Source organism: Diadema setosum, chromosome 14 (genome assembly GCF_964275005.1).
Source record: "Diadema setosum chromosome 14, eeDiaSeto1, whole genome shotgun sequence".
Classification (NCBI taxonomy): domain Eukaryota; kingdom Metazoa; phylum Echinodermata; class Echinoidea; order Diadematoida; family Diadematidae; genus Diadema; species Diadema setosum.
In genome coordinates, this window is record NC_092698.1 from 28,026,659 (window position 1) to 28,087,606 (window position 60,948).

Genomic DNA, 60,948 nt, shown 5'->3' on the forward strand with positions numbered 1-60,948 from the left:
GATAGGTGATGTCATCCCCGCTAAAATTTAAGATCAAATATTGATATGTGTATTATAGATCTTCTCTAAATTTCCCTCTTTTTGGTATTAAATCAACACAGAGAGAGAAAGATAAGTAATTTTCCTTCACATCAAAGTATTGCGATATTGAGATATTCTAATTAACAATCACGTATGGGGGAAAGGGTTGGAGTTGTTCAATTATCTGACAAAGCATGCATTTTATTAGTGACATATTGTGTTAAAATCAATGGAAGAGTTTTGAAGTGATATTCATGATATCATCGCTTCTCTTAATCTTGGTGTTGCTGTGACCAATATTACTTTCCGGCCCAGTTTTTTTTTTTTTTTCCGGTGAAATCATAAGGAACATTAGAATTTCATAACCTCCTTATTCTATGTCTAATTTGGATAAAATTCTGCCTTTCTGTTCTACTAGGTTGATATGACTAAGTATAATAAATTCGAATATGATATGAAATTACACTTTAATGTTAAAAGTATTGATACATCGCCACAGGGTCAGGTGATTCAGCATCGGCGGGAAACGGCGAGGACGAGCTTCCAGTGAAAACATCACCCAAGCCTGGCGGGTCTAAATCGGACATGAAAAGGACAGAAGGAAATATTCTGTTCAAGTCTGCCACTTTCCAAATAGATGCTAGGAAGACGGGCCTTTGCCTTAGGGAAGCCCTGCGTCTGTACCGCGTGGCACTCTCTGCATCTAAAATACCCGACGAGGAGGTCTCCGCTGCGAAGAACGTAGCCGCTGCTTCCCTCAAACTGGCGGTCTTGTATCGAGAACATCCGAAGCTGTCGGGAGGCAGGACGGTAAATTGTGTTACACTATACCTGAACGTGCAAAACCAATACTTGTTATAATCGGTAACACGACATTTGCTCCTGCGACAATTGCTCCGGTCTTGTTTTCTCCAAGGACTTAGGTTTAGGGTTAGGGCTGTGATAGGGTTTTAGGCTTAGTTTGATATGAGGATTAAAATTAGGGTTAGGGTTATGCTTGGCTTAGCCTGCAGATATTTCATGGGAGCAATTATTGTCGCATGAGCAAATGTCATGGAACCGTCTCTATTATTATGGTTATTCTGTCAAGATTATATTATAGCCAGTAAGCGCAGTCAAGCATAGTTAGCTCAGGGTATCATGACGTTGTTTAAACAGCTGTTACACGAGGGATTTTTTTTTTTTTGTGCGTTTCAGAGCATTCATCGTCTTTTCAAGGAAGCCGCTATCCATCTCTCCAGAGCTCGCTCCAGACGACAATGCAAGTCTGAGGAATGGCAGGCCCAGCTCGAGATATCCATTCAGAATTGCGTAGATGACTTCCACTCTTGGTTGTCGGGATGTACTCCGAGCTTCACCTCAAAAGGTGATTAAAACATCAACATCTTCACCGTTCCCATCGTCCCTAAAAGAAAAGGAAGAGACCGCGCGAATTAATTAACGAAGAGCTATTTCATAATGTCTCCAGTAAGAGGAAGTTACTCTAGATATACGTCGCGATAGAGAGAATACTTAAAGCATTTAGACAATAATAAATGAAGATATGTTTACGACACCAGTTATTCCACTTGTCGGAACTTTAGTTTTACTTTAATTCTCATTTGTTTCATTCATGTGTGTACGTGTCAGCAGAATCTTTAGATGTCAATGCATTGCTTGAACGGGTGCATATTTCACAAAATGCGCATTGCTTATGTAAATATACTACTTAATAACTAAATTACTCTTCCAGTCTGTGATGGTCATCCATCTGTTCACTTGTATCTATGTGACTGTCTTTAATTTGGTATATATACCTCATCATATTGCTGATCCATGACTCCTGTCCCTCTTGGGATCCGTATTGGCGTCTTATCTGTTTTATATACCTCCATGTTCGTCGGTGCCATATTTCTGTGCCACGTTTCTATCCCAATCTCTTCACTCCTTGTCTGGAGGCGCCACATTAATGTCCCATGTCCCTCCCAACCCACGACCTTCTCCCTCCCCCCCCCCTCTCTCTCTCTCTCTGTTAACACTATAGTTGTTTAGTCAGTGTAATGGCTCTGTATCATGTCGTCTCTATCTCATGATGTGTTTCAGAGAAAGATTCCCTGTGGGGTGATTTCCTTGCCTGTCTGCCGAAGTGCCCACCGAAAGCTGAAGGGAAGATGGAGCAAGCCAGGATAGTATACAAGATAGGACTAAAGAAGTTCCAACAAACAGACTACCAGATATGCTTAGGGTAATGAGTTTGTATATTTTTTTTTAAACCCCTACAGGGTATTCATCGTCTCCATAATTCAACATTTTATCACTTTACAAAAAGTGGGGGGGAAAAAAGAATATCAAAATAATATACAATGAATTTCGAAAGACATTCTAGAGCGAAAGAAAAAAAATCACAAAATATTTGCACAATATACACCATTTGCTTGTTTGAATATTAATGTGGCGTTCAATGACGTCTGATTTGTAAGAAACCGATGAATTAAGTGATAACAAGATGAAACACAAATCAAAGCACTTACTATATAGTTTTCTTCCCTCGAACAAAGTTCATGATACCATAAAAATTATGTAATCAACATATCTCTGGCAGTTTCATAAGTGTGTAATGTAACTTATCTCTATATAAGGAATGATCATAATCATGAAAAACGGTCAATATCTTTTCAAGAAATTTTGAACTGTCCAAAGCCTCTCCCCCTCCTCTTTATGAAACAACATGAGCGTTTCGTAAACGATTTACTGTCACTTATGAGGTGCCCAATATATGCACATATTTTGATTTGATGACGGAAGTTGAAATTGCAATACCAGATTAACTTTCTCAGTTTTACTCAGTCAATTCACTCAAATTCACTCACACCTGTTGCTTACGTGTCAGTGTCGTCACAATGTCATGTATCATTTATTTCCCAGAGTTCCATGCTAAACATACATATTATTCACTTTTTGTTCAAACGCAATTTTACCCTAGTCGCAAATCCGAATACCGGACTGATTAGAATTGTATCGAAGTTATTCAATATAAATAACACCATTCTTATCATTTTTTTTTTTTTTTTACGGCAGAAAGATTAAATTTCGCCAATTTCTTGCAAACGATTAAGTTAAAATTGTAAGATAATGAAATCATTACTTTACTAATTTCCACATTCATATGAAATGGAAATGTTTGAGAACTGTTTGATAGAATTATACCGATTCTTCTTCTTCTTCAAGACTCCCGTATTTTAGTCCGAGTTTGATTTTCAAAAAAAAAATCGTTTTTTGAGCATGAAAAGGTTTTTCTCTTATTTCTTAGATCGGGTTATTTCTGGTCCAGAATTTTCCTGGAAATATGAAGATTATTTTGGTTTTCTATTTCCAAGACACATGACAAGATGCATGGATCTTCTAAAGGAGGCAGAGACGCTTTGTGAGCGAAAGGCTTACACATTTCTGACTGATATCGAAGCCCTCCGCCTGGACGTCCGTCATCGCCGAGAACTTGCCGAGAGCTGCATAGCCAAAGCAGCAGGTAGGTCTTCATCTACGCATGCCAGTTAGGCCTGGTAAAGTTTTACTGGGCCCAGAGCGTTAAACTATGGTATTGTTTTTTGAACCAAGATCAACACAGACAAACAATGGCACGACAATAACCAGTCTGAGCTGTTTAAGTCTTTACTTTGATTTTGTTTGATGAAAATCTTAATGATGGACACAATATTTTGCTCATCGATACAGCTTGGCCCAATCCGTCCTTATACATGTTATATAATATAATAATACAGAAAAAGCAAAAACGGTACTGTTGAAAGTCAGTTAAAAAACAACGGAATGCATTTCAGTAATGAGTTCAAATGAAAGAAACCAAATACTGCTCAACTGCAGTACATCACCTCTCCCAAGTGGTGCACACAAATGCATGCAGACTTATAAACGCACACACACACAAACAAGAAAAAATACAAAAAATAATTAACAAAACACACTTACTGTGTCTACAACACAACATCAGTACAATCAGATTGCCGTAAGGAGAATCTTTGTAGGTTTTCTAGCGCTCTTTTTATTTTTTTTTTCCATGGTTACATCTTCCTCGTCTGTCACTTAAACTGTCAAAACAGTTTCCTGAGTGCGGTGATTGTGATGATGATCATACTCATTAGAGTGACAATGAACAAAATATTGGATATCAACAATAAATTCCATGATCAATGTGATCGGTGATAACAGCAACAGTGAAAAACAATAGAGTATATCATAACTCATATGAGCACCTTTTTGTCATATATAATTCTTATTGATTATGAATCATGTACAACAGCTGTTTTAACACATTTATATAGAGGTACCAATGTTGTGCATTTATCCCATTCATACTATTAATAATTGATCCCAGGGAATATTGATGCGTTTTTGCATTTTGCCTTTCCTAAATCAACTAGAAAAATAGGAATCTCGTGCATGTAGTTATATCATATTATTGATATAATAAAGATATAATATATAATATTATGTATGAATGTGATATTATAGATACATGTATACAAAATGGACCAGGGCTATTTTAGGGAAATCTTGAAGGCAAGTTACCTCTAATGATAACAGGTGGAGCTATTCCGCCGACAATCCTGATGTATGCTGGTATGGCACAAGACAACGATGTCTCCTCAGTTGCAACTTTTTTTTTTGGGGGGGGGGGGGGGGGGCCGGGGGAGGGGATTGAATTTGAAAGCTGATTCGAGTTTGACGTTTGTATCTTTACACCGCAGAGTTCAGAAAGCGCCGTGAAGCTGAGCAACGCCAAGCCAGGGAAAAGGAGAAATGCAAGGTGAAGCTCAGACACGATCTGCAAGTGCTGGAAGAGCTCGAGGCAATCAGCTTTCTATTTGGCCCACGTTTCTTTCTGGCGTCGCTCTTCGAGAAATGGCCCCCCAAATGCAGCATCGGGGAACCAAGGCGCGACTTGCCCTTGTCTGGATCACTCAGAAAAGATATCATCCGTGCCATCTCGTACTATCATCCCGACAAGGTGGACAAGGAGGCGCACGGAAGCACGTGGTACTTCTTCTGTTGTGAAGTGACGAAGTCGCTCAGCAGAATGCTCGACATCGTGAAAACTCTACAGTCGAGTCCCCGGATGTATCCCTCCGCAGAAAATTTCTAAAACAACTTGCTATCGTTCTACAACAACAATACAAGATGTGTGCTATGATCGATACAGTTATTTTGCATTTTGTGATCATTTTGTTTAAGAAATTTTACTTATTTATTCTAAACAATTAGATGCAGCCGAACTAAAAAATGATCCCAGCAATTCATGATATGTGAGAATAGAAAACTATTTCAGTTTTATCCATACAAAAACTATGTTAAGAATATTGTGAACACAGTTCCATAATCTGGGAAATCTCATCTCTATGTATGTGTGTGTGTGTGCGTGTGTGCGAGTGTGTAATTGCAAATTGGTAAAATGGCAGAATATTTTCATAATAGTGTATCACTTGGTGTGTGTGAGATGGTGTCTATACATATTATAGGAATTGATAGATGCAATATCAAGTGTAGTAATAGGTCTACAAATTGATTTGGACTGAACTGCTGATCGTGTCTTTCAGTCTGGAATAATACATTTATAACTTGCATGTTTCTGTGATATTAATGTGACTAACAAAAGACATGGCGAGGGAACATGCAAGTTATGCTGAGTCGAGGGGAAGGTGCATTCCAATGTCTTTTGTTAAACATTTCAGTACTTTAGCAATGATTGACAGATGAGGTCATCTCAAGAATATTAATATTGATTGGTTTGGAAGGATTTTTTATGGGCGTTCCCAAGTAATCTGAAGAAAACCAGAAGAAAAAATCGTTAAAAATATATGGAATGTTTCTAGATATTTGTTTTACCGCGAAAGTGATGTTGAGGGTATCATAAATCAACACAAATCAACGTGCATTTCGATTTCAGGGCCCCTTTAAAAACCTACCCAGAATTGTGTAATTTTCAGTCAATGATAATTATACCCCAAAAGATTTAATGGCATGATAGTCTATATCTGTCGAAGACAGACAACAGCGTTGTCATGATATTGTCACGTTGTCATTAATGCAATTATAGTTAGACCTGAAGAGTTAAGATATTATTCTACAGATAGGTTATCGTTTCCCCAAAGTAATGGTGAATTTGTTGTTGTTGTTGTTGTTGTTGTTGTTTTTAGTATGACATTTTGGCCATTATTATGTCAGCGTCTCTTGGATATATTTTTTTTTAGATGGGATAAACGTGTTTTGAACATATTATGGAAGAGTGCATTTATATCAAAACAATACGAATTACACATACACCTGTTCTGCACTCTTCCATATCTTCAATAACGAATTCTTTTGACACGATATTATGCTAAATGTTTTGAAGACATAAGTATGGATGATTTAGTCGGGAATAATAATTCGCAACAGTACACCATATCTCTGTCATTAATATTATCTATATACTGTCATGAATGAATGTTTTGTTGAAATATGAGTAAAGGATGTCGTAAATAATTTTGATGAGGCTTTCTAGTATATTCCATTACATTTTGCCAAATTCTATCTCTCATGTCTCACGTTTTGCTGAAAAGTGTATTCCGAAAAATTCGTTTCCACTTATATCCCATCAACGGCCCCTTACAAAATTAACACAAAAAAATGCCGGCCGATTTCTTCGTGACATAAAGTGTATATTATAAAAGTAAAGAATCAGAAAATCGTTCTAATCCGCCATGCATGCTCATTCCAAGATCTGGGATCTTTTTTTTTTTTCATTCAAGAATGATAAACTGCCCTTCGAGTCCAGTGTTCAAGAACTTGCTGAAAAGGAAATCGTTTTATTTAACATTCTTCCGCATCTATTCCGTCAGCTCATAGACTTCTTGGAGAGTACCAATGTACTTTGAAATCATTGGGGAGCCACTGAATTATGTCTTTTATAATATTATTTATGTGCCCCTCCCCCTTTCCTAACTTTACCCCAATATTGTATCATTGCATTCCTTGGTCCAGCTTCTTCTTTTTTTTTAAAGTAAAGTTGCTTAACTATTCAAATACACTACATTCAATATTGTATTTTATTAATGACACTGTTTTGTAAATTTATTTCTGGTAATAAATAACTGTGATTTTAAACCATATTGCCAAGGAAATCTCCATTTGATAGCCCCAGGCTTTTTCATGATTTCCTTCTTTGACTCACATATCTCTATAAATATTTTGAATTTGATTTTGTGAAATAAATAAATTGAATTGAATTGAATATTGCAGTCAACTTATGCGTGGTGTTTACCATCAATGCAATATTGCATTTTATTAATGACACTGTTTTGTAAACTTTTTTTGTTATTTAATTGCAATTAACTAATACATGATGTTTACCATTAATGCCATGTAAAACATTCACAATCAAAATTCAAACAACAAAACATAATAACATTCAAATATATTCCAATTAAATGTCCTTTGCAAATATACGAATGAAGAAATGTATTTTTTTTTAGATGCATGTACATGAAAATATATATCTCGACACAAATTGCTGAAATTGTATATTATTTAAGACGGTAAATATATGTATATATATATATATAATATATATATATATATATATATCTTCCTTTGAAATTGATGAATTGAAAATGTTCAAGGGAATTAACGTGCATTTTTTTAAGTTATTCTTTCTTGTCACAATAAAAATCAACAAAGTAATATACGTTTTTCTTGGTTTTTTTTTGGGGGGGGGGGTTTGTTTTGTGTTTTTTTTTGGGGGGGGGGCAGCTACGTGTAAGTCTGTGTGTTTAATGTATTTATTTCGGGTTGCGCACCGATTGATTTTTTTTTTTTATCAAACGTTGCTGATTGTTGACATGAATATCGTGTTTATGTATTTAAGATGAATGTTTGTCATGTGAAATTATACAAATCAAATAAAGATTTCTGAAAAACAAAAAAAAAAAGTATGTTTGCCATTCAATTCGCTATTCATTAATCCAAAATTATATACAAATTAAGGTTCGTTAGTACGCACCCATCTTTCATTTTCGGATTAACGAACCGTCAAAATAACAATCCTAATTGTTTCGTTTATTTGTTTGTTTCTTTGTTTGTTGCTTTGGATTAAAGAACCCTTGAACCTTCTTAATAACGCCACATTAATTGTAATTGGGATTAACGATTTAACCTTATTCATACATTATCAACGAACAAAGGATAGGGAATAAAATGTGTTTCTCATATAGGGCCTAGCAATCTATAGGCCAAATAAGAAATCGCAAGAATTGCGATTCCTTGGCCTATTTCATTTTCTGATCAACGAACCTTCGGAAGAACGAACATGACCCTTATTATTGTGTGGCGGATCATCGTAATATCCGTCGGATGTTTCACATAACCATTATGGTACAGGTCTACGGAGTATACAAGTTGTAAATGCATGCCTTTCATGGTAAAGCAGTACTTTGTTATACATTGTAAGCTTATAATATATCCTATATACCTCCCACGAGCAAATCCTCATGTAGCCCTATAATTCTTCATCATCTTCTTCTTCTTCTTCGTCTTCTCCTCCTTCTCCTCCTCCTCGCTCCTTCTTCTTGAAAAGTTCATTCTATACCCTGCGCTTTCTACAATAATAGATCCGGTTCGGATAATTGATATGGCGACTATTATAGGGCTATATTTGACAAATATTATGACAAGTTCACAGACAATGGGGCTGTGTAGGCCCTAGAACATGAATTACGAGGGTTCATTTAAAGATTCCAGACTTTCACAGGAAGCCATTTCTAACTTGAACACCAGATTATTATTCGCGACTGGCATCGCTTCTTTTCTAATCAGAAACTGAATTGGCCCATTGGTGTCCGTATTCCTAAATGTTTCTATAGTTCAGTTTCATAATCCCGATACTCACTTGAAGAATACTCAATTGTAGGACACCATTATAATCATCATTATTCCTTGTGTGTGTGTGGGGGGGGGAGTATCAGATTCTTGCGATGAGAATAATTGTGATAGATATTTATGATAATGAACAAGGTTATAGGCCTACATCGTTATCGTTCTCACACTTGTAATCTTAATTGAGTTAACTGAAGGCATTTTAGAATAGAAATAAAAAAAAAAGAATGTTATGACACATCAAAGCAGATAAATTTGATTCCTCTTCGAAAGTCCATTATTGACTCCAGACCAATAAAGTTTACAGTACGCGCAATAGAAAACGCCCGACGAAAGTGCGTCCAAATTTCGTCCCAACGCTTTTAGCGTTATTGATTTCGCCTGGGACGTTTTCAACGCTTTTTGCGTCCAGACTTCATGGACGGATTTTGGACGAATTCAACGAATTCAACGAAATCCCCGAACGCTTTTCCGAAGCTGTGGACGCTTTCAACGCTTTCAATGCTTTCAACGCTTTCAACGCTTTCAACCCTTTGTACGCGCGATCACACACACAGCTAGCTACAGTGTATACAAAGTTAGCTCTAATCGCGAATCGCTAGCTCTTCTTTCGTCGAAGTTCTCTAGGTTTCCCGTCCATTTCTCTCATTTTCTCTCTTTTGCTTCCGTATCATTGTATCCCTTTCTCTTCAGAGTACAATCATACTTCTGAGAGTGTTTTTTTCTCATATTTATTAAGTGATTACCCTGTTTGCCACAATTTGGGGTGAGTTTTTGTTCGAGTGTTTGAGTTTTTCGATTGAACGATGTGTCGATTATCTTCGTGTGTGCGAGAATATCGTACCCACTCGTTTGTTTCCGTGTAAGTATTTTTACCGTAAAAGTGTCTTCATCGTTCGTCTTCACGCATCGGGTTTTCACCCTAGTTTTCCTCATCGTAGTTTTCCACATCCATTTTTTTTTCCGGTGCAAGATACTCTGTGTATTTTCTGCTACGGTAAAATGCCATCGTCGATATTTTTTGTGTATTCATCGTAATTTTCCACCTCCATTTCATTTTTGTGTGCAAGATGTGTAGCTTAGGTCTGCGATGTCTGAATCGTTTACAGATGTGTTTTGTGAACTGCAGTTTTTGTGAGAGTATTAACCACGATGATTTTGAGGATTTTGAGGGTTTCGCTTTGGATGACATTGACTGGAATGATAGTGATAATGATAATGATTCTACTATCTAGTGGTGTTGATATAAGAGCTCTTATGATGATGCAATTTATTTCGTGTGACCGACCATCATGACGTTGGCGATGACGAGTACGAAACGATGTATGTACAATGTAGGCCTGTATGATCTAAGACGAGAGTGACACTGACGACATGGCCTGGCCCTGGGGGCTGTTTTAGTGTTGTTCGCTCGATCGTGCACTGGAGTCGTCTAGAGACCTGCATTTTATTTTTTCACTTAATTGTATCCTTTTGCTTGTTCACTCTGGTTTACTGCTACCAAAATTTATGTCTCTGAAGAAACTCAACCAGAAGCTAGACAATATGTTTGCATCAGGTCCAAGTCTGTAAATTGCGATGTTCCTACTCGGATCCTATTGAACTCGAAATCCCATTTTCTTTGCTCTTTTTTCCACTGATAAATTATTTAGAACTGTACTGCATTTCTGATGAATTGCTTTTGCGTTATATCAAGAGCCTGCTGAGTAGGTGTTTCATTCTATCCTTTCAATTATCTTTCTATCACTTTCTTCTTTTGACCCTGGATGGAAAAAAAAAAAAAAAACTTATCTTGCCATGTAAAGACAGAACACATGCCATCGTGAAATATCATGACATTACGAAAGTAATAAAAGAAATGGGTAAGCGATGAAAATTCTTGTTTGTAAAATCATAAATCAAAGGTGATTTCATATGAACCAGCTCTTTGAAATGTATTTATTTTGCCTATTGATACTTGCTTTGCAAGTATACATTTTCTCTCCCATGGACTTTGTGTCCCCCTTTTTTTATGTGCTTTAATGATTATTATTCTAATTTGTTTTGTCAATATCATCGTTATTACTGTATTAATATTACCATACTTTGATATGGTTAATTGCATTTGTTGATTGACTCTCACTTTCATTTTGTTGCATCCTTTTGGTACTTGTACAGATCCTTTCTAGGGCTTGCTGTTTGCTCACCCCCCCCCCCCCCTTTGCTGTTGCTATTTCACGCTTTACCTTTCTTTATCTCTCTGTTGTTCCTTATCTTGTTTGATGTTGCCTCCATATTCATCCTTTTCCTTCAATGGTTGCCCCCTGGCCCTCACGGCGACCATTACTAACCTTCCCCTGCCTTTTGTCTGTCCATCCTCCTGCTCTAATCCCCCTCCCTTTACCTGTTGGGCTCCTTGCCCATGACTTCCTACCCTCTCCTTTTGTTTTCTTTGTTCCGTGTCCCTTTGCCCTGACTGTTCTTGTTGTGTGAAGTCGCTTTACATGTGTGTGGTTGCTTTTTCTGCCTATTTGCCATTTTGCTTCTGACGAAGGTTCTGCTATAATCGAAAGCTTAGGTCCCTTTTGACTCTATCCTAAAAACATTCATGTACACTCCCAAAACTTGCTGGGCTAGTAATGAAAACTTCCATTATCTAGCAGGGGAGGGGGAATGCTTTCATTTTCTCAAGAGAGCTTTTGTGTGAGAGAATGAAAAACTTGATTGAGTGTTGCCAAGTTGTTTTCAAACTTCTTCATTTTATTTGATCTTAAGCATAATCACTTTCGTAAGTACATGTACAGTATTACGATTTCTTCTCCCTTGACTGTAATCGGAAAGTTTGCCATAACGACGATCGCTAATGTGTTTGGATGTGCCGATATGCGAAACACGTGGTTCAAAGGAATGCACCATGTGCTACTAACTTACTGCCTTAGAGGTTACTGCTAGTTGAATGGATCGAATGCGCCATAGGCTTAGTTACGGTAAACAGTTTACGTTCGATGCGAATAATTATTACGTCTTTCAGGATCGAGGAATAATACACACAAAACATGCAAACAAACAAATCCACGAACGAGTGTTGATAACCAAAATTCATATGAAAAGTAATAGGCAGTTTTGGTGAGCGTGAAATTTTAGTCATGATTTTGCTATTTAATCGGGTGGTGGCTGCACCTCACATAGGACATCTCAGTGAATTTGTCTAGGCATATGAGACCTTCCATAATCTGTGATTGCATTTTTGAGTGATTAATCAATTCCTTTTTACAGCTCGGGAACATATAAATACATTGTACTTAGATCAAGTACGCAATAATCGACTGTTCGATGTATGCGCCTAAAGAAAGGCGAAAGAATCAGAACATCTTTGCAATGATTGCTTTAACTCAACTCACCAGCGAGTTCTTCGATCGATATACGACACCAGTGCGCGCATTCTTTCGTCTGGCACCTGGGGTCTGGCACGCACCTGGTTTTGTGGAAATTTCCACAAAGGGATCCGAGGGTGGGGTTTTTCCAATCCCAAGAGACCGCATTATACACAAGAAGACAATCTCGTCGCTTCTATCATTTTCCGTCACTCGTGTTTTCCCCTTATTCTTTGCTAATAATGAACGTTTTGATTGAACTTAACGATGGTTGTTCACACGTGGTTCCTTTTGTTGTGAGGTGTAGGTACAGTATTTTCTTTTTTTATCATTCTTGGGAGGGGAAAGAAGAGTAAAAGAGGGAAAACTTATTTAAATAAACGAAGGGCACGTATAAACGCTCAGCATCCACAGCAAGCCGTCTTTTACATCAGCATCGTTGATTATCATCACCTGCACTATCATCAGGCATCACTCAGATAATGTCCTTTTTTTTTTATAAACATTTAGAATAGAAACACGATCACCATCACTCGAGATAAACACGTAGCAGTGGCAGATCCAGAGGGGGCGCATGAGGCGCACGCCCCCTTTATTTATCGTTAAAAAAAAAATAGAAGTGAAACCCGGAAGTGGCACCAGAAATATTAGTTGCGCCCCTCCCCCCTCCTGTACAGAATTCCTGGATCCGCCCCTGCCTGTACGAAAACAAATGTCAACAGACAAAGTATCAACAACCTCCCCGACAACTACATAAACATTACCACAGAGCACACCGAAGCGGCTGGCATCAAACACCCTTCGAAATACTGCAGCAAAGCGGGAAATCGCCGTTACGAAAATGCATGTACACAGTGCGAGGCAATTGAAAGAATTACCTTTAGATTAAGAATATGAAGGGAACAAATAAAGTGATATGAAACGAAAGAAATCGTACACCAAACGAGAGGTATAACGACCTCCAATAGGCCCTTAGCCGCAGCATATCAATAAACATGACGTATAAATAAGCACACGGAATATGCGTGTTTCGGATTCCTCCCTTCTATTTCTTTCCTGAACTATTCCCAATGCCCGAATAAAATAATGACTAGTTTGTTACTCTGATTTCTTCGTCTGAGGAAAGGAAGTTCGTTCATCCGAAAACAAAAGGATTGACACTCCGAAGGTTTGCTAATCGGGCAATGCCCCCCCCCCCCCAAAAAAAAAACAAAAAAAAAAAAAACAGCCAACAAAATGCTCGTTAATCAAAATATTGGTTAATAATGTTAAAGACGATAATAATAATAATAATAATAATAAGAATAAGAATAAGAATAAGAATAAGAATAAGAATAAGAATTATAATAATAATAATATAACAATAGACAGAAATAAAACAATATATGGCCCTATAGCAATTACCCGCAGCATGATTTCATTTTCGAATCAACAAACATGGATAGGCACAAGGAATATGCGTGTTTCGGATTCGAAATAACGCCGTAACCATCGGAATAGCGCACCCGTTTTCTTTTTCGGAATAATGAACACCACGGAAATCAATAAAATGATTTCAAAATAAGAATCCATCGTAATTCTTGCCTTAAAGATTTTCCTGAACTACGTGTATTCTCAATGCCCGAATAAAATAATGACTAGTTTGTTACTCTGAAAGTGGTGTTGTGAGTTAAGGAAGTTCGTTTATCCGAAAACGAAAGGATTGACATTCCGAAGGTTTGCTCATCGAACAATGGGGAAAAAAAATAATAATAGTAATACATTTTATTTTCACACTAGGTACGAACATCTATGGTGTAGGGAATTTGCGTGTTACGGAACATTTTATCACTTTCGCATCAGCGAACTTTACGTGCAGTGGGTACTTCAAAAATGCCTCCCCCTAAAAAAAAAAAAAAATAAATAAAAAAAAAATGTATATATAATTACACCAACACTTGAGCATAACAACAAACAAGCAAGCAAACAAACAAATAAACAACTTAAGATTTAATCTCATCGCTGCTTTGAATATTTCATGTTCCGTCTGTATACTTCTTTTCAGAATTATCTCTCGCTTCCCGCTTCACAACTAGGAAATAAACGATGTCAAACTATAATAAGAATTAAACTTATTGTCTTGCTCTGAATATAAAATTCATTATTCCAAAAGTTCGTTTATCCGTGAATACAACAGGCTCGATACTACAGTACTCCGAAGGTTTGCTAATCCGACAATAAACGCACCTATCCAATCACAAACATTCGTGCATTTTCGGATTATGAATCATAATTTGACTATCACATTTACGAACATCTATTTTTCGTGTAGGGAAGTCGCGTGTATATCTGAATGTTTCATTTTCGTACTAACGAACCTTATGGGTGCATGGGTACAACGATCATGACCCTCAACCCCCCACCCCCCCCCCCCAAAAAAAAAAGAAAGAAAGAAAGAGCCAAGTCAAACTAAGAATCAGTCTGAATTAGTCGCTTTGAAAATTCCACGTACCGTCTGAATTATCTCTCTGTCCAATACAGAAATAAACGATATCAAACTAAGAATTAAACGTATTGTCTTGTTTTGAATATATATATATATATTTTTTTTTTTGCTTTCAATGGTAACTACCGTCAAAATTAGGCATCACAGCCAATCAGCATCAAGGATTATAAAATTTACCGCTGATTTGAAGACTTACCGCTAGAAAGGAGCGGTAAGTCCAGCGGTAAGGGTTTTATGCAACAGGGCCCTGATTCAATAAAAAAAAAAAAAAACGGGCAATATAACGCGCAATTGCTGAAGAAAGACAAAATATTTAATGACCAAATAACGGCGAACAAATCCTTCTAATTTCTTTTTTCCTCTTTTTGGGAGTTAATTTTCTTTCTATACTCAAATGGATTTTACGTACACGCAATTTTAGTGAAACCATTTTCTTTTTGGTCGGCATTCTACGATAAGGTTCCTGTGGGTTCCTGTGGGTTCACCCTCGCCAAAATTGCGTGATTTCTCTTAAATACTATGAACCCGAATGATCTCTGATTGGTAATTTAGTCTATTTCATGATCAACAGTTGTTTATTTTCTGCTTGTAAAAAACAAAACAAAACACGTGAACTACTACATCGTATAACATCTCTGTTTCGTTCAGCCGAGCGAGCCATGCCATAGCAATGGCGACGCACATACGGCGCACTCGCCTTTCCCATACGTGCACATTCCCTGGTTACATGCAGCCCGCATACCACCATGTGATGTATCAGGTGACTTTCACTAAATGCTGGCAGTGAATAATCTGCTAACGGTGCCGTACTTACAGCTAGGGTAAGGGAAACTAAAACTTTTACAAATTGCTTCAATGAAAACGGCATCGATATATGTATACATGTTACCATTTTTAATATTATTATGTGTATCAGGTGAATTCCACGCCTGTCTACTGTTCTCATTCCCGACCGCTGTGCTACTTGTTGAGTCTAATCTTGCAGTGATTCACGTGTGTACTGTATTCCATGTGCGCCTTGGATCACGGACGCTTCTAACGAAATTTGGACGAAACTGCCGAGCTCCGAACACGCATTTTCCGAACGAGCAACGCATTTGCCGAACGGAATTGAGCGGGCGGTCGTGCGTGAAATGCGTCCACAAAGCGTCCACAAAGCGTCAGAATCGTTGCTAATGGATCGATAACGAAATTTCGTCCAAATTTCGTCCAGATTTCGTTGCTACTCGATCGATAACGAACTTTCGTTGGAAAACGAAATTGACGGAGGCGTTTCTTATTGCGCGTACTGTATATGTCCCATCTTTGCTTTCTATCCTTTAAAGAAATTAACCTTTTTTCCTTTGTCACTTTTGTTTGTAGGCCCTAGGCGGAATACGTAATTGCCTCATAATCAAATAGTCATGTTTGTTCGTTTGTTGTAAAACTATCGAGTAATATAGTCTTGTAAGCTGAAGGAATGTTATACAAATATACAAATGTATATGTTATCCTGTATTGTAGAATATTGTAGAATGCAGAATTGATATCGGGATTGTGTGCTTTACTTGACCGGCCAATCATTATGCATAAATGTCCACGCCATTGAAAAATAAACATGGACGGAGCATCCTTTGACGATTTTGTGGAAATTGAGAAGCCATAATGGTTGACGGTTATGGAATTCTTGAAGACTTGAGAACATTTTATACTCGGAGTGCCAACGATCAAACGAACGAGGCGCCACCCATGGCGTCCTCGGATGGGCTCAACACTGCACACAATAAACGTCTTGTTGCATCACAGTGGCAAATTGGTCCACTGAACTTTGCATAGAAAATACAGTGGTCACTGAGAGAGTGCGTACAATCAATCGCGGCGTTCGCGAATCGCAGGTGCATGATATGCCTGCAGTACCTGCGATCGGCGAAGAGATGTATTGTACATGCGTACTGTTACCGTACGTTCGCGTTCAGTCTACCTTGGATACAGCTTGCCTGGTGATCACTCTAGCTCAGTAAATCTAGTGCTCTTTTACCAGCAACTATCGCAAATTCTACATTTAATAGTCTAACCGTTACTCGTAACCCAGGGCCGGAATGTCATCAAAGATGATGTGAGGTTAGTACTTACTTTGTTGCCTGAATATGACAACCAGGATTTTTCAGGAACAGCCTGACAGCTCCAGCAGTATCCCATCAGATTCATTAATTAACCGTTTTGTACGGGTCAATTGTAAAACATGTAGTCTTCTATTAAATGGCAATGCATTCCTTATTCAGCGTAGTATTTTGCAGACTGTGTGTCCCACTGGCACTGATCCCAGGTTTTACGTTGCATTTGATATCGTGTAAATGCATCCTGTGCTTGAAATGTTAAGCTTTTTGTGTGTGACTGTGTCTTAAACACCTTGCAGTGGAAAATTTATGTGAGGACAATGTGAGACCAAGGTAAGGAGGAGGTTCAAGAGATGGAGTAGCCCGACCAGACGCTAATAATAACGCTGTGTCGCTACTACATACAGCGACTGGGCTGTGTATAGTCAGAGATGGAGTAACAACAGTCTTATTCCCTTTGATCCCATGTTCGAAGCCGCCGCTCAAAAACATTTGAAGCATGTGGGGTGATGTGCCAAACAGGATCTGCCGCGCAGATACGAAGACAATTGACTCGTGTCTCATTGCATAATCACCAGCCACTTTCAAAGGAAGATAATATAGAAAATAGGAATTACTTTTCGCTATCCCTTCATAAGGTGCATAGAGGATGCGCGAATAGAAATTGAGCAAAAAATGCTGAAGTGAAGATGAAAATTACTCAACTGGGCATACCCGGGCACTAATCTGATATAGAGGGTCTATCTATCAATAAAGAATTTACTTGAAGATTATTCCATATTAGTTTAATTTGTGGAAATTAAGTGCAAAAGTGATAAAACCAGCTTTCTAATGTTAGGAAGGTACAGTTTTAAACATTTTCACATGATACAGCTCTGATTTACACTTTTGCGCAAATTCTGGACGGAATTGACTTTTGTTTTACATGCTTTCTCATTAAGTGAAATTTCATTTCATTCAATAAATGAATTAAAATATGGCCAACATTATGATAACGTTCAAAATGAATCTTCAGATAGCTCAGCAAGACGGCGGCGTCGAACATCGATCATCAAAGGCACAAGTGCATCTGTGGAATTCTTTTGTACATCAATAGAAATCTGACAACTGTTTGAATATTCAAATTACAGCCAGTTGGAACTCCATGTACTGTATAAAACCTCCTTGCCAGTTTGGTGAGACAAAGTTTACTGCAGGTAACAGTCGATCTCAAGCACAATGTCATGATTCTTTTCTACGCTGTGACAGGCCTTTCTTCCAAAATCTTGTGGGTACCATCATAGTAATAACCTAACCGTTAGACCCTTTATAGACTTGTAGTGAATCTACTGTCATAGACGTATGCATTATACAATACTACAGTATTTTTTTTTTTTTCACTTTTATGTAGCTGTGATACATTTGCCTCTTTACAGCTGTAAATACTTGTATATCTCGGTTCATTTTGTTATACCATGCCAGTTTTGATGTTTTGTTTTGTTTTGATTTTTGTTTTTTGTTTGTTTTTTAAATTATTATGATTGCTCCCCCAGCCCTGTTCAGGTGTATTGACTAGGAAGATCCTGCAAAAGCATTGAAGTGAGGTAAAGGTTTACATAGCAAGATGAGCTCAGATGATTCATTTTTCTCGGACGACAAGGGGTCAGACAGGGGCTCAGAGTCTGACCATGAAGAGAAGCCTGATGTAGGAGGGCTTGGCCTGAAAGTGGTGGACATTCCAACAGGCAGCCAAGGGTCAAGGCGAGATCGCAGTTTATCAGAGTAAGTGTGCAACCATGAGGGGTAGATATATTCTTTGTCAGCACAGGTTCAATTGACATTTGGAATAATTAAAGTATGAAATCAGTTCATTTCTGTTCAGGCCAAAGATTATTGTCAGTAGAGGGTAAATTATCTTTGGATTCCTAATATTGTTGATTTTGATGCTAGTACTTGTGTGCTTGTACAAGTATCAGAATCATTTTAGATGCTGTGACAAAGATCCAGAGGTCATGGACTTTTTTCTTACAATGGTTCGTCAAAACAAATACATTTGTATAAAATATCAATTATTTTTGGAGAAAATATCCATGTACAGTATTCCAGTTTGTATTCATCTTTGTCAGAGTAGTAATCAAGAATGTTGCACAGACGTGCCTACAAATTTGTATCTTTAATGATTTTTGTATATCCTCAGCAAAAAGCTTGTATATATCGTTAAAATTGTGCAAGCTTTATGTTTATTTGCAATTTGTTGTGACGTTCTTTCCAGCTCAAATTCAGACTATTCTGATGGAGAATCTCAGCTGTCCACACAACGCACCCGTGAAACACCTTCCCCCCGAAGGCGTAGGAGAAAGAAACGCAGCACTGTGACCCTCAAGGACGGCTCTGTTCTCGACCTCACACCACCTGACGAACTTCTACCCCTGTGCCAGAAGAAGGCGCGGTACTACACCAGCAAAAAGCAGGTACTTTGTCCACTTTTAAAGAATATAAGTATTTGAATGACAATAAGTTATTTTCCAACTGAGTTAAATGCACTTTGTATGTTTTTGTGGAAACTCTAACTTTCTGCTACAGTTTTGTATATCAAGTATTCTAACATTATCTACTTAAGATATTATTGCTCTAACTGCTGTTACAAAAAAAAAAAATGAATAAATAGTGTATATAATACTACAATAAACAACACTTTATCTCTTTAGTACAAACACTAGTACTCCGACTTTCTCTGGTATTTCTTTGCCACTACTACTTGTGCTTCCGCTGAAAAGAGTACAATAGTAGATCTATATTTTAATGAATAGATGCCAAAATTTGCAACATATTAGAATTATGAGTTCTTACAGATGCTAACACAAGTGCAATATTAATTTTACAATTTCTACAACAGCTCTCTGTACTTCTCATTTTCCCTGGTACTTCAGATATTTCTACAATAACTACAACTGTAAATGCCCTAATCTGTCCACTACTTCTCTTGCTGCTTGTACTTCCTCTACTGAAATTTCAGAATACACAAGTTTATTTGTTACCTTCAATGACTAGTAAGGAATAGAATGTTCCCAGAGACATACACAGTCAAGCTAGTCTATAGTAGACATCAATGAGAAGTGGATAGAAGATGGCTGCTGTAGACAGTTTGTTACAGTTCTCCAAGAGAACCAAAGTCAGTGGCCATTGTCCACAGATGACTGCTATACAAATGGGGTACATTGTATGTAAGACATGTTCAATTGTAGCTAACATAACAATAGCAAGTTAACTGACTGATTGGGAGGCACAAAGTCTTTTATGCAGAAATGTAATGAAAGAAAACCCCTTTCTCCATGTCGCTCCAGACGGACAATGCAATCAGAGAATGGACTCGCTACACGGCACTTTGTCGCCTGGTTTATGGCAACGAGCACTGGAAGCTAGCTGAGGGCTATGTCTACTTGGCCCATGCTTACCTGACTCTCAGAGGTAAATATACAGATTGCTTTATCTGAAGCAAGCCTATGTGCATTTCAGATTTGGCTGTGGCAGAACTTTGACGGAAAGGATGCTGTGTTCTTTCAGTCAGATAAATTTACAAAATCTCAAAATCTGTCTTTTGCCATTTCATTGGAAAACGTTTCATTTTCAAGTTTGTCGATAGTGGCAGTAATCTGTGGACATTCTTACTATTGCTGCTGATGCCCTCACTCAATCTTGGTGCCCCATCACCTCCAATTCCTTTGCAAGCGTGTAGTGAAATGAGGAGAAGAACATGAATGTGGAGAAACATTCACCACATCCAAGGGTAGCTTTGTAGACAGACATCGGCCCCCACACCCTTTGTATTTTTCTCTGCATGATTTTTTCGATGTACTCCCATACATTGTAGGTACTGTCGGATGAAGATGAAGTCATTGTATTGAAGAATCACAAAACCCTCTGAGCTGTGTGAACCCAAAGAGAGGGAGAGAGAGAGAAAAAAAAAACCCTTCACACAGCCCTTGCAAGTTTTGGGTGTATATGTTTGATATTTGGGGAAACAAACAGAGAAACTCCAAAATCCATTGTTGCATTATGTTTTACTGTATTTTCTATCCAGGCCTGGCACCACAAGCTCAAGCACACTCAGAGACAGCCAGGACTATTATGCTGAATGGACTGCACACGTCTGAGTCTGATGAATCCAAGAGCCAGCTCATGGGCACGCTCCTACTCATGTACTACGTGTTGGGCCGAGCACTGACCATTCTCAAGAAATATCCTTTGTCGCCACTGGAATGCATTTTTATTTTCTTTCTGTTTTTTTTGTGTTTTTGTATACTCATTTTGAGTGCATACAGTACCTCTGTGTGTCAATGTGGGTTGCATACCTTTGTGTTTTTGCTTTGTTGCATGTGTGTGTATGCTCATGTGTGTTTTTCTGTTTGTTTATTACGTGAGGATGGGACGTTAAATATTTATTGAAGGCACATACAACTTGATATGGTCAAAGCACTTTCAATGTTGAGTATCAAACGTTGCACCTGCATAATTTGTTTGAAGATCTGTCACTATCTCATCACATCTTTCCTCATTGTTAAATCTTTTCATTCACAGGCTCTTATTGTGTATCGTCCTTTATTATTTATTGTTATCATTGTTATCATTATTAACGTCATTATTATAAAGTCAAGGTGGTTCTTATTCTGTTTTTGTTTTTTTTTTTCTTTCTGTCTTGCTTTCATCATGTCATGATTTCTACAATTGATGTTTTACTTTTGAATCATCCTTAACTTCAATGATGATTACATATCCTGAGGCAGAGCAGAATCTTGTCAAGGCAGAGCGGGTGTCCCAAGAGCTGTCCAAGATGTCCAGTGAGAAGCGGTCATCAAGGAGGATGCAGCTTGACATCGACATCGCCATCGCCTTGGCAAAGTGAGTTTAACCCCAGGGCAGAGTAGCAGCTGATATGCTGTCAAGTGAGAAGTTGGTAGACAATAACTTGTGTGTGTATGTTTGTATTAGTATGTGAGTCTATTACAGACGTAAATGATAGCCAGTCAACAGTTTGGTTTCAGAAGGACAGTCAGTGTTTTCTCAATCCATCAAACCAGCATCATACAACTTATGTCTGAATTAATAATAACATTAACATCACAAATGCTCTCACATAGTGGACCACTCCCTTTGCAAGGCTCCTGTGCACTTGAAAAGAGTGAACAGAATATTTGAAAATACAAGTGCAGGGCCCCATTTCATTTAGGATAGCAACTCTTGCTGGAATGGCACCTTCCTATTGGATAGCAACAGCAAATCAGGAAGCTGGACTCTTGTCATTACCATGACAATAGCCATTCCAACAAGAGTTGTTATCAAAGCAACTTTTTTTTTAATGAAATGGGGCCCAGATGGACTACTGCACCAGCATATTGACAGCACTTGTTTCTGGCATCAGAGCTTCTCCTCCCCCCCCCCCCCCCCCCCAACTATCCATCCATCGATAGACATGAACTCATTAGCAATGCCTCTCCATACCTCTTAGTGGGTGATATGTGGAGTGAAATTCTTTTTGTGTCATTCGAATTTGCTGCTTAAGGATTGATGAGGTACAGAAGTATTTTAGAAGGCCGTAAAACTTGCACAGTATAACAATAAAACAAGAAATTCTGCTCAAATAGTATACAAGTTCCTTCAGAAGTTTTGTGAATCATTAGATTCATTTTCTAACAGAGCCTGCTTCCAAGTCTCAAAGATGTCAGTGCATGTGCTGTCATCCTGAGTCTGAAATGGGAGACAGCGTGTGAAATTATACTGTTTGTATATATCTAACTTATTTATCTTACTTTGTCTGATGTTTAATATTTATGTCTTGTTAAAAAATTGCAACTCCAGATTATATGCCAAGCAGCAGAAGCATGCACTTGGAGCTGGGTTCTATGAGAAGGCTATTCGTCTTACAGAGGAGCAGTACGGCAGTGACAGCCCAGAATTGATTCCCATCTATCAGGATATGGGAAGAATATCCTTTACAAATATACCTAGTGGTGGCTGACATGAAATCACATTGAGCGTAACAAAGCAGTCTCATCACTAAAATATGCCACGTAGTTGTTTGTTCCTGTTCTGTACTATACCCAAAGTCGTGCAGACATGGACTATTATATCTTGGAAAACATTCATTTGAGCAGTTGATTCGGAGGTGTTCAAGCAGCATTTATTCAAAAGTTCCTTTCTGTAAGCTCATTTAACTATTTTTTCTACATGTCATGTTTATATGAGGGTGAAATCCATGGATCAACAGAGTTAGTCATGACTGCTTAATGGTGTGCCAAGTATGGTTATTTTGCTTAAACATGCATCTAAGGTTCACGCTATCAAGATTAGATTTCATCGATATGTACAGTGTAAGAAGATCCGGGTATGGTGCTGGTATGTTTGCTGCTCACTATTCTTGGAAAACAATGATTGAAAATATCACAATGTTTTTAGAAAGAAAAAGAGAAATTTACCTGATTCTGTTCTTTTGGCTTAGTTTGTGTAGGATCATCAAAAACAGAAAAGAAAGTTTAATTCATTGGTCATGAAGAGAGACACTAGTTAGTCTAAGATGTTGTCTGATGCAAATAATGCCAAGAGGTTAGAGTTTGTGTGGTATCATGTCCTGCCAGTGATGCCAGATATTTTTTGACAAAACAAACAGTTTAAAAAGATTGAAAGTTCCTTGACAGCTTTCTCGTTGTTACTTGGAGCAAAGTAAGAAGGATATGGCCAATCACGACAGAGCGACTGACCATTTCCTACAGGCACACTCCATTGCAGTATCAAGGTAGCTACAGTTCAGTCTTCATTGACAGTTTTCTTATCCATCCATTTGTTTGTGTGTTTTCATATGTGTGTATGCATCACTCAAAATACTGCTTCATATGATTAATGATAAAGTTTGTCCTCAGCAAATCTTATGAAAAAACAAATGTGACCGGCGACAACGGTTTCAGGCAAAAGTCTGGAATTTTGAAAATTCATTTTTTCACTGAATCACATTGCCCATTTCCTAAGCTTTGCATTGATATAAAACACTTGTATTCTTCGGCACCATAAGTGGGCATAGAAAGAGAAATGAAATGCACTTTTTCAGTTGTTAGCCTGACAAAATTGCGAGAAAACAGGCTTTGAAGATTCACCTCTTTCTCAAAGACAATGTCCAAGCGGCGATGCGAGGGGAGAATCACCCATCCGTACGATGGTGCTAATCGATGTTAAGCTCCGCCTCTAGAAACCACATCGCCTTCTGATTGGCTCACTGAGAGAGTCAAATTTCCCGGGCACCTTCCTCGGAGCTCAGAGTATGGAGCCGAAAAACAATGCGTTTCGCTCGGGTTTGTTTACAGTACGTCTTTCAAGATGGCGAATACGATAATTGCACGTACAGCTGTATGGTGTACATGTGGTGCACGCATTACGCAATGGCATTCACACGCCATGACCGCGTGTGCATATAACAGGAGCGGTGGCGAATCCACACAAGATCATTTACAAATCGCGTTTTCATTGTGGTTGATTTGTTTATATCATTGACGACCCTTTTGAAGGCAGAAAATTGCCCGTGCTGGCAAGGGTCACGCTTCCTGTTTGTTTTGCTTTTACAAGACATGCATATGTTACTTTGTTCGGTGGTGCTAATTAAATTAAAACAAACAAACAAACACGACTTGTTAGTTTGGTGCGATCTTGACGTGTAGTATTTGAATATAATTAGTCGCATGTGACCGCTCCTTTCCTCTCATCTCCCTTCCATTAAGTCAGTCTGCCGTCATAATTTTTACTACATGTACAAGCAGACAAATTTGAGAATATCTAGTTTTCTTTGCACACGGTTATGTCATGCTACATGATTTCTGTTTCACCTCCGTTGTCGAACATTGCGGTAAAATAGTTTGGATAGAAAGCCAAACGAAGAGCACGGACTACAGAGCGAGCATATATAAACCCCTATAGCAAGAACAATGGAGCATGTAATCGTGCACGCGTGGACAAAGGATGCCCCAAACGCTGCAACTGGTGTCTCCGAAGGCCGAATTATGTAAATGTATGCGAAGCACCAGCCAATTGCATGCGAGACCCTGCGCCGTAGCAGCGCTTTGGATATTGGCGCGGCGTTCGAAAGAAGCTCGAAACTGATGAGTGCGATCCAACATAGGGTGCTTAAAATTCCATTTTCGATAGGAAAAACTTAGTCTTATGCTATGAAATTTAGTGTAGATGTAGAAAACATATCAAAGATTCGATTTCTGCAAAAAACCTAAATCGACAAAAATAATGGTCAAAATCTTTGTACCCCGCCTAGGAGAGAATTTGCTCTTGCGACTTTTGCCTGAAACTGTTGTAGCGGGTCACAAATGTGATGCTGCAACAAAAGGATCTGAAAGTCGGGGAGGACAATTTTCTTAAAATGACATGACATAATTATCTTACTCTTCCACTTTACGGTCATATATAACATGACTCATAAAAGTACTCGGTTGCGGAGATATTGATGATTTTATTAGCACATGTCGAAGGGTTTAAGAAATCAGCGTTTCGAGAAAACCACCTTCAAAGTTTTCCTTCCGACGCTATCATGATCAAGGGGCTTGACAATAGAAGGTATGCTTCTATAGCAACATCCGCGATGTTCATTCAAGCTCAGCGTCAGCGTGTTACGCATGACCAATCAGTAACCAGGATGCCACACACTGACCAATGAGATCACTCTCTCATTGCTAGGGGCGGAGTCTAGCTGCGGCGCTAAATCCAAATCTTCGGACACGTTTCTTTTCCGTTTAAAGTCGGAAAATCATGGCCCAGAAAAATTTTGTTTTCTTGCCTTTCCTTTGATCATTTAGCTTCGAAATTTCGGCAGATGATAGAAGATACATTAGACTACAAAGTTATGTCGAAAACAAAAATCCATTGTTTTGACAGACTTTGATTATCTGACTTCAAACTAGATTTTCTCGGCTCACCCGTCAGTGACTATAGGATCCTTTTGTTGTAGCGGGTCACAAATAGTCTACCTCAGCAGTCACATTGGAAAGTGAAATCCTGCAGAAATACCAGATAATGTTATCTGTTGCAGTGACTCTTAAATATGCATGAGTGATAGCATTCGTATGTGACAAATCCTTTGCCATATGATTATTAAAAATGTCCCCCATCTTGCTGAGATTATTGTGGTTTGCATGATTGAATTTGTCTCTACTGTCACACTCTGGATATGTCATGAGTAGCAAGTGTTCGTATGTCTCGCTTTTTCCGTTTGCTTGTTTGTTTGTTTTTCAGGTTTAGTGGTCAAAGTGAGGAGGTGGCTGAGACTGCCCATGCCCTGGCCCTAGCCTACTCTGAATCTGCTACAGCTGAGGCTGAGAGTAAGTTCATTGGCTCATGATACTTTTTCTAGAGATTCACTACTTTCTATAGTTGAGTTTGGTCTGTACATGTGTACTATACTCTGCCATTTCAAGGATATAGATTTTCATTTTTTATTTTTTTGCATGTGTTTGCAGAAAACTGCAACAGATTGTCATTTCAAATTGTGTCTATCTTTTGAGCAGAAGTGCTTGTGAATGGGTAATACTTATGACAAAATAAACATAGAGATTTGGGAATTATAATATTACATCCGTTAGCGATCTCTCAATTGTGTTTTAAAGGTGTCGGCCATTGCAACTTTCGCCCTGTAGTCAAGAGTTTTCTTAGAAAGTGGGAAGTAGGTACATGAGTTATCAAAATGAAATTTAATGTTGTGGTCTTTCATTTTCATTCTTGTTTTTAAGGAGGTCTTCTTTTAGATTCAAAATGTGTTCCTCTGTTAATTGTCTTGTAATGACGCAAAATTGAAGCAAATGAAAAATGTAAATCAATTTAAAACAGTAGTTATTTTAATCATACTCTTTTGGTATGTTAAGCAATAACATAGTTTCTTCCAAGACATGAACTTACACTCTCACACCCATCCTTTTCCTTTAACAAGAAATATAGTTGGTTCCTCAGTTGTCCCCAACAGTAGGTATTGAATATTACACCTCTTATAATAATGCAAAGCAGTCATTGCTGATTTTTTTTTTTTTTTCATGTGTGCAAGTGTCATGCTACTCGATTAAAATGTTTCATGATAAATGGTAATAGTCTCAGAAAGGACATTACTGAATTGTGTTACAAGGTAGAAGAGCCTTCAAGATTAGACTCTTCTCTATAAGATTGATGCATTCCCACTGTGCCATACAGCTGCTGCTGAACAGTACCTCAACGAGAGTCTGGGTATCCGGCAAGTCCTGTTTGGACCGCACCACGCCAAGACCATCTCCACCCAAGATGACCTGTGCAAGCTACTCATTCGGACAGACAGAGTGGACGTAAGTCTTTTCCTGTGACTGGGAATGCGCCAACATTCCTCTCGTAATAATGGAAGCACTGCTCTGGCCAGTGCTGACTGATAGCTTTCACACAAATGCACAGCTATGTTTCATTTGCTGCTTGTACCAAGGAGGTATACCTCCTTGCTTGTACTTTAAGTTTGACTGTTGTGTATGCCAACCCAATCTAACCTCTCAAGAATGTTTAGTTTGAAACCAATCACACACTTTTCTTCTTTCTTCAGTTTGATTTGTCCAGTTGATTACTTAGATTTAGTAGTGTTTTGAAGAAGTTGAAGTCCTTAGATATGTCAGTTTTAGTATTATTTTCTATATTCTATATTGCTGTGCGTGTTGTTCTGTTATTACACAAATTATGAATATAACTGACTCTTGACTAGCCCATGTATACTTGAGATTTTTTTTTTGAATCGCATAATGGTATTTAAACAGAAAATATATGATCTATTATCATTAACATTTGTATTCAAGCGACTGGATTCCAAAAATCACTTTTGCCACTAAAAGTGGAGAGTGCTAAGCAAATTATGACATATAGATTGGAACAAACTGAATGTCGTAACTTCTCTCATCAATTTTTCAAACCCCTCCCCTGCAGATCATCTATATATATAGAGAGAGAGAGTCATGAGAGTTTTGTAATGCACACTCAGAATCTAGCCTGATTTCAGATATTTCTTCTCTGAATCTCTTTTTTACATTTTATTCTTCTGCACAGGAAGCTGTGTCATTGCTGAAAACACTGATAACCTCAAAGAGCGCCACATTTGGTGACCTCAGTGCAGAGGTCGGTGAAGCCAACAAGCTCTACGGTTCAATTCTCATGTCCCAGGGACAGTTGGAACGGGCCCTGAAGTTCTTCAAAAAGGTGATGATTTATTGAGATGAACAATAGAGCGAGGGACTGGTCATAATACCTTGGTGCAGACAATTTATCTTGGTGTTAAGTCAGATAAAGTGTATCTTTGTGTATGAATCCATAAAGTATTCCATGAATGTTGCTTAGTACAACAGATCATTACAAAAGATACATTAAATATTAAACAAAATTGCCATTTTTACATTAATTCATAGACATTTTTTTTTTTTGAATTTCACATTGTTATTCATTACCTGTCATTTTCAAGATCAACTCAGTAAATTTCAGTCAGAAATGTTGACATGTTGAATTATGCATGATTACAGATGTACATCACATTACTTAAAAATTTGATGGCACTAAACATTATGTGAATTTGCTAGAATGATTGACTTGCCTTAGCAATCTCTCTGCTTCTTCTAGAATTCTGTCTTCTGCCTTTGGTGTCAAAGTGAAGCCAAAGTTAGAACTCGTACTCATGAATAATCTCAGTAATATTGCACCATTTTATTTTGTTTTGGCAGATGACATCTCCATTTTCCTGTATGATCAAATATCAGTGTTTCAACTACATGTATCATTTGTGTTTGAATTTCATTTGAAAATGAACTATGAAACAGAATGTCATTTGAAGTTCCTCGTGCCTAAACTCTGTCTGAATCAGCAGAATCAGGTGCCGTACAAAGCAGACTTGTTTTTAAGCTGAACCTGACTTTTTCATGATATTTTATCATAAATGTTCCTCGCAGAGTCACAACATCGAAAGTAACCTGTATGGGCCAAGCCATAGGAAAACCAAGGCAACACAGCAGACCATCGACATGCTCCTGCAGTAAGTCTTTGTAGCATTTTAAGCCAGCATGGCAGAACTTCACGTTTTCATTTGCACTAGCTGAAATTGAATATAATCAACATGTAGGAAACCATTCTAAAAGCATTATAAGTGATCTCTGAAGGTGTGGAATACCACATATAGTGTTTTGAGGAAGTATTGTTAAGTCAGAAATGATCTAAAAATGCCACAAATTTGCCACACACTGTTGGTTTTTGAAGCATCGTAATGTATGTTTGAGCCTCTTTCTATGCATTCCTCGTCAGGCATTTTCTCCTAGGAATGATAGCTTAAAACAAAAGAAAAATCCAACCAGCATTGTTCAATGTAGTGTGTAAGTATTATAATATCAATTGATGATTCCAGTAGTACACTATCAATTTAATGTGGAGAAGGTTTTGGCATAATGCTAGTGATTAAACTTTGTCATTTGCAAAGTCATTTAGGAAGACATACACTTTATCTGTCTTTATTTTGTTAATGTGTGACATTAATAAAGGGGAAATCTAGTCCAAATATAAGTTAGTCTGATAAGAAAGAGTAAAATATTATGAGTTCAACGGTATAATTTTGATCGAAATCGGATGAAAAATAAGGAAGTTATGACATTTTGAAGTTTCGCTATTTTGGGGGAAACAGTTCTTGAACAGTCAATATGAATATGCAAATGGCAAAGTGAGCATGTCATACCCTCACAACTTGCCACATACTTTGTACATAATACTTTGAAATTTCCAGTATTTAATTCAAACGCAATTATGCCCGAGGTTCAAATCCTCGTATATCTAACTGATCACTATTCTGAAGTTATTCAACCAGGAATAACATCATGTTTCAGACTTCAGTGACAGAAACATGGAATTTTCGTCATTTGTTTGTACACGATCAATGGAAAATTGTGAGGGTATGACATGGTTAGCTCACTCATTTGCAGATTCATATCCATTGTACAAGAACTGTTTTGCAGAAAATAGTAAAACTAATGTCATAACTTCCTTATTTTTCATCTGATTTCAGTCAAATTTTTACCGATGAACTCGTAAGATTTTACTCTCTTTTATCAGACTAACTTATATTTGGACTGGATTTCCTCTTTAATGAAATTAACATCCCTACTGGGGCCTGTTTCATAAAGATTGATCATAAGATTGATGTTATGATTGATGCGATTCAAAAAATATATGCTTGACCTGCTATTAAATCTGTGCTTTAAATAAGCATAAGTATCTTTATGAAACAGACTTAGGATAAGGATTGCTCTTACGCTCAATTTGCTGAGTTACACTCAACTAATCAAGGGTAAGATCAATCGTAATTCTTTATGAAATAGGCCCCTTGTTGCATTGATTCCCAGCTTACCCATTAGGAAGGTTATGGAGCAAGCAAGGTCAAAGTCAAAATCATATGATAAATTAGTGAGTCTCTCTTAAACCCCTGACCATTCTGTCGATGTCAGTTTTTATTTGTTGACCAGTTTGTGTATTATCTCCTTGTGGCAGATCACCAATGCTTGCGGCCAAGGAGGGCCAAACCAGGGCGGGGCAGCTGAAGAGCCGACCAAGATTCAATGCCACAGTTGGGCAGAGCACTCCTCTGGGAAGTACGGGGAAGATTGCCTTTGAATGACTTTTGATCCAGAAAGAATATCTCAGTCCCACAAGTTGGAACACAAGCAAGTCTGTGGTCTACGGTGGCCGCTTCCTGCAGGCGGCCATAATTCACAGATTGCTGGCATACAGGGTCTGTAATAAGTAGATGAATGTTTGAATGTCATGCTGAGCACTTGTAAATCATGGCATTAGGCTTCTGTCAAATTAATACAGAATGTAAGCCTGCAAACATGTGTTGTACCATAATTGAAACAGCTTCATGGCGGCACTGTGCAGGAGTAAAAGCTATAGTCAGCATAAGGTATCAACTGCCATGGTAAGGTGTCATGACATAGAAATTGATTACATGTGATGATAGATGTAACATTTGATAAGGGACATGGACCCTTCTGTATCAAGAAAACTAGTCAATGCTCTAAGCAATCGATGGCAATGAAAGGAAATTCGGGGGAAACAATTTTTTCCTCGCTCATGGGGGACATGTTTGTGGTGGATTGACTGACTTGGTATACAACTCTCACACTCCCTAAACCACAATTGAGTACTGAAGATTCCTCACCAGCACAATGTCATCTGTGACGTATCAAGACGCCATGTTGTGCCACTCACACAGGCTGAGTTGTAAGTTTATGTAGTGTACTGAGTATCTAATGAAATAACATTGTTGATATTATCAGGGTAGTTGTGCGAATTGTCTTTCACTTTGTTGTGTATATTTTTTGGTTAGGTTTCATGATAGTAGTTTGTACATGTGTCATGTTGATCAGTGAGCTGTTGAAATATGTAAAAAGAGTATGATGTATATGTATGATAGTTCTTGTAATGACTCCTGACAGACTGTACCCTCAAAAGATTTGCTGACTCAAATTAGCAAATCTATGATTGGTTTCATAAGAGCCCTAAACAATCATAATAACAGTGCTATGCGACTTCCAGTGACATCTACTGGCAATGAAATACAAGAAGAGGCACATGATGTCATACTAATTCACTGTTAGTAAGTTACCCAATTTTTCTGACCCATTGGAAAAGTTTTGTCTGGATGTGGAAACAAACAGAGCATTGCTCATATTTCATATAAACAGTCCAACCTGTTATCCGCCCAATGTTGAGACAGGCCTCCATCCGGGATAATTGAAACAGTGAATGCTGGATAAGCGAGATATGCTCAAGCACAACACTATCAGGCAAGTTGTGTTGGGTATATGTACAAGGCATTGTCAATTGACTACAGTATTGCAAATGTACTGCAATGATTTACATGATATCTGCATGTATAGTTCAAATGATGGTGGAATAAAATGACATAGGAGTAAAATGCCCCTTCTTGTATGTCTGCATGTTTCCACGAGTTTGATAATGAGCAAGGATAATCAAACCTGGAAGGTCCCCCTCTCTCCCCCATGTCCTGATGAGTCCATCAGACAAGCAGCATACATTACCCTTTGGCAACAGCATTTTTGTGGGTATAACTTAGATGTCATTGTCATTGGGCACTGCGTCTCGACTTCTTTAATGCCCAGTATTTGCAAGAGAATTGCAGTTTTGTATTTGTTTTTCACCAAAAATGCATTAAGTGGCAAAGATATTTGTATGCCAGCCCATGTCTAGATAACAGAGACATCCATAGAAGTGATGGCTGAATAACTGCATCAGAATTTCTTGCTCCTGTTTTGTTTTGTAATGCTTTACTCTTTGTTTTCCTCGAGATAAAGATTTTTGGAACCAAGAAATATTGTTGAGTTGGTCAATGATAAGTGTGCTGCGAAGTAAATGTATATCCAACCTCGCATAAACAGAATATATTGGGTACAATGTCAAAGCTGCCAGAAGATAGGAGTTAAGGACTGCGTGAATAAAACATACTTACATTGAGAATACAAAGCCGAAGTACTGTGGAGCCTTTTCCTCTCTGTACGTGTAAATATCATTCATAGTGTACTGTATGTGTCTGCAAGAATTGTCCCTTTTTGTGATTACACAGATTCACTCTGCATATAGATATATATATATATATATATAGAGAGAGAGAGAGAGAGAGAGAGAGAGAGAGAGAGAGAGAGAGAGAGAGAGGGAGAGTAAAAACAGTCATATAAACACCGCAGGAGCCAACAAATTGGACTGACGTTCCGGTCAAAGACCTTTATATATATACTATAGATTTTATTACTTGTGAAACTTGGTTTTAACAAATATCGAGTTGGGTGGCACAAAACATTACTACATCAAATCATGACGTGAAACGCATGGGAAAATGACGTTCGAGCCTGGCGGCACGAGAGCATCGGGTGCTGCTCCTAATGTTTTTATTATAAGGCTCTGCCAGACCAAAACAGCATCAGCCGAGGTCAAGTTCTGACGACCTACCGTTATATTTACCAACCAGAATTAACATTCATAAAAAGGGGATTAAACTATAACAGGACCAGATTGACAGGGGAGGGAGGAGAGCTGGGCAGTGAGGAAACTCAGGATACTTGCGTGCACGGGCCGCTGCCCATGTTTATTACCGAGCCGATGCTCAGTCACCGTCTGTGCTATCCTCTGTTCCTCACCGACTCCGGCCCGCCGTCCTAGCGTAACCCGATGTGCAAATAAACTCGTCGCTTACAAACCAAAGTTGCTTTTTGCTCTATGCTGGGACTTGCAGCACCCAATGCCTCTACCTGACCAAGCCCGTACCTTGTTTCGAACTTGTCTGCTCTCTGTCATGAGATCCTCGTCGGATTCTCTCTGATTTCCAGGCCAAAACCCGGACATATTTATACCCTTCCCGACCACTCAAATGGAAGGGCAAATAAAGAAAACCATTACATATACGTTTGGTCATTACTTCTTAATTAAAAACTACTCTCGTTTCTCCCATTTTAGACAAAGCAAACTATACAAGCGATGACCAAAATATCTCCGCTCAATCCCTTTGTTTAGATTCGGCGTCTGATCTTACCGGCTTATCTGTTACCCTATCTGTAACGCCACACTCGCCAGTACCTTCTTTCCGGGGTAGCATTATAAAGCATAAATTAATTAACTCCTTATATCACGGAACAAATCGCTAGATGCCTTTGGCGTACCTTCTGCACATTACCACATTCTACCACAGCAGTTTTGGACAAGGACCCCCTGTTTGGGGAGGTTTCTTTAAACATATAACAAAATTAACACTTTCATTACCTAAACTCTCTTCTGCGGCGTTACTGAAATGTGCTAAGACTAAATGTTTCCGACAGGTCTCCATTGTTTTAGGTAGAGTCTTCGAAAAGCATGAGGAAATTAACTCTACCAATAACTGAATCTCTTCCATATACCTACCTTATTTACAACTGAAACATCGGCAGTGAATGAATTAACGTAAGCTTCCCACAGGGATCTATTGTTTTTGGCTTCATAATGAAATATAAAAAGATAATTAACCCTTCACTTTCGGGAGTCTTTAATTAATGTCATAAGATAGTGCGATTGCGACCCAGCAGTAAGGGATGTCTTAAACGTATACTTAACAAGATGCCACTGTCCACACTGGCACCTGGAAGTCTATGTGGTAAAAAGTATTAACTCGGCGAATCTCTATCTTTTACTCTGTAAATAGCTCTGAGAGTGAATGGCTTAATTGTGCTTAGTGACAGGAAGCCTTCTCTTCTCTGGCCGCAGAGGACCTGTCCTGGGTGCATTTTTGTTACAATATATATATATATATATATATATATATATATATATATATATATATATTTATATACAAGTATATGGATGCAATTGAAAAAAGAATGGAAGTGAGTCAATATTATTGAAACTAAATAGACGACATTTTATCGATATCGGACGTTTAATGAGCTTTTTGGGTGTGCGATTTAACAAGCTTCCTGAAACAGTACTTGTAATATCTGTCCCAAGAAGAAGAAAAAAAAAATGCAAAAGTGACACGCAAATGATGTCATCACCGAAGAGGTAATTCTTCTATAAAGGTTCGTTGTCAACAACAATCAAATGCAGTACTTATTATTAAGTAATTCATTCATTTTGTCGATAGTGCGTCCATGATCTTTTCGTCTATTGTCATGCATTGAAAGAGTTGGCATTTTCCTATTCTTTTTCATGTAATAAAGAAGAATATCTATACAGAAGACTTGTGCACAAGTAAACAGGAGACTTTTGATATCATAACATCACTCCCAGTCTAATTGGCCCACTTGACTCTCATTGATATTGCACTGTATATTTCTAATTTCTATTTATAATTATATGAAGATTTTGAGCACTATAATTTTCCTATAATTTTAATGCATCATTCTTTGTTGCGTGTGCTTGGATTTGAATTTATTTCTCTCTTCCTTAACGTCAACTTGACCATTAAATGATATTCCCTTTAAAGCAAGGGGGACATAGGGATACTAGTATGCGGAAAAGTCCAAAGGGGGGGGGGAGGGGGAGGGGGAGGGGGAGGGGGAGGGGGGAGGGGCGGCACCGAGAGGTCTCCGGGAAGCGATGTTTACTTCCAGCATGAAAGCACAGCGTGTCGATTAGATTGCGCGCAATGAATGATCCTATGACCATCATGTAACATTGTAACCGCGATCATCAACCCCAGACAGGCTACGATCTTGCACTGCAGTCGAAGCCTAGAGCCTTGCAGTTGAAAGGACGACGGATGAAGTGGTAATTATAACGTACTTTAAAATACTCTTTATTATATAAGATTTGATTAAGCCATCGAATGTTGTGCATTTAAGCCATCGAATGTTGTGCATATTAGCATAACATTTTGAATACGTGTAGCATCGGTAGTGTTACGAAAATGGCTAGACGAAACATTGTTCATGAAGAAACAACCGCATAACTGACTGACTCCTCCGTCCTGGCCACAACCAGCCGGCCGGAGTATCGGCGGTGCGGCGGGCCGAAGCCCCGTCAAGGGTCTCCGCGACATTAGAAGCTTATTGGATGTGCCCTCATTTCAAAGCAACATTATCACGGGAAGTTGCCGACTACAGAAGTTTATGGCTGTAGAGGGGCCTTACAACTGCACGCGTGACAGCTTTGGGTCCACCATGCACCAATCCAATGCAATACTTTAATACACGTAGGCCTAACGTTAGAGTTCTATATCGGAATGCTTCCTTACCGGTAGGTAGGTCCTACATCATTTGAAATTGTGTAATTATTACCACTGGTAGGATCTATATACATCCACTTTTACTGTTTGTGTAGCCGAGGGTTTCTGACACTTGTGTATAAACACGAATGATCTCGCATTTAATGAGAGTTGTGCACTGAGAAGTGAAAATTGTCTTTTTTCTTCAAGCCTTCTAAGCATGCAAGTGAATATGTCTTAAATGTTACTTCTTTTTATACTATGAATTGTAACGAAAGGGGGAAGGGCTATACACTTTGACACCCATGCATGCCTTTGGCTTTCATACTAAACATGTTTAGCAGTTCCTGTCACATACATGCCGAATGATAATACCAAGTACCGGTACCTATTATACAGTTGATAGGAATGTAAGCCATCCAAGATTCCTCTATAACATGCTGTCCAAAACTTGACCTATGGCTACATGTACTAAACACATGCTGTGCGCACAGTCATATTTTGGCATGGGAGGACGAATCTTGGTATGGGGACTGATATATGTGTGCATACACATACATCAAACAAAACATTAAATGATAAATACAATCCTCTTCAAAATCTTTTCTATTCGCAAGCTTCAAGCTCAAAAAGCCCCTAATATTCCTGTGTTTCTAATTTGAGCGTGATGTCATTAGTTTTCAATGATTTTTATTTTGTTTTAATAATTTCATTCACTACCCTTTCCATTGTCAGCAGATCTCCGAGGTTTGCTGTCAGAGTCAGTGTGGAGGGGAAAACCTTGGCAAATTGATGAATCATGGATCAAATCTTCAAAGTGGACGCGGTGACGGGTACACGGCGGCTGTTCTATGCTGTGACGCCCAATGAGACTTCTTTTCAAACTCTGGAAGAAGTGCCCCCTTACATTGTGGAGGTGAGATATAACTGATCATGTTTGTTTTCTGGGTATTATACTGTATGGGAGACTTTAAATTAATTTTCATCTCTCTTAAGAGGAAATTCTTTCTTCTGTCCGCACTTGACTGTATATCAGGAAGCACAGAAATATACCCCTCCCCCCAAGAAAATTGTCAAGAATGTGAGACATAACACCTAATTTGAAGCCTTCTTCATAGGCTGTGCCTGGTATGTGGAAACTATATGTGAGTTTGTTGTTGTTTTTTTCAATGATCAAAGAAATTAATTCCCAAAAATGTCTTATAAATGAAAGCAAACAACTCTTCGGGGGGGGGGGGGGGAAGGCTAGCAAAAAAAAAAAAATCTAGAGGCTTTGAATGTCATAGCATCAACAATGGCATCTTAATGGTAATTTCACAAACAAAAATGATTCACAAATTGTGTTACAGCTATGTTTTAAGATGTAAAGATCTGTTTCCTGTTGAAATGCCAAATTGCCATTTAAGTACAAGTACTATTGAATGTATCAGACTTACGAAACTCAAGATAACCTCTTGAATTGCATGACAAGGAGATACTGAGAGCACAATATGTTGCCAAGCAGTGTACGAAAATTGCTTTAGACAACCAACTTCTGCTGAATGGTCACTATAATGTGGAGTACTCCCATAGTAACCTGTTACCGAAAAAAGAAACAAATGGGGGTTTACACCTAAGCGTCTCCCTTGAAGGTCTCCATTATTTGACAAACAAGCAGTTTTCTTTTGCAGCTCTACTGGTTCCTCAAACTTTTCACAGGGTCAAAGCATTTTGAAGTCAACCCACTATGTGGGTATCGTAAGAGTTCTCTTATCAGACTTGATATTTTAAGACATTCCTGTTATCTCTCGATGTAATTAAACAACGGACCTTTGCCCCTTGAGCATTACTCTGATTGTCAGTCAGAGAATTAGACAGAGTGTTACAGCAGCTATAAGGTTTGCTGCAGTACATTATTTAGTGCTCTTACATCCTTCTGAAAGATCCACTATCTAACGAGCCTTTTATGGAAAGAATCTCTTCTCTCGAACCATCTTCTTATGAGTTGTGATGCAACATTTCAAAGCAATTAACTGATGGGTGATTTGTCAGTGGTGATGGTGGTGGTGGTGATAAAGTCAGAACTTGAATGCAGGCCATGTTTACACTCTTGACGCATGCTATCAGATGACTGGATGTAATCTGCAGGAGGAATTGATATTAATGTGTGGAAACCACTTCCTAAAAGTTCACATGACTTCAATCTTTGGGTAACATCTATGTTAAGACACCTTCAAACAAACAGAGGGTAGAACATGTTCAATCTCACAGAGGGTATCACTATCAGACCTAAAGTGTACTATCACCTGATTTAGCCAGCCTGCCAAAGCCATATTGTTGTCCCCGCCGAACGAGTTCGAGCAGGGGACTATGAAACGGGCTCCGTACGTGTGTGTGTCCGTGTGTCCGTCCGTCCGTGCGTCCGTCCGTGTGTCCGTCCGTGTGTCCGTGTGTGCGTCCGTGTGTGATCAAAATCTTCAATTTGCTACTTCTCTGTCATTTATGAGCCAATTTTGATTCTGTTTGCTTTATATGATAGCACTACATGGGAGCTTTGAAACTTCTACACAGAATTTCAGTCGTGACCTTTGACCTTGACCTTTGACCTATATTGTACATTTTGCTACAAAATGCTACTCCTTTGCCATTTCTAACCCGATTTCGATTCCGTTTGCTTTATGTGATGGCACTAGGTGAGGGCTTCAAAACTTCTACACAGAATTTTGACCTTTGACTTCTTTGACCTTTGACCTTGATTTTTTGACCTATATTGTACATTTTGCTACAAAATGCTACTCCTTCGCCATTTCTAACCCGATTTCGATTCCGTTTGCTTTATGTGATGGCACTAGGTAAGGGCTTCAAAACTTCTACACAGAATTTTGACCTTTGACTTCTTTGACCTTTGACCTTGATTTTTTTGACCTATATTGTACATTTTGCTACAAAATGCTACTCCTTCGCCATTTCGAACCCGATTTCGATTCCGCTTGCTTTATGTGATGGCACTAGGTGAGGGCTTCAAAACTTCTGCACAGAATTTTGACCTTTGACTTCTTTGACCTTTGACCTTGATTTTTGACCTATATTGTACATTGGCTACAAAATGCTACTCCTTCGCCATTTCTAACCCGATTTCGATTCCGTTTGCTTTATGTGATGGCACTAGGTGAGGGCTTCAAAACTTCTACACAGAATTTTGACCTTTGACCTTGATTTTTGACCTATATTGTACATTGGCTACAAAATGCTACTCCTTCGCCATTTCTAACCCGATTTCGATTCCGTTTGCTTTATGTGATGGCACTAGGTGAGGGCTTCAAAACTTCTACACAGAATTTTGACCTTTGACTTCTTTGACCTTTGACCTTGATTTTTTTACCTATATTGTACATTTTGCCACTAAATGCTACTTCCGGCGGGGACATATGTTACGCACCGCGTAATTTCTACTTTTCCTTGTTTACTAAGGTATGGCCACTGTTGCATGCAAATAGCTGAGGGGAGTAGTCAGTAAGAGCTGACTGTCTGGTGGAGGCCAAAGTATGATAGACTATTCTGAAGGGTTCAACAAGCCCCTCCCCCTTCCCCTCCCCCTCCTCAACCCAGTGCTACCCCTCTCTCACACCCCAGACAACCTATAAATGCACATAGATTTTAAAGGTAGGGAGGTAGGGAGGAAGGTAGATAGATAGATAGATAGATAGATAGATAGATAGATAGATAGGCAGATAGATAGGTAGATAGATGGATTGAAGGATAGATTGATAGAAAGGTGTGTACATTATGTGTGTGTCCATTGTGATGGAGAAATACATAAAGGTGAAAAATGAAGAATGAGATTATCTCATGGCCTTCCAAGAACAGCGCTTCACTGTAGAATAATTGATACCCATTGTTTATCTGACTTCCATACATGTTTGTTTGTTGTTGTTGTTGTTGTTTTTTCACACTGCAGGCCAGTCCATTTTTTGTGATTTCTGTTATCCTGGAAGAAATCATCCTGTGCCTGAAGGATCGTGGGAAGGATGACAGATTTGCTGACAGCATCACCTCCATGACATCTGGCATGTTTCTCTTGGTGACAGGGTGCGTATCCACAAACTTGGATTCTTCATGCACTGTCCAACCAATAGTGACTATGATAAGGATGGGTGGTGTAGGTTATTGTCTTTATTATCATCAACATAGCTATTATCATTTTTCAGTATTACTGCTTCTACTGTACCACTATTTCTTTATTACTGCTACTGTTACTGCTACTGCTGCTGCTACTACTACTACTACTACTACTACTACTACTACTACTACTACTACTACTACTGCTACTACTACTACTACTACTACCACCACCACCACCACCACCACCACTACCGCTACTACTACTAGTACTACTTCTTCTACTACTACTACTACTACTACTACTTCTACTACTACTACTACTACTCCTACTACTGTTATGGTTGTTATTTGTCTTATTATTTTTTGTTCTTGTACATATTTTTTTTTTTTGTTGGTGGTGTACCTGCTAGTCAAGATCATCATCATGATTAATATCATTGTCAATTTAAGGCGCTTGCCAGGGTGTAAAATCCATTATGTATTGACTGATACTGATCCAACCCACAAGGGAAGAAAGGAATAATCCCTTCCTTTTGGCCCCCTCAGAAGTTGAGCTGGTGTACATCTTCACCCCCACTGACTAGGGATATGAACATACTAATGAACATACAAGTGATCATACTATAACGACACAATCTCTTCCCCCAGCTAATTACCGCAGATGTTACTTGTCATTCTTTTAATCGTCCATTGTCTACAAATTATCCACTCAGCATGTTGAGTCAGTAATATTACAATCGCTTAACGGGATGTAAGTCAGTGACACTATTGATTCTCTGTCATTCCTCTAGAATTTTTACAAAAACACTGGAGCTTGGAGGCTACATCTACGTCTATGAAAACTTCCGCCTCTACGACTTACCGTGGGATAGTCCCTGGACTTGGTTTATATGCTTCCTTGGCATTGATTTGGGCTACTATTGGTTTCATCGCATGTCACATGGTCAGTATAGTTATTCTATCAGGGTCCAGGAGGTTCTCATCTGTAAATGTTGATGATAATGTTATGGTGCATGTGGGGTAAAATTTTATGTTAATGTTCAAAGGTGAGGTTTCCCCAAATATGTATTGGTATGTTGATTCAGAGAATTGAAAAAAAAAAAATTATTAGGTAGTGTAACACAAAGTGAAAATTGTTGGAAATTGGACAATCCATGCTAAGATTACAAATTTTAGCAGATTTTATGAGTGCTAAAATGCTGCCCTCTGTAGATGGATTAATGTAAATGTCTTGCCAGAAATTCAAAAGCATAAGTATAATTCAGGTTCTCAAAACAGCACTTAACAGAACTCCTCTAGAAGTCATGTAAAAGCAATATTGCTTGCAGTAATATATCCTGGTAACGTATCAAGGAAATGAATTGTTTGATTTAATGTGTAGAAAATGAAAATCTGTTAGATCAATTCACTTAACAACATAGCTAGTAACTTGAAAATGAACTCATTTGTGGCAAAAATTTGCAAACCAATATTATTTAACAACTTTTACTACATGTATTTATGCTATTGCTACTGGGCATTGATTATTTGTAGCATATTGTAAAAGTGGATATTATCATGCAAGAATTTTTCGTGCTCAGCCGAGTAAGATGTATTTCAGATTATTTTAATTCCACGGAATCAAGACATCAATAATTACTGGAACATATGGCAAGCAAAAATAATTTGCTTGCTTTTATTGTCGCGCTAGTGTCTGGTGGTGTGAAATGCCAAGAATTTCAACACCGTGAAAATTTCCACTTTTACAGTAATCTCTAATACCCTTTGCAGTATTAATTTACATTTTCTGCATTGCCAATTTGTTGTAAGCAATAATTTTGGGAATTTCAGTGAGCATTAAACTGCAAGTGCTGCTCATATTTCAAGTGAGTTATGGTGTCCTCATGCTTTGCAGAAGTAAACATCATGTGGGGAGCCCACCAAGTCCATCATAGCTCCGAGGAATACAACTTGACCACAGCCCTAAGACAGTCCATATTCCAGAGATGTTTTTCTTGGGTAAATCAGGATTCAGGGTTCCCTCAATGTTGAAAAAGAAGAGAGAAAATTATACATCTATAATGGCATATGACTTTAACTCAGACATGTAGGTGAGGTTCCATTTCACTGTGTAACATGTGATGCCAGAACGATGTTTTACAACCAAAAAGCAGCTGTAAACTGATTTCTACAGTACTCCGCTAATTGCATGCCCTTAAATGGGCTGGATGGTATTCACTATTTTGAGAAAAAAACATTTGGCTGCAAGCCTCATGTTTGAAAAAAAAAAATCTGGCTATTGCTTCCTACTTTCTACTTGTTAGTGATAACCCGTTGAGGACAGGCTGATTTTGCTACAACACGTATTTCCCATAGACACTTGCCCGAGTATACTCGGGACTCGTCCTCAACGGGTTAAGTATGAAATCATATTTGAGACAACAATTGTAGAGCTCTTCTTCCTGGAGGTCACTTTTGTTGTCAATCTTGTGCCTATTTAGAATAAAAAAATTGGGATTGAAACAAACTCGCTCGTATGATTTGCAGAAGTAAACATCTTGTGGGCGGCACACCAAGTCCACCACAGCTCTGAAGAATTCAACCTGAGCGTCGCCCTCAGGCAGTCAATTCTCCAACGCTTTTCGTGGGTAAAACATCGTTCGATGTTCACTAACATCCCGGCTCTCATCTTGTGACTAACCTTACATCTATTCTCTCATTCCCAACCCTTACTGCCCATCTCAAGCATAAGTGTCATACTCCTTTATGATTCTATCATAAATAGTGTCATGTTTGAAATACAATCTTGTTATAATCTTGTATGTATACAGAACATTGTGTCCATATATATAGCTACATTTGGTACATTGATGCGATACATATGGGCAGCAGAGGTACTTCACTCCAGATGATATTTCATACATTGGATTTGTGATATGTAGTGGATTTAAGGTTGCAGCAGTCATCAGTGAATTTGCAAACAGTTTCTATCTCTGTCATTCCATGACTAATATGGCACAAAGGTGTTTTTTGTTTTGTCTTCATCATTTACTAAGAGTTTGACTCTGATCACCAGTCATCCGCGATCCTTCGGCAGACACGGGGCATCCATCGGCGATGAGAGTGGTACCACATCTCCTCTCTCATCCCCACCCCTCTTCATTTCACCATCCTTGTCGCCATGACAATCTTTCCATCTTCTGCCAATACACAGAGGTTAACTTAATGTGGGCGGCCCACCAGGTGCACCACAGTTCGGAAGAGTACAACCTCACCACAGCCCTCAGGCAGTCCTTGTTCCAGCGGTGCTTCAACTGGGTAAAGAAGAAATTTCCAGAAAGACACCCAGAAATTTATAAAGTTACAAAAGAAAGCTCTGCACCATATTTTGGCAGCAGCTTACCCAGAATGAATGGATGAATTTTGTAATCACATAGCCAAGGGCATAAAATCCAGTGCAAAATCAACCCCCCCCCCCAAAAAAAAAAAAAGAAAAAAAAAAAGGCAGCCAAATTTGGCAGCCAGATATGGCACCTAGGTCCAGTCAAGTGCAAAAAAAAACAACAACATATATTTGTCAACTGTGCTGCAGCATGACTTCAAACTCTTGCATAGAATCAACAAATTCTGCTGAAGTTTTAGGATTATTTTTTTTTTCCCTAAATGTCCTTGCAAGCAACTTTGGGATATACTTTTGTTTCTTGAAGGATATCATCCTGTCAGATGATAAGAAGTTTCAAGATGTGTAATATTGGTAGATAACCTTTATTTCTATCTTTTCTACCACACCTTTATAAATAAGACATGTATGTTCATCTGGCAGTAATTATATCTCAGGCAACATTTCACAAACATTCCAGTAATAGCGAAGATAGTCTGTCCATGATTACAATGGTAATGCAGCAAAATATTTGGTAGTTTACCACCTTCCTACATTCTCTGTAAGCCTTTCAGCTAAGAGACTTCTTATTGTGGTGACCTTGTATTATGGGCACCTATTGTTGTAAAATTTAGGGTCACGGGTCACCATTCATCAAGTGTTTTAGTGCTACAATTGTTTATTCCTGACCATCCACACATAACAACTTACTTTCTTTCAATCAGAAACATACTTATGCCATGGCCTGGAAAGAATGCCAGTGGCATAATGCATTGGTGTTACCATATTGTTTGTTTGTTTGAGCAGAATTACTTTGTGTGAAAGGAATTTGCCACTTAGAATATATTAACATATTTACATGATTACTTGATACGTGTATGTGCATATAATTGCCTATTTACAAGACATATATATGTTTATATAATTACATATTACATTCCACCTGCTTTGGTCAGCCATACTCACCTGTTAGTCAAATATAAAATGTAGTGGCGTGTGCTCGTTCAGCATATTGGACACTAGCCCACACTGCCTGCTTGTGCAGGTTACAAATATTCATTTGCCTTTTTGTGCCTCCAGTTTTGCACAAAACTATCTCTCAGTACTGACAAGACATTTTGTGAGCCACTGGAATGTATTCTACACTTTTTAGCAATAACCAGTAAGGACACTCATGGCATGATGGTTATAAAAGAGATTTCTGATGTGAAAAAAAAAAAATGCACATTTTGAAGAGATGCTATCCTCTCCGTGATGGGGTTACATAATCTGCTACCATGGACAAGTTGGTTGTTTGTTTCTCTTTAGAACGGATGTGGGTTCTCGTTGGAGTGTCAGTTAGTACTATTAAAGTCTTACTATGCTGTCCCCTTCTTCTGCGATTGATGAATCATTGATGTATTTTAGAATTTGTTTCCTCATGTTGCCTTGTCAACAGGCCTTCTACATACCGCTAGCATTCTTTGCCCCACCCTCGTCGATGCTGGTTCACTCACAGTTCAACACTATTTACCAGTTCTGGATCCACACGGAGGTAACTCACATGTCCCACTCTTTATCCTTGCTTTTGCTTCCCAAATGTAAACATAAAAGTATTTTAGAAGTAGTAGCCCTCACAGTCATTCTGATGATCTACTAAATTTCAGACAGATGTGAGAGAAATTGCCAATCAGATTTGTTTTTGTCATGTGTGTATGTGTGCAAGAATGTAAGGTAATTTCTGTAACCATTTATGGAAAGATAAAATTTCTCTTATATTCTGGCATATATCACGACCTCTCCTAATGTTTTTTGAGATAGATTGGTCAGTAATATGTATAGATAAGCACTAGCAGTGGCGTATCTAGGGAAAACGGCACCCGGAGCAAGCGCGAAAATTGCGCCCCTATTTTCTGAAAAAGTGTTCAACCCCAACCCCCATCCCGGTACCAGGTAGGGACTTTAAACAAAGTCCGCATGATATGCTTTTTCAAGCACTTAAAAGGGGTCTTTTTGAGGGTGATTTAAATGTTATGAATTTTGATAAATTTTGGCGAGCGAGCCGAAAATTTTTGTATTTCAGCTTACAAAACATAGAATTCTTGTCATTTTTTTGCTTATCAAATCTTACAATTCTAATCAAGATATAGTGACGGCTTTATAGATAACAATTTATACCAACAAACTGAGGACTGTTACAAACAAACTGAGGACTTTAAAAAATACTCTAAATTAGTGCGCGCGAGTAAGCCGAAATTTGTATATTTCCGCGTCATCGTCACGTTTTGTTCTTATCTCTTTTTTTTTTTTTTAGATAAATTTTGGCGAGCGAGCGCAGCGAGCGAGCCGAAAATTTTTGTATTTCAGCTTACAAAACATGGAATTCTTGTCATTTTTTGCTTGTTAAATCTTACAATTCTAATCAAGATACAGTGACGACCTTATAGATAACGATTTATACCAACAAACTGAGTACTTGAAAAAATACTCTAAATTAGTACGAGCGAGTGTGCCGAAATTTGTATATTTTCGCGTCATTACGTTTTGTTCTTATCTTTTTTGATTTTTTTTTTGCCCTCCCCCCCATATGTTCGAAACCATTGGCGTCCTCTTCTGATCCAATCGGCGATCGCTTCAGAACGAATGAAATTGCAGTCACTGCTCCGTGTAACATATTTCCTGCTAAATATAAAATGACATGTGTGAACACAATAGACATTGTCATTTTGTCCGCGCCATCATCACGTTTTGTTTTTACTTTCTTTTTTATATAAATTTTGGCGAGCGAGCGCAGCGAGCGAGCCAAAAATGTTTGTATTTCAGCTTACAGAACATGGAATTCTTGTGTGAACACAATAAACATTGTAATTTTGTCCGCGTCATCATCATGTTTTGTTTTTATCTTGTTTGATTTGGTTTTCTGCCCCCCCCACCACCATTCTCCCTCCCCTCACCCCCCCCCCCCCCCCCGTCCTTCCGGGCGATTTTTTTTTTTTTTCTTCTTCTTCTTCTTCTTCTTCTTCTTCTTCTTTTCATTTTTCTTTTCTTCTTCTTATTCTTCGTTTTTTTTTTCTTTTTTTTTCTTCTTCCTCTTTTTTTTTTCGTTTTTTGCGCCCCCAAGGAGTGGCGCCTTGGGCACGTGCCCCCCTTGCCCCCCCCCCCCCCTAGATACGCCACTGAGCACTAGGCATAAAAAAGGACTTGATCTGTGGAAATCATTTAATAGATAGAGTTTCAAACCAACATTCAGTTCGTATATAAAACAGAAAGTATTTTTATATCACATGAACAGGAAGTACGGTACATAATTCAGGAAAGGATGAAATGAATCATGGGGGAAATGGTTGTTTCAGTAATGCCCAGTATCATTAGCTCACCTGAGCCAAAGGCTCAAGTGAGCTATTGCGATCGCCCTTCGTCCGGCGTCCGTCGTCGGGCGTCCGTCGTCCGGCGTCCGTCGTGCGTGAACTTTTTACATTTTCATCTTCTTCTTGAAAACCCCAAGACCGATTTTCATCAAACTTGGCAGGTAGCATCCCTAGGGGGTTAGGAACTCAATTTGTTAAAATGGGCACCATGCCCCACCCAGGGGGCCCCCAGGGGGCCCAAACCCCCCAAAATTAAGGAATCTGTAAAAATCTTCTTCTCTAGAACCAGAAGTGATAGAGCTAAGTTAATACTATGAGTTAGTACATTGATGACTGTAGTTTCAAGTTTGTTCATGGCAGAATCAGGGGTGCCCCCCTTGGGACCCAGGGAAGGGGGGTGGGGAAGGGTCCTAATGGGGCCTAAATTGTACATTTTCATCTTCTTCTTGAGAACCCCATGACCCATTTTCACCAAACTTGGCAGGTAGCATACCTAGGGGTTAGGATCTCAATTTATTAAAATGGGCACCATGCCCCACCCAGGGGGCCCCCGGGGGGGGGGGGGGGGGGGAAATTAAGGAATCTTTAAAAATCTTCTCTAGAATCAGAAGTTATAGAGATAAGATGATACTATGAGTGAGTACATTAATGACTGTAGTTTCAAGTTTGTTCATAGCAGATCCAGGGGTGCCCCTCTTGGGGGCAGGGAAGGTCCAAATGGGGGCCTGAATTGTACATTTTCATCTTCTTCCTGAAAACCTCATGATGGATTTTCGTCAAACTTGGCAGGTAGCATCCCTAGGGGGTCAGGATCTCAATTTATCAAAATGGGCACCATGCTTCCCCCCCCCCCCCCCCGAGGGCCCCAGGGGGCCCCAATCTCCCCAAATTAAGGAATCTTAAAAAAGAATTGGGCCCTTATTGTACATTTTCACTTCTACTTGAGAATGCCTGGTCAAATTTTAGTAGAGCTGTGAATAATTTAGATTGGTGACTGCGTGAAAGGTGAACTTGCGATACTCAGGTGAGCGCTAGACCCGCGGGTCTCTTGTCGTTAATGGATGCAGTGCTCACATATGAGTTTTTTTCTTCTTTTTTTCCAGCTATAATGTGTCTAACTGCATGTTCCTATTCTCATGTTTAATCAATTTGTAGAAGCTTTCTTTTGTTCCAAGTGTCTGTCCATTCGATAGGGTGCTCATTTTAGTGGGAATTAATCACTTATAAAATGCATGCGATTTGTGTGTAAATATCAACTTTAAATTTCTCTTTGAAACATGAACTGCTTCCCATCAATTTACTTTATAGACATGTTTGACATATTTAAATCAGCACCCAGCTTTTTCCTGTATTGAAGTGCTACGTTATTCATCTAGCAGTGGTCTTAATAGATGTGTCTTTTGCCTTTTTAATTGTGATGCTATCTTTGCAACTTCTTTTCTTTCCATTCTGGTGTAGCTTATCAGAGATCTTGGACCACTGGAGTACATCCTCAACACACCTAGTCATCATCGTGTCCATCATGGTGAGGACACTGTCATTAATCGACTTTCTCTTTCAAATCCCAACTCTTGATAATCAATTTGCTAGTGACGAATGAAATTTAGCCACCATTTAATTTGTGAATCTAATAGATAAGACCGCCTTTTAACGCCATCATGTTACAGCAAAATTTTGAAGGCATGATAATTTATCCGTTAAGTGGGACAAAATGTTGCTAAAACAGGACCCTTGGTTGACAACCTATTAAAGAGAAGAACTTTTGTCACGATTAAAGAAATTTACATTACATACTGTAAAACAAGATATTTGTGTAGCATAAAATTTTTTGGAGCTGACTGCCTTTTGTGCAGCATGAAATTGTCGCAAATTGCTACTGGCATTCAATTCATATAATGTACACAAGAATTTTCGTAGGCATTTTAATTTCGTGAATTTCAGCTCTCGCGAAGTTAAAATAAGTGCAAACATTTCTGGTTTTACAGCAATATTTTGCTAGCTTAGAAAGTTGAAAGCATGAGTGCCTGTACATTCAGATAAGCTTTGCAAATAAAAAGCCATTCACAAGCAATGCAATGATTCTTACATAGAGGTGTTTCCTTATTCTATCTGCAACGTTCAGGTCGGAATCGCTACTGTATCGACAAGAATTATGCCGGGACCCTCATCATATGGGATAGAATGTTCGGTGAGCAACTCCAGAAACTTGATTAGAACTGGAAATGATTAAGATCTCTAACATTTCTGCTATTTTAAATCTGTCACTTGATAACAGTGGAATGTGTAACTGATGTCATATTGACATTTTTACAAGTACTAGACTGATTGTATACACCATGCAAATGTTAAAGGTATAGATATGGTAGATTTCTGGGGAAAAAAAATTTATATAAATTATTCAAGCATGCTGTCAATGCAAACATTGAATTTTTTTTTTTTTTTTTTTTTTGGGGGGGGGGGTCAGTTTTCCATGATTCTGCGTAGTACTTTAATGATTACATGGCTGCATGCATGAAAGACGACTGAAATGTTTATTACTTTCTGGATATAGAACACATATTAATTGTAAATCACATGTTTTGCCCTATAATAAATGTGTTTTGTGCATAAGCATTCTTTTCCACTCAAAGTGCTTTGTATCATGTTTATTACCTGTAAAAGTAGGTACAGTGCACTCCCATTATAACGAACATGGTTGTAACGGAATTCTGGCTACAACAAAGTAAAATTTCAGGCCCCAACATTATCAGCTTTGTATTTTCTATTGTTTATTTGTTCGATTATAACAAATTTTCGATATAACGAAAGAAAACTTCATTCCAAGGACTTCATTATAACCAGAGTCTACTGAATATGTTAGATGACTTTGGCAGTCTTTTATATGAACTAAGTCTGATGTGTCAGACTATTCAGACTGTTTCTGTGTCTCTCTGTTGCTCATGTTATGCAGGAACATTTGAGGCTGAGAGTGATCCTGTGGCCTATGGTCTAACTCATCCTATAACAACTTACCATCCATTTGAAGTCCAGGTAGAGGTTTTGTTGCATAGATGTAACAGATCCTGTACTCATGAATATTCTTGTAATTGCAGTACTTGTGAACTATGTGACTATATTATTATGATAGTTTTAATACACAGATGTACTATATAGCCTGTTTCTTCACCTTGTCATATGTGTTGTATACAAAGAGGGAATGGCAGGATCACATTGCACATTGGTCGTGTGGTCCCACTGGGTCCCGGACCTTGGAGGGCTTGATTGTAAGGCTGGCATGCTACTGGCAGATCTGTCTCTGTGCTTATCCTTTTTTTATGCATTCCAGTGATCTATATCAATTTAAGACAGAACAAAATTAATGTTTGGTATGTTTTGTGCTTGTTTGTAGCTCTGCCATCTCAAGTACATGTGGACCACATTCTGGTCGATGCCGGGCATTTGGAACAAGATCTGTGTCATCGTCAAAGGACCAGGTTGGGCCCCGGGAAAACCTAGGACTGGACTGATTGAAGACATTCCAGATGTAAGACAAGCTCCTTAGAGTATTTTCAACTGATTGACAAATTGCCCTTCGAGACGTAAATAAGCACCGATTATTCCGTGTTGGAGTAGTAGCCATGGTAAAAGAAATCAATGGGCGAGTATGTATGCTCATGATTTTTTTTATAACAGCTGCTACCAATACATTTTGATAATTAGTGCTTATTTACCTTGATGAAGGGAAATTTGTCATTCAGTTGCAATGATAACAACTTGATGCAAGAATTTATGAACTTCAGTCATTTGACTCTTAATGTGGTAGCCAGTGTCTGCTTGACCAAAAAAAAATAAATAAATGAATAATGATAATACTAATCATTTCAAGATTTGGCAGTAATAATCATTGTACATACCCCTTATTCAATGGCATGATGCTACAAATCCACTTGTCCTGCTTGTCCTGGGCATCTACAGTTAACTGTTAAGCAAGTAAAGGGAATGCACACATGCCTACAATGTAATTATGTACTAGTACAAACTGTACATGTTTGCATGATGTCCTTGCAGAGAAGCAATTTAGGCAAGCAGAAGAAATATCTTATGTCAATAAGACTGTTGGTCCTGTGAAGACTGTGACTTAACTTCACACTTACTTTCATTTCATTTGGATGGTCCTCCTTGCAAGCCTTTTAAACTTCTGATATTCAAAATCACTTTGAGGTAATTTTGCATAAGCATGGCTGGCTTTTCCAAAGCAGACAAAATGTAAGTTGTACTATGTTGTTTGATAATCATTAAACCAGAAAGTGTAGGAATTGAGAAAGATATGCCATGCTGTTAAAGGGGATGGCTAGTAACTGATCAGTGGGAATCAGTGGGAATGCTGGGAGATGATAGTTCCAATCCTTGTGGGATTTATTTAAGAGTACATTATATATACATTGTTGTGTGAAAATTATTTGCTTCAGAATGGTCTTATATTCAAGTAATGTGCAGTTTAACCCTAACTAGGCCGGGCTATTCAGGTAGATGATAGAGCCCTCCGGATCTCGGCCGTCGACCGTGCGATCGCGACGAAAATTGGCACACACATTGCCTATGATGTAATCTAAAGTACCATGAAGTTAATTTTTTCAAAAATTATCATTTACACTAAATTATGCTAATTTATGCATAATGATGCATGAAATCAGACAATTTGGTATAAATCACTAAATAAAGCTCAAAACAGGCACATTTTTTGTGTAAATATTCTTTTTAGTGTCCTTAGCAAATGTAAGAGAAAAAAATTGCGCAATCAGAAAAAAATTCCTAAGTATTTTATTGTTTTGTGAATTTCTTTTGTATTTCCTTGTTTTTTCGACTTTATGTTTTTCATTGTTTTTTCAATGAAATTTGTCCGTGACATTGTTCCGAACAAGAAAATGCGTTATTAATTGATTTTAATCAATAAAACCCAAAAATAATCATGCTTTTATGAAATTTGCCTGTAAACACAGTTTGCATTGAAATTGTACATAAATTCACGTTTTTGAGCAATTTGGGTCTGACATGCACGTGCATATTTATGCGCAACTTCGGAACCGCACAACCGGGCATCGCAAATTTGGTGTCAAGAGATGCGGGAGACTCGAAAGAAAAAAGTCATGAAACGTCGCGGCGATAGCTTCTCGTGTTAGCGATACATCGCGCGACACGTCGAGGGGACATTAAACGGCTCATTACTTGAATATGAGACCGTTCTGAAGCAAATAATTTTCACACAACAATAGATATATAATGTACTCTTAAATGAATCCCACAAGAATTGGAACAATCATCCCCCAGCATTCCCATTGATTCCCACTGATCAGTTACTAGCCATCCCCTTTAAACTTTAAATGCAGTGTTCTGTCAAACATTGTTCAACAGAGTGTTGGATATATTGAGTGTGATACTAATCAGTTGTCTTTCTTTGCTACATGAATTTGCTCAAATCATTTAGGTATGTGTTATATCTTTGTGATCTGAAGCCTTTAATGCCTGCTTGTTACCACATTGAGGCAATTCCAGAACAATTCTCTGTAGAATTGAATCAGATTTTTTATTTTTTATCTTTTATTTATTATTTTTTGTGTGTGTGTGTGTGTGTGTATTTGATTGTGTCAGAAACTGCACTGTAACAATATGGGCCATTGTATGTGTAAGTTTAAATTCCTGTAGTTCAAAGTTAATAATTGTCATTTATGTGACTTGATTTGAATGTGATTTATCAAGATATGAAGGGCAGGCAACTCCTGAACATTTTATCATGATGCGTTTGTAGAAGCGGGTGTCTAAATTGCACAAAGTAGTGGAAATGAAACATTGTTATGTTTTGTTTTTTTCATTTTCAACAGCTACTGTACGTTGATTTTGAGTTCTTATGTTACTGTTTTGAAGTTGACTTTTTTTCTTATATTGATGCATTTTAGCATGATATTGTGATTGTAACAAAGAATTGATTTTGACTATTCAGTTATAAGAATGAGTCAGTGAAGAGAATATAACAGTTATCATTTGGTTTGTCTTTCACAACAGGTATGTGGGCCTGAGCTAAACAAATATCGGACACCAATACCACGCTGGCTCAAGGCCTACATTTCTGTGCACTTTCTCATCAATCTACTCCTTGTGAATCTCTACCTGTCTGCCTATAAGGTCAGTAGCCACACTTGTCTGTTTTGTTAATTATCTGGCAGTTTAAGCTTTTATACTATGTTCACACCATTTTTCAGCAGCCATGGCAATTACGTTTCAGGCTGCCATGGACAAAATGGGATGGACATGAGACAACATGGGGGATAGGATGGGCAAACATAACAGGCAGTGATTGCCATGGATGCCTTGTCAGAGGTTCAGAACTGTCAACAAAAATTTCCACGGCACTCACAGAGCTGATGAGAAATCTATTAGGCCATAGTAAAACGGGGTGAGTGCAACAAAACGTGACAGCACGCAATAGACCGTAAAAAAACTTGAAGGTGGTCTGGAGTGGGATGCAGCAGGAAATGTGTTTAGTCTAGCCTAAACCAGTTGCGGAGAGAACAGTGTTCGCTGCAGCAAGGATACCCTTGTAACAAAACTAGAGAATATTATGAGGGAAAAACAGGAGAATATCCCACCTGTCCACAGCGGCAAATTAGAGATTGCAGCCTATATCCGCACACTGTGATTCAGAGATTGGGTGATTTATTTAGCTACACAATGAATGTTGTATACAGTATGTCCCCAAAAAAATTACAACGCGGCCTTCCGCAGTGATATCTTTGAAAATAGTGAATCAATCTTAATAAAAATTCAGGGTATGAGACTATAACTCATTGCCCACATCTTACAGAAAACCCCATTCGATTTGCTTCAGTGGTCAAAGAGAAATACGGAATTTTGTAGAGGATATCGGGAATCTCTTCTGTCCAAGTTCTGTCTATTGTTCACACACAAGATCATCGAAATGCTAAACTCGGAAGAACTCGGGAATCTCTTCTGTCCAAGTTCTGTCTATTGTTCACACACAAGATCATCGAAATGCTAAACTCGGAAGAATCCGATTCATGACATGCTTTACAACAATCCACATTTCTCTGTGACCGCTTAACCAAATTGGATAAACCAAATTGAATGGGGTTTTCTGCAAAATAGAGCTAAGATGTTATACCTTAAGACTCTGAAGTAGCACGTACACAGGTTGATCATAATAGGTGTTATCAATTCGAAAGTCTGATTGTAATTTTTGGGGCGACTTTCTGCAGTATGTCCCCCAAAAAATTACAATACGATTTTCGCATTGATAATGCCCAATTTGATTAAATTTTTCAAATGCTACTTCAGGGTCTTGAAATATAACATTTTAGCTCTATTTCGCAGAAATCCCCATTCGATTTGGTTAAGCGGTCATAGAGAAATGTGGATTGTTGTAAAGCATGTCATGAATCAGATTCTTCCGAGTTTAGCATTTTGATGATCTTGTGTGTGAACAATAGACAGAACTTGGACAGAAGAGATTCCCGACATCCTCTACAAAGTTCCGTATTTCTCTTTGACCACTGAAGCAAATCGAATGGGGTTTTCTGTAAGATGTGGGCAATGAGTTATAGTTTCATACCCTGAATTTGTATTTAGATTGATTCACTATTCTTAAAGATATCATTGCGGAGGGCCCCGTTGTAATTTTTTTTGGGACATACTGTACTGTAAAAGTGGATATTTTCGCGCAACTAATTTTTCGCGCTTGGCCGGGTAAGAAGAGTTACACATGTTTTTAATTCCGCGGAATCAGGACATCAACTACTGGAACATATGGCATGCAAAATATTCGCGTGCTTTTATTTTCGCGCGAGCTTCTGGTCGCGCGAAATGCACGAAAATTTCAACACCACGAAAATTTCCACTTTTACAGTAATAGATTCATAGATTCATGTGTTATGTACCAACCTATCCACTTACAAATTATTATTTTTTTTTTATCTCTCTCTCTCTTTATTGATTGTGAATTAAAGGGGCTGTCACAACTCCATGCTATCCTGGGAATGACCTACAACATCTTCACCTTCACCTGTATTGGGATGCTCTGTGACCTCAGGTAATTCTACTGTGCTTGTGTGTTCTCTCTGTGGTACTTATGTTGGAATAGGGAATGTGAACACTATAGAAATTTGTACTAGAATTGAAGACAGTCGGAGAGTGCAACCACCAATGCCATACAACCACCAGTGCCTAACAACTGTGTACCAGGGGCCTGTCTTATAAAGACTTGTGATAGAAATCAATCACAAGTTTTTTGTGTGCTGCAATGCAAGTTGCGATTGATTTGGGGACTTGTGATTGATTTGAAGGCTTTATAAGACGGGGCCCAGAAAAAAAAATGCAACCTTTAAAAAAAAAAAATCCTGGATCAGGATTCAGATCACCAAAAGCTAATCACTAGTTCCTGGGTGACCACTAGGGAACTTCTCACTTTACATACATTGACATCATGATGAGAATTTAAATAATTGAAAATATTTCTTTATATTTAATACTTACATATGATAAAATCAAATGAAAAATGTGTGAATGATTTCAATTTTTTTTTGTCAGTATGTGATCCCCAACAACAAAATAATTGAATTATTACACCAGTGGTGTAAAAGGAAACATGTTTCTCTCATAGATGTGTTTTTGTATACCTTTGTCTAGGCCGTGGTGGAACGTGTTAGCCGAGATGGCCCGCTGTGCCGGTGTATTTGCGGTGACGTCGCTGGCCATTCACAACAAGGTGGAACCAGCGGAGGCCTATTTCGTCGTCCAGGTTATCTTTGCTCTCTCTCTTCTCTTCTGGCTTCTGAGAGTAGGCTCTGTGCGGGAGACTGCCAAGCAGAAGGCCTCATAGATGGATATTCTAGTGCCCTACATTAACTCTTTCCTTCACTTGCTCATCAGGCAAGTAAAATCATCAGTTTTCACATTTTTACTAGGCCGAAAGAGATAAGTACTTGCCCCAAATATCACCAATGTATTGATTGACATGAGGAGCTTCTGATTATCATATTAAAGTCAAAATTTTACTTGCCCCATGGGGCAATTAAGATATATCATTTTTTATTTTCACTCACTTGCCCTTCATACAATTCCACATTACTTTTTTACTTTTTTTTATCCTGTCTCTGTGTAATGCAGTCGTGTCTGCCTTTTTTGAGGTGATATTTGCCAGTTTTGATGAATTCCAATCTAATTAATGTTCTCATTGTTGCTAAGTGTTTTTCAGACAGTAACTATATAATTGTATAGTTAATGCAAAATCAGTTATCAAAATAAACTGTGTCATTAAACACTGAAACAGAGACTGCTTGGATATGATGGAAGTTATTAAGCTTCAGCTGTGTTTACATATTCTGTCCAGATTTTAATAATCACATCAAAAATTTGCCCTACTGTGTGATATGCATAGTCTTGGTGCTTGATTACTGACCTATACCTACCAAAGTTGTGAGTAAATTAAGTGAGATATTATTTGGATTTTGTCATGTATTTCTTTGTATGTTGATATTTAAAGATATTCATGAAGTTAAGGATGGTCTTTGGACTCTCATGGAGATTCAGCCCAGCTGAATTCCAGAACTCCAGCTAAAATGGATGACACAATGTGATCTCTTGACTTTATATCAGCAAACATGAATGTGCTTTCTGGTTCTGATTCATAAGAATCATCCTAACACCAAAGTGTGCCATTCCATGTAGATAGTGTTATGGCTGTGTGCTCTTTTATTTTCCTAGACAAGATTCGCATGGTAAGCATGTTGTCATGACAACTTGAAACATTCTAAAGCATTGATATTGGTTTCAATAAGTAGGGTAAAATGAAAATGGAAAAGAACATTAGAAATATATTTACAGTCAGATATGATACATGTTTTCTCAAAAGATTGATGTTATCTGATAATTGTAACAACTACATAATATGCAAATTAAATGAATGCTGATATCATCACTTCACATTTCTTCTATTGACTTGTATATATGAAGATACCAAAGACATTTTTTTTTTTTTTCGTAATCAATTTGGCGACAACAGTCGTATGCAACATATACATGTAGTATATCCTTTTGGAATAAAGTTTTTTGAGGAAACTCAGTGAAGATTGTTTTACCAGTAAATGGGAAACTTGTGATGTGATGACATCATCATAGCCTCATCTGATTTGCACAAGCAAGTACACCAGCGGTCATACAGCATATGTGTTGATGTTTTGTCATACGTAGTCCATAGCCTTTGTGCCTTTGGTATACAGTGTAAAGTACATTGTACTAGATTAAATTGCATGTAGGCCTACAGTCAGTGTATAGTCTGCCCGTGCCACATGTATTATTTCTGGCAATTGATTTTTTTTTTTTTTCATGTGTTTTGCATCAAGGTAAAGATAACTCACAAATTATCAAAATTATAGTTGGTTCTATCAGAACTTGAGTCAGCAGAGTCATATGTAGCTATGTGTGTTTGCTTATTTCTTACATACTGTGCCATTGCAGTTGGACCAAATGTTTACATCACAAAGATAAAGATATAATTGGCTGTAAGCTCCAATATTATTTTGCCCAATTGTAGACCAAGAATGCAATATTTTTATGTAAATTCAGGAAGGCTTTACTCTTGTCATGAAATCCTCCAATTACCACTTTCAGTGGTTGTTTTACATTTCAAGATCTTATGATTTTTGTGTTTAAAGCAAATGAGGACATACCTGCAAACACTGGTGTTGTGTTGCTTCTCAAGTGTCAGTGAAAAATCTACTTCTGTTATCTGCTAACTCTTATAATTTTGGAAATTTACTTGCCAATAGTTTTATATTATGCAATCATGAATATATTAGAATTACTGCTATACTTATAACAATGTTCATCTGTTTTTTGGTTATCCCTAACCAAATGCTTTTCATCACTTTACTGTTTTTCATTGTATTTCCAAGAATTTGCATAAAAATTCATTATACAGTACAAGTCTTCCTAACAACCAAGTTTAGAAATTGATTTTGAAGATCTTCCATCTAGTCATTCATTTATTGCTACACAAGAAACATCAATCATTTTAATGAAAACTATGTATGACTGTGTGAAGTAGTTGAAATCATCAACTTTGTACTTGATGATGCCTGCTATCAAGTGTGTGCATTTTTCTTCATGTTGTATTCTTGATACAATTGTACTGCAATGTACCTAATCGTATTGATGACAAGATATGCAAGCAATTACAGTGCTACCAGTGTATGATTATGATGTTTAAATGTAAATTTGACAAATATGTATTAAAAGGATGATGTATATTTTTGATAGAATAAAATTCATATTTTGATTGAATCAGTCATCAGTGATTTGATTTGTGATGTTGTGATTTTAATGAGTCTTAAGCAAGCGGTTTGCTTTTTGCTATAATTATTGGCAGTTTAAAGCATTAAACAAAAAAGCACCAAAAAATAAAAAAATAAAGAAGAACAAGAGAAAAGAAATAGAAAAGATGTGCAATGCACCCGTGAACATACAAATATGAAAACTAAATGTAAATATTAAATGTCATGATGCCTGGAAAGATGACAGCCCATAGAACTTACATTTCCCAGTTGTTTAATCACATATTATAAAGCGTTTTGATAATGAACATTATATATATATATATATATATATGTATTGTATTTGCTCCGCGTAATGCATTCCTCTTTTGTGACATTATATATATATATATATATATATTATATATATATATATATATATATATATATATATATATATATATATATATATATATATATATATATATATATATATATATATATATATATATATATATATATATATATATATATATATGTATATATATATATATATATATGACATTGTAGTCCTCACCAAAATTCACTTTGAGAGAAAAGTAAGTCACAAAGGTTGTGGCCCACAAGAACTCGGTAGTGCCATCACTGTATGGTGTGAGTGATATCTCCAACATCTGTATTCCTTCAAAGAAATGCTACATGATGGTACAAAGTCAACATAGCACTATCCAAATGACTTTCTTCTGTAATATAACCTGATAGACGGGATAGGTCCTTTTTCATTGAGGGGCCAAAGAAGACTAAAATTATTAGTCTTCTTTGGTGTGATGTTTGGGAAAATTGTTTCATGCAAGACAATATTTTCTGATTTCACACGGGATGGAAGAGTGCATTTATTCAAGGTCATTATCATCTTAGTATGCGTCCAGTTCCCATGGAATTTTTAACCACGTACATAAGTATGAATGGGTGAAATATATATACAAGCGAGTATATATATATATTATACTGACCCACCGCGCGGCGCAGCCAGCCAGCCTCAGGAGCCAGTCCGCATGAAGATCGTCCAGCGGAAGGACATGAAACCGTCGGTCTCCGCAACAGTGCCCAAGGTAAATGACTATATATATATATATATATATATATATATATATATATATATATATATATATTGAGTAAGTTGTTCACGTGTTGCCGTGATAATATCAAAAACAAAACTGAAACAAAGTTCATGCTGTATTCACCAACAGTTTATTTCGTCACACAAATTTTCGAGAGATTCGCTCTTTCTACCTTTCTATCATTCTCTTTCGTGAAAACTGACACATCCTTAATGAAAACCGAAGCTTCACATTGTGCTGCTTTACTCAACATACTACCTAGTATAATAATGCTCAGAAATTGTAATGATGATCTTATTTTTTACAAGGGTATTTTACCTACTTTTGATCTTTAACTTTTTCTAGTTCAAGCTATGCTAAGTTAATAGTATTTCAAACATTGCTTTATTGGATCAAACTATCATTGGCGATTTCAAACGATACAGGTATTCAAAATAGACGGTAACGCTAAATTATTGAAGCCGATTTATTCTCTTTCTGGTTGAAAATAGCATTCCCATCCGGATAAGGGTATACTTCTCGATTTCAAAGTATTATGTCAAAAGCTGAAATATAGGTAATTTTGTTAAGTATGGCAGCAGCAACAGTGTACATGAAGTAATACACAAATAGATCGCAAACGAAATTATTGCTTCCTTCGGAAATCTTCTTGAAATGTTCATCTTAACGTAGTCATCTTCAGAGACAGAGTACAATGTCATCATTAAGTTATGAGCGATTAAATGTAATTTCCCAAAATTGGCTATTAGCGGGGGGATAGAAATAAACTAATGAATCAACGACTAGATGAATTATAGATAAATAATTGTATCAACATTGTATATAACAATCTTATTATTCATCAAGTAATTGATCGATTATTTAATGTTTACATAAGAAACAAAAATAAGAACTAAATAACTTTGTAACTATATCGCAATATATATATATATATATATTGTATGATAAAATACTAAATGTAAACCGTTGGTGTAAATCAATGTACACCGTCAATTTTTGTCAAGGCTATAGGATGAATACATGAGTATTCACATATAGCATAAATTATTATTATCTTCTCAGTACACCTAATCGTGAAGGCAGTCGGCGTTCTCATTTAAAAGTCTCTTCATGGAGCCCGCTCATCTTTTTTTTTTTTCTAAAAACAGAAACGTTCATGTATTTGTTAATAGAAGTTTGGCGAGAATACAGATTGATATGATCTAATATGAGTGACAGACTTCATGTTGCTGCCTCTTCTTGGCAATTATCATATAAATTAGGGAAGGAGATAAAACAAAGGGACAATCGTGCACTAGAATCCATCGTTCGTGGTCTAGAAATACAACTGGGACCGATGTGATTAGGCACGTATCTGTTTCCTACAAACAAATTATAAAGAAAAAAATGAAGGTCGTTTTATCTCATTTAGACGTTACATTGTCTTGTCTTGATGGCTATTATTTCGCAATTGTGACCAAGAGGCAACGCTGTAATTGAAGGATAAGTTTTGACATTCAGATGAATTTCGCATCTGAGAAAATTAAGAAGAACGAGAGTCATGCCCTCAACAGTTTTAAAGTCAGAAAAGAAAGGTTATTATTTTAGTGAGCACTTTCTCAGGCACACAAACAGTGTACAGGCTATTTGCACTATACTGTCTTGTAATAATAATAATTAAGGGTTGTTGCAATTATGGATCAATTTGCATAACATTAACAGAAACAAAGGACGTTTGTGAAAGACTTGAAATCATTCGCAGGTTTTGTCTGAAAGAGTGTCAATTATCCAACAAATCAAATCCTTCCGATTTCAGTGAGATCAGATCCAGTATGAAAGGTGACACGTGATTTTTGTTGGGTATATTTCGTCTATAATCACTTGGTTTTGTCATGATTTTACGGAGACGTGCGTATTAGAGTAATGGAAAATATTTTCATCTATATCTTGTGATCATACCCTATTTTCTTCGTGAATATTGCCCCTGTGATGTAAGAATATAAAAGTACCCATTTCTGATATAAAGAGTGACACATTATGTCATGGTAAGTCATGAGCTCTTTCATTATGGTAGAAAATAAAAGTTTGTGGAATTCTCTTTAAACATATTTCTTTATGCCGTCCCCCCCCCCCGTTTT

At 37.8% G+C, this 60,948-nt stretch overlaps 2 protein-coding genes across 2 annotated transcripts; both read left to right on the plus strand.

Annotated features, from left to right (window-relative positions):
• Positions 1-16,730: 16,730 nt before the first annotated feature.
• On the plus strand, positions 16,731-32,399 carry LOC140237483 (tetratricopeptide repeat protein 23-like). The gene is made up of 13 exons (XM_072317409.1): positions 16,731-16,863; positions 18,392-18,620; positions 19,111-19,309; positions 20,183-20,306; positions 20,920-21,076; positions 21,609-21,737; positions 22,695-22,821; positions 23,546-23,628; positions 26,121-26,206; positions 27,066-27,193; positions 27,933-28,082; positions 28,823-28,905; positions 30,405-32,399. Exons 2-13 carry the CDS (start codon positions 18,463-18,465, stop codon positions 30,529-30,531), a joined length of 1,551 nt encoding a protein of 516 aa, XP_072173510.1. The 5' UTR covers positions 16,731-16,863; positions 18,392-18,462; the 3' UTR covers positions 30,532-32,399.
• Positions 32,400-36,347: 3,948 nt separating this feature from the next.
• On the plus strand, positions 36,348-55,408 carry LOC140237579 (alkylglycerol monooxygenase-like). Its single transcript, XM_072317514.1, has 12 exons — positions 36,348-36,520; positions 39,542-39,672; positions 40,497-40,648; positions 42,899-43,002; positions 44,502-44,597; positions 47,869-47,935; positions 48,533-48,598; positions 49,361-49,440; positions 49,799-49,933; positions 52,450-52,569; positions 54,408-54,490; positions 55,087-55,408. Exons 1-12 carry the CDS (start codon positions 36,404-36,406, stop codon positions 55,277-55,279), a joined length of 1,344 nt encoding a protein of 447 aa, XP_072173615.1. The 5' UTR covers positions 36,348-36,403; the 3' UTR covers positions 55,280-55,408.
• Positions 55,409-60,948: the final 5,540 nt, after the last annotated feature.

What these genes read in the sequence shown, in the direction of transcription:
- LOC140237483 (XM_072317409.1), top strand. Translation starts at nt 18,463, where the DNA reads ATGAGCTCAGATGATTCATTTTTCTCGGACGACAAGGGGTCAGACAGG. An exon ending in TGCTACAGCTGAGGCTGAGA is followed by an intron (nt 26,207 to 27,065) that starts GTAAGTTCATTG and finishes TGTGCCATACAG; the next exon opens with CTGCTGCTGAACAGTACCTC. An exon ending in ACCATCGACATGCTCCTGCA is followed by an intron (nt 28,906 to 30,404) that starts GTAAGTCTTTGT and finishes TCCTTGTGGCAG; the next exon opens with ATCACCAATGCTTGCGGCCA.
- LOC140237579 (XM_072317514.1), top strand. Translation starts at nt 36,404, where the DNA reads ATGGATCAAATCTTCAAAGTGGACGCGGTGACGGGTACACGGCGGCTG. An exon ending in TGCCCCCTTACATTGTGGAG is followed by an intron (nt 36,521 to 39,541) that starts GTGAGATATAAC and finishes TTCACACTGCAG; the next exon opens with GCCAGTCCATTTTTTGTGAT. An exon ending in TCATCATCGTGTCCATCATG is followed by an intron (nt 47,936 to 48,532) that starts GTGAGGACACTG and finishes TGCAACGTTCAG; the next exon opens with GTCGGAATCGCTACTGTATC.